At 36.1% G+C, this 67589-nt stretch overlaps 2 protein-coding genes across 2 annotated transcripts in view; both read left to right on the forward strand.

Moving 5' to 3' along the window:
• Positions 1–251, forward strand: part of LOC121421230 (interferon-induced very large GTPase 1-like) — a 7674-nt gene extending 7423 nt beyond the window's left edge. Inside the window, exon 1 of the mRNA XM_041615893.1 lies at positions 1–251. This exon is cut by the window's left edge and continues 7423 nt beyond it. Within this exon, the coding sequence (XP_041471827.1) occupies positions 1–251 (251 nt within the window).
• Positions 252–51449: 51198 nt separating this feature from the next.
• Positions 51450–60491, forward strand: LOC121421231 (interferon-induced very large GTPase 1-like). The gene is made up of 2 exons (XM_041615894.1): positions 51450–51747; positions 52795–60491. The coding sequence occupies exons 1-2, from the start codon at positions 51450–51452 to the stop codon at positions 60489–60491; spliced, it is 7995 nt and encodes a 2664-aa protein (XP_041471828.1).
• The last annotated feature ends 7098 nt before the right edge of the window (positions 60492–67589 follow it).

Below are 67589 nucleotides of genomic sequence, written 5' to 3' on the forward strand. Positions count from 1 at the left end.
CTGGAAAATGTTCAACTACTGGCGACGAATTTGTCTGGCATAACATTAAAGAATACAAAACTTACTTGCCCGATTGGGACATAGCTCCTAATACCACTAACGACGTATCCAAGTATTGGATGTGGTTTATGGTGACCTACCAACACCAACTAAAGGATAGGTATCACGCAAAATTACCTGACATACCAGAAGATTGGATGGCAATAACAAAGAAGGAGGCATTGACTGACCTGCGTAAAATCCACCATTAGGATTCATCGTGGTTCTTCTTTGAGCAAGTAGAATAAGGCGCATTCACTATTCTCGTACCAATTTCAAGAATGCTTCATAGTTTTGAGATTTAGCTCTATTGAAGGAGCTCTACAAGGTAATTTGATATTGAACAAGACAAGAGTGAGCCCTCAAAATTCGTAGGAGGATGGAAGTAAGAAATCGTAGCTTTCCGTAAAGCACGAAAAGAATCTGATTGACAATGATTTTATGCATTAGGAGAAGCAGTGTTCCCATTAGAATTATTTACAACACCGCATATTACATTCTTTCCAGATATGGGAATGATGGCCATTTTCTTGAAGATGACCGCCAGAGTAAACGATTCCAAATCGACACACATTTGCTATGTTTCATCAGTTATGTAAGTTTTCAATCGGGGGAACTGTTTAATCTCTTATAATCATAAGCCTTTGAAACCGGTGCAGTAATACTGTATTGCCTGTGCTGTAACTGAAATTATTGCTCGAGATGTCTAAGGAGCTACGAATTTTGCTAGTGCATATTGAACTTGCATTGTTTTCCCAAGCGTTCGAACAAATACCATGCCTGTCCGAAATATACCACTTAGATTAATTGTAATTGAATGGATTCTATCAAGATGCTTATGAAAAGCATCAGGAACTTATTTTCAGTAAAGTCATGTCAAGCCATCACGTCCAAAATGGGAAAATGAGAACAAGGAAGTCTGAAGTTAAACAAAACAAAAAAAACCAAGTGTACGAGAAAACACATCTGGTAAAGAGAAAGTGATATAGAAAATATAATGTTGTAATATAATAATATAGGTATCTTTACCAAGGGAAGCCACGTCAGTTCTGAAAACTGTTCTCCCAGCGGGCAGTGCTTTTATTATTACTCCCATTTTAGTGGGCTGCCTAGGCGCTCAAGCATTCGAGGAATTTATTCCTATTGGGTACCCTTTCACTTCACTTTGGTTGAGTGCAGCACAATGTGGATAAATTTCTTGCTGAAGGGAATGACGCCATGGCTGGGATATGAATGGTATGAATGAAATTGAAAATATGTGAGAAAAGTTATTTATATCACTGAATCATACTCTCGAGAAATTATTGTTATCGCTCACTCAGCATGTCACTAGGCAGGTCCCCAAAAAGTCTTCTTTCATCCAAGGGATGTTCATAACTAGAGACGTTTTTCATATTCAATAAGCTTAATGCGGACCAAAGAATGTAATGCAGGTGAAATTTTTTTATTGAAATATGCTGCAAAATTATATTTTTTCACCTGAGAAAAGTTATCATTTGTGCACTTTATGTTTGTTTGTGTCAAATGATTTTGAGATCATGATGAAGCTGGATGTTTATATGCTCAACAATGTATAGTTTTCAAAACAAAAAAAATGTTTAATCGGGTCAAAATTCCATTGAACGAGTACATTAAGCTGCTTGAATAAAAAGAAAACTGCACTCTGATTGGTAAAAGAGACCACACACTGGTAAATTCCAACGTCTTCAGCGTCTGGGTTCACAGCAAGGTCACACTTCCCATTTGGTAATCCCATTGAATTACCCGCAGTTGTTGTTTTAAAGCCTTATCCAGCCAATCAGAACACTAGATTACATGCTACTCTAAAATCTTTAGAAATCTCGTTTTGTACTTTGATGGAAAAAGTGTGATCTTGACCCGATTAAACGATGTTGCATATTACGAGTGACATTGTGAGAAAGTACATCAATTCAGCTTTGTGGTAATATAGACATCCGTGCGGCTCAAAATAAAAGTTTTGTCCAATTTGCAAAATAATACAGAGGAAGAAAATTCAGTTTTGGTGCACATTTCAGGCCTGAAATTCACTTATTTCTCAAAATATCTTATACTAAATAAATTATTGATATAAAAGAGTAACCCATATTTCACCTCATGGTACAATGATATTTAATTAGAGTTTAGGTTAAATAGGTAAATTGTTATAGAAAGAAAATCTCATGAATCACGAGATTTTGAAAGCAGGAGGATTCAACCATGAGATGATTTGGATGAGTCTGGCCAATTTGCTTATTAGCATAGGTTTATGACCATCGTCTGTGTTCGCAGAGCGGGGATGGCCTTACCCTTTCGAGAAAAACCGAGGGAGCTTTTCTCGAAAGGGTGGGTTGAGGGAGGGAAGTAAAAAAAAATGTATAAATTTAAACTCCATCACAATTTCTTGTTTAAATTTTGCCAGATAGCCCCTTGAAATTGTTTGGGCTCATTACACCACTGATATGTTTTATTACAATTCTTTGCACATGATAATTTATTCAGAATAGAATACGCTATTTCTCCTAATAATTTCAATCTTTTATATGGCTTTGTAGAATTTTCGGGGGTCTAAAATTACTTCATCAATACGTAACTTTACTTAAAATCACAAAAACCTGCAAAGGACAAAAAGAAGAGTAAAGACCTTTTAACCAAGTCTTACCATATCCCACCCTCTTGCTTGTAACAGGTCCCATCACATTAATCTGACTCTCACGAACACACTTCTGAGGTCCACATGATGAATATGCTACACAAAAATTACAATTCCTGTTCACTCAAGCATTAAATTTCAATTTAGTAAACCATGAAATTTGCCTTAGAAACCAAAACTTATCTTACCTATTTTTTGGCTTAACACATTTAGATTTGCAAGTTTCAAAGGACTAACCACTAAAAAAATGGAAGGCTAATTCCTGCCCAGCCTATCCGAGCTTGGTCTCACAGGAGGAGAGAAGGAGGGGGGTAGAGATTGAGGGAGGGGTTGTTAAATGTTCTGTTGACCTTTATCTTTAAAAAGTCCTTTCTTACCCCCTATTCTCCTGACATGAACACATTACTGAGATCCACATGATAAAGTCAAAATGCTTTAGTAAAAATCGCAATTCATGATCACTCATACATTAAATTTCAATTCAATAACGCATGAAATTCTCTAAAACAACAAACTGATCACAACTGATCATTAATTCTTCTCAAAACCCTCAACTTTGCAAGTACCAATAAAAAAATGAAAGAAATTGGAAGGCTAATTCCAGCCCAGCCTAATTTCCATACCCTTTGTTTCAGTGGGTAGTGCTCACTCAAGCATGAATAGCTTTCCGACTTTTTGGTGTCATTTGAAAGTTGATTTTATTGGCTTTCAATATATATATATATATATATATATATATATATATATATATATATATATATATATATATATATGTATATATACATATATATATATTTATATATATATGTGTGTGTTTTTCCCCCTAAAGTGATATATTCTTTTTATTTGGCAGCCATTTCCAAAGTGTATAGTTTTTGTGGACGCACTGTAGTAGTAGATAACGAAAACAATGATAATTTCAATAAAAATGATAACATATTCAGATGTTCAAAGTTTATTGTCATGCTCAAATAAAATAAATTACATTGGCATGAAAATCACATTCTGGCTGTTGGTATACAAAATGCAATGTATAACGTATGATCATGGACCTATAGTATAAATAGACAATTGAAAAAATCGATAATTATAATAGTAACAGCATAATGACTTTTAGTGTGAAACAAATCAAAGAAAGTTAATGAGCATATCAACAAATAAAAATTCTTATTCAACGGTCCCTGAAGATTAAAATATGTTATTACCCATCAAAAGTAGTATAATCTGAAGGGAATTACTGTTAATTCTGGTCAGTCAAAATTACATTTTTATTAACCTCCAATGACATGTACAAAGAGTGACATGTACAAGGAATATATCTTGCCCATCTTTCAATGGAGGCTGTTTTAAATGTAGGCCTAATTACCAGGGACATCAAATATTTGACTTTACTTTAAATCTCCTATTTAGATTTCCTTAATCTTCAATTTAAGCCCCATGACCAAGTAACAACTGGAGCATTACTCAGTTCTTCAATTTCATTTTTTCAGTATCTTCAATTTAATTTCTTCTGAAATATTGCACTTTATTTCATTTTTGAGAAGTATCATGCAAGACGTATCATATTGTTTAATAAGATGTTGTCACCTCCTTAATGTATGAATTTCTTTTATATAAGTTGTCATTAATGAAAAGAATTTAAGTTTACCAAAATGCCTACCATGTTAAGTGCTCAAAGAGATCGTATAATTCCGTCATATATATGTATTCCTTCAAAAAAGGGTACTATTACCTTCACATATATCCCACTGATTTGTATATAAATACCTTCACCCTTATTGTTTTTCTTGAAGAAAGAAGGTAATTTTACCTTCACATTATAGTGGTTACTTCAAAGATATTAGGTATTTTTTCCTTTACATATATTATATTGATTGCTTCCTTTTTTGTATAGAGCCATATAGTGCATCGAGTGATGAATTCATATTTCGTTTTAAAGATATTATTATTGTAAATATTTGCATTTATAAGATGTTATCGCAATTAAGTATATAGGTTACGAATGTAGTAAAGATGTGACATTTACATTTTTGTTCATGTACTCGCAATGCATTTAATGATATAATGATATAGTGCTGCACACAGGCCTACCATGCAAAGTGCGAAAAGCGGTCATGTATACCTCCACACGCACATTGTCTTCATTGTATAAGTAAATTCACTTATATTGGTTTCTTCAAAGATAAATGATATTATTTTATCCACATACATGTATATGATATTGGTTTCTTCATAAATTTGTTTTGTATAAAGATGCCATAGAGCATTGAGTGATAGATCATCGAAAAGTGTGTTTTAGATATACTTATTATCATTGTGAATACCTAAATTTATCAGGTGACAGGGCCTTTACATAATAGGTTGCGTATACAATGTAGTGAAGATGTAACATTTGCATATTTGGTTTCGTCTAATAATAATGATGTGGTTGCTAACATGTCTTATAAATCTCTACACACATTGTTTTCCATAAAGATGGAATGAACTTTTACATTCTCATTTATTGGTTACTTCAAACATATAAGGTGGAATTACCTATACATATATTGTAATGATTTCTTCCTAAATGTTTCTGATCAGAAATGCGTATTCGATGTACTTATTTGTTGTAAATACCTTCATGTATAAAATGTCACTGCATATAGGTTAGTTATAAGCATTAAAGATGTGACATTTACATATTTGGTTTTGTGTTATGATAATGATATAGGGTTACACGCATTTCAACCATGTTTAGTGATCATGTACATTTATAATGATATTGACTTGAAGTGGTTAAATTAGACTCACACATTTTTTTCTGAGATGCAATTCTCATGGATGGTTACACCCTCAAATGTATTGGATTACTCAACGATATAATGGCTATAAAATATGCTATTGCCTTCACATGTATTGGTTTCTTTGCAATGTCTACAATATGATTTTACATATATACTTTTTTGGGGGAAATTTAGTATTCATAAGGCGTTGTTATTATTTTCCATTGGTTTCTTATAAGATGCAGTGTGTATAAGATTCCATTATCAGTATCTTCATATATATTGGTTTTCTATCACTATATTGTCTACAACATGTTACTGTATTCATAATACATGGTTTATTTGTATTTTCTGTGGTGTTATGTCCAAAATTTATAAACAACTTCACATTTCTTATAATATGAAACATGCAGATGGATGTAATAGATGTTTGTCGATATTTCATTTACGTATATTAGTCTCTTCAAATATGCAATGCCTGTCATGTATTATTTCAGTTGTATATATTTACGATCCGCTACGATTCTTTACATATAAAAAGAAAATAGTTATTACCTCCACATAATTGTTTTTACAAACATGTAATGACTGTACGATTTTAGTGCATTCACATATGCCACTACTAGCTCCTTTACAGATGTTATGTTCATCAGATAAGTTTATCCTCACATACACATGCCTCTTCAAAGATACAGGGCGTTATTACTTCAAAATGATGAATTGATAGCTGCAGTGTACAGTATGTAGGATATTAATACTTTTACAATATAGTGGTTTCTCCAAAGATACAGTTGTCATTAAGATAGCATTACCTTCATATGCATGTTTACATATTTGTTTATGGAAAAAGGTGTATATTTGAGATGTAATTGCGTTCATAATTTGTTTTTAGAGGTATTGTCTATTCAGGTAGATATTATTTACATTTATGTGTTTACATAATCTATGTTGATTTCCAAGTCTGAGATGGTATTAACTTAATGAGCCTCGTATAACTAATGTATATAAGATGATTTCACTTTCCCATACCATGTATATATATTGGTTTCCTCAAGATGATGTGGTGTCTGTAACATGCTATTACCTTCACATGCAACGTTTTCTTGTAAGATATAGTTTCCATAAGATGGTATTGCCTTCACATAATTAGGTGATTTGTCGATCGACAGATCAACTATTAATTTCGTACGAATTTTCTTTTTTATTATTTTTTCCGCCCTTTTCTTCTTAGCGTAAAATCTCAAAATCTACATCTTCAATTTTCATCAAAATATCATGACTTATGGGGACATATCATGCCATGTGTATGAACAGGTTTAAGGTAAAAAAATCATCATGACGTCATCTAGACGAGATTTTGTAAAATCACATTATCAATCATATCTTCAATATCAATTATCAAAAATTAACAATATTTACATCACAGTAACTTCAGGTCAAGGGTCAATTGTCCATGTCATCAAAGGTCATGTAAAAGTCACGATGCGCGCGTACGCGCGCGTCAAAATTTTAAAATGCTCAAAATCACTTTTTAACCGAAGTAGAGTACGAATCAGGTCATTTTAAGCATTTCAAAAATTTGCGCGCGCACACGGTTACGTGCGCGTTCTCGCGCATAACGGCACACTATACAACGTAAGATTGCAACGTTTTTTTTATCAATGCACCGATAATAAAATTCTAAATAATTTTTATACCTTGATCAACCTTCTACGACAAGTAATAAAGGAATTAGCCTCCATCAAAGTACACAGCACGCGCGCACTAACCATAGACAATATATGTGCAAAAACATGCCTTTACAAAATTCAATATAGCTCTTTAGGAAGTCCGTTGACCCCCATTGTTTTTTCATATTCGAATCAGGCATGGATAGGAGATATGATTTCATGTCACATTTGACCCTAAATTTTATCATGACGTCATCAAAATGGCGTCGGAACTCAGAATTCCCATTTTGCTACTTATGACGTCATCATAATTATGCAAATTTGACTGTAGCTCCATAAATATTGGTCAATTTTTGCTCAGTTTTTTATATGTTGTAGCTGAGGACTTACTATATCTGATGAAATGGCTTTATTTACATTTTAAGGAACGAATTATCCCTAAAGATGTCAATTTAAAGGGTATGTCATTTTCGCTCATTTTGTGTGCAATCTCTAAGGGAAATGTTTTTCTCAAAACTGAATTCTACATTCCTCTATTTCGCGAGCAATATCTCCACTATTTCATGTCGGTTTTTTTTAGCTTTGAGTATGTTGTAACTGAGACTCGAAGCTATCGTAATGTGGTCTTCATTTTCCGATCAGATACCGGGATCATGCCCGTATTTCTCTTGCAAAATTGGATTTGAGATCCTCTTAATTTGCTTATGTGTAAAGACTATGGGAAACAGTGCAGCTCAATTGGTAAGGCATCAGCCTTGCGTCCTTAGGGTCCAGGGTTCGAAGCCAGGCCAGGGGTGAACATGATTTTTTTTCATTCTTTTCAACATTTCACAAATGGTCCTTTGTGACCATTACAATGCATATAAAATAAAACATTGGACAATAAAAGAGATTAAAATCCATTTTAATATAACATGTACATGTACAATATGTGTATGTCCTACACTTGTTCAAACAACCTTCTCATTTCCTTCTTTTTCAAGAGTATTCAACACATTCATTTCGTAAGAAAAATTCAGATTTCATCATGATGATCATTATTGATTTCAACTAACATGCTGATTGTCTTCGTGATCATGAAATCAGAGACAAATCACCTAATTTGTCCTCATGACGAATTAAAATTCTAGTTTCATATTGGTTTCCTATAAGTCAAATAATTTCATATTGGTTTCCTTTAAAATATCTGTAAGATGTCATTGCTTTCGTATGCATTGCTTTTCTATAAGAATTAGTGTTTATTAGATGGCATTTCCTTCCTATATATTATTTTCATCAGAGATGTTCTGTCTAATACCTTTGTATATTGGTGTTCTCTTAGAGAAATATTCGTTTCATGATAGAAGATGCGGTACGGAATTATGATAAGGTGCCTTACTAGGATTCAAATATGTTCTGCATAAATTATATATCAAGAAGAGCAGAAATGGCTCACATGCCCCTGTTGATTTGACTATCTGACGGGGGTCTCATTTGGTGGTCTTGAAACAAATAAGGCATCAATCGACCGAGGAGTGACTATTGGCCACTTTGAGTGTCTAACCAAAGATTCAAGACTTATATTTTAGATAGTTTATACAACTGGGTGCCGATTATTAAACTGCAATGGTCTTGAATGATATCGTCTAAATGATGACAATAATGTTTTTCATTATGCTCTCAGAGCGCGCTAAATTTATATATATATATATATATAAACAGATTATGTTTCACATGACACTATCTCAATCCTTTAAGCTGAGGTTTGCTGTCTCCTAATTTCTAATGATTTATTGTGTTTCTTCAATGTGAATTGTATTATTCTTAATGTGTTTGAATTGTGGATTACGTAATAAAGATAAGAATAAAAATTGATAAGATTCCCCTTTTACTTTTTTTTATTTTATTCAACTGCAAGAAAATAAATATTATTATACTGTTAACAAATATAAACACTTAAAAAGGCTTTTCTTTAACAGTTTAAAACTGTTTTCCAATTCTGTTTTTTTTTGCATGTAATACTTCATAATTAATGGTAACACTTTTCTACTTTTCTAAAAAAAAATGTGAACACTTAACCCTATCTACCCTCAACGAATCGCGCAATATTTTCGCGGCGCGAAATTTTTTGATCGCACCGCTCGCTGACATTTTACTTTTAAGTGTTGAGCAACTTTTGAGACCAATTTTTTGTCACCCGGGTACGTGGTTCAGAAATTACGCAACATTATGTAAGTGCATATCAGACCGAAAATTGCTCAAAAAACGTAATTTCGTGTACAAAGTCATTGCAAATTGTGTTTTCAACCAAAATTCATAAATGAATGATTATTTCTAATTTTACTGGTCTAAATTATTTATTTTATGCTTTTTATGATCACAGAAGAGTCCCCAACAAATTTCATTGAAAAAACAATGAAAAACAAAAAGTAAAAAACAGGGAAATACATAATAAATTGCAAAAAAACAATATAATACATAAGAAAATGTTTTGATATCGCAATTTTTTTCATGTACACTTGCTATACAAAATATTAGTACATTTGGAGCTTTAGTTAGGGAGTTAGAGGAAAAAGTCTGATTTCACATACAAATTACGCATAGATTAGCATAATCACTTAATAGCGACATTCCTATTTTTGGTCTTTAATTTGTGATGGAAAGAAATACATCATTCATTGGACGAGATGACTTTCCTTTTTGAGGGTGATAACCTTTTTCTGTGTGTGTGCTTGTCAAATTCATTTTGGTCGAAATGACCTGACAATTCGGGTGATTTTTTTTACTTCTTTGCTTGTCAAATTTTCCATGCCCTGGTCCCCCCCCCCCCACCTTTTGGGAGAAATTTTCGCCTTTGATGAAGTTTTATGAGGTTTTTAACTAAACTGGGACAATTAACATCTGTATAAAAACCATACGTTTTGATAGTGTTTATGATTTCTTTTCAAGCATGCCCAAGAATGAAAAGTCTTACGAAAGAGCGGTCACCAAAGTCAGATGTTGTTTGAAGGTTTGCATGGTGGCATGTACAATTGCTGATGTGGTTTACGGTACACCATGTGGAGTGTTATAGAAACAGTGGATAGACTCGACGTTACGGACAGGTTGACTGTCCGTCCGACTCCTGAAGACGGACAGTCAACCTGTCCGAAAAGCCGAGTCTCTCTACTACTTATCATCTCTACTCGCCGACTCAAGCCAGCATCTCCTCATCAGCTCTACTACTCAAGCTGTTCTCACTCAACATTGGTTTACAGTCCTTTTTCAGGACTATTTTCAAGAAAGAATACTCTACTCTCAAATCTCCACTTTCTCGCCTATCCAATTCTTCTCTTCGTCTATCCACTGTTTCTATAACACTCCACATGGTGTACCGTAAACCACATCAGCGATCACCAAAGTGTTTACATTTTTTCGGGGAATGCATTATTATTTTATTTAGTACATAAAATGGACAATTACATTTCTCTCTTGTACTGAAAAGCTCATCAATGAAAAGATATTTCTTACAATGTAGGTACAAGTATTGTGAAAGTTTGATTACACAGCAAGAAAAAGTGTTTTTTATAGAGGCATGCATAAATAAATATGCAGTTAAACGACTTGGATGATGATGATGATGATTATGATGATGGACTATGCATTGTGGCTGCGTTATTTAAAAAAAAAATGAAGAGAGGTACATTTTTGTTATGTTCACGAGGTAGGGTATCATGAAAATTTAGTCTCGCATAAGAATATTGCAATATGGGAGAATGAAAAAAAATATATATATATTATTGGCGTTGACCTAACCCCTTTTGCAACCAAACACTTCTGAAGAGCTCATTTGTCAAAGGGGTTTAGGTCCATTTTTCATATTTTTTTGTTTTCTCTCCCAAATCCTATATATTTTTAGTCGCTCTAATGATACCAAAGAAAATTTGAAATTCACATTTAAATGTGATTAAAGTGGCAAAGAAATATGTGGGGGTTTTTTTGAGAGAGAGATTGGATTCATTTCAGTTTGCTTGCAAAAGGGGTTAGGTCCACAATGATAATTTTGGATAAAAAAATATATAACAAAAACAGGTAGATTTTTTTTATACCCAATTTTATGTTTAGTGATTAATAGCAGGGCCCGCTGGGAGAACAGTTTTCGGAACTGAAGTGGCTACCCTAGGTAAATATATGACGCTATTATTATTATTATTATTATGTTCACATGATAGGGTAGTACATCATGACATTTTAGTGTTTCATAAGAATGTTGCAATAAGGAAGAATAAAAAACACGATTTTTCTCGGAATGTTCCAAAGTGGATATAACCCCTTTTGGCAACGAACTCTCCATATACTCGTATTTAATTAAAGAGGAAAACAATTCTAATGTGTTTACATGTGTAACAACGAAAACAGTTTCACAATAATAATCTTACACATTAAAACTCAGCCGTCAGTCGTATTGTGACGAAACAGGAGGAAATGGAGTATTATGAATATGATTTCGTATCATAAAGTATATATATATATACAAATATATGGGAAGATAACACCATCAACTCGCTCATTGCATACACCTGCAGTCATGCTTATTTTTTTTTTTACCGCACATGTTGAAATAGTACAAATATTTGAAATGCAATAAGTTTGTTCTTCCTTGTCCCGTTTTCTTAAGTCTTCAGTATTTTCTTTGACTGAATTTATTATATCTTGGACAATCAAAATTGTTTTCGATCTAGAATTCAACTTGAATCCACGTTCTTATCTTAAAGGTTTTGCTGTTTGGTGGTATATCTCATTCATCTGATCACACAATGGAACTAAAAGTTCACGATTTTATTATATTTTTCACAATCAAAAACGCATTATGTGTAGAAAATGTTTAGAACAGAGGCTACAAATGCTTTAACCATTCATTCTGTTTTATTGCATTCATTTGCAATTTTGTCAGGACTTGGCAAATTTGGATATTGATTTTTTTTTCTGTACAAAATTATTGCCTAGGGGATCGGCCATCATTTGCAAGTTCCATGGTGCCAGTGTATGCGAAGGTATGTCAGTATACATGCTCAGTCTATTGGAGGAAAGCTCGATGGACAAATCTGACTGACTGCAAGCACATACCATACTTGTTACAAAACCTGGATGAAAAAATGTATTGATGTGTAATAAAAAGATGTTCCTATCTTTGCGATTGTTGGACCATATCACATGGAATTTCATCCTGTTGCAGAAAATGAAATCCAGTTTACACATGTAAGATATACAAAATTTTATGTTTTAAATTCAATATTAAACCCACGTAAAGCGGCGCTATTGGATGTTTTTTTGAGGGCACGCTGTTTATCAGCATACTTCGTCGGGGTGGCAACAGTAAAAAAAAGTGTAGCCAACCTCAGGCATTCTGAGACTTATGTGCTAAACAATAGTTTCCAAAATTAATGGACACTTCGCATGGATGGTATCAGTATAAAAAAAGGAGCGGCCACATTTAAGCATTGAATGGTTAACATGGTAAAATAATATTTTACAAATTCAATGCATACTACGTGGGGGAGAATCGGTGTAAAAAAATGAGCAGCCACGGCAATCCAAAAAAGAATCATGTGGATGAAAGGGCGCGGAAGTCTCTTTTGGCTATAGACAGTTTTGGTGGTGTTTGGTATCTGATTTGATGCATAATATGATACGTGATGATTTAAAATTTATGCATATATTATAATAGGGAGCTACACTGTAATTTTGATTGGTTAAAGTCGTGTAAGTCAGACGCGTGGATTGATCGAGTTTATTTATCAACCTCTTCACTCACTACTCATCATTATCCACTACCCTGTGAGTGGAGAGGCAGCAAGATTATCTGACTGCTATTATATCAGCATGATTCTGATGAAGTTCATTCTTGTCGGCTCAAATTGGTAGCTGAATGATTGAAGAAGTGGAATGAAGATTCATTCACTAGAATATCAACTTTTACTTTGATGCTCGCAGGTAAGGATGTTTCTTATTGTTTTTATATTAGAAGAATAATTTTTAATTGAAATGATTAATTCGGAAGAGCGGCAAATGCGACATATGAAATGTGACCAAAGGATTATTTCTTATAAAAGAACCATTTATTTTCCGATTGTTTTGTTTTACATTGTTAGTAAATTGTTACAATAAGGAGGGTAATTTTGTTAAGAAAGCGGCCCTGCACCAAGTGCGTAACCCTGATTATGGTAGACATTGTGGGGGTTGTTACAACCGATAATGTCGCACCAACGCATAATGTCGCAATCTGCGACATTATGCCAAGAGTGTACGACGCATAATGTCGCAGTCAACGCATAATGTCGTAGTTTTTCTAACGCATAATGTCACATGTCGCAACGCATAATGTCGCAGCAAATCGTTAACGCATAATGTCACATGTCGCAACTCATAATGTCACATCGGTATTTTCTTCAGGACTTGAGCTACAGATAAGATATAAAACATGCTTTTACTTAGTATTTTGAGACACGAAAAAGAGAATGAAATTATTTTGAAATCAGGATTACTCTTTGTATGGATATTTGTCGCTTTATTGCCATTTCGTCTACTGCCTTTTCCCCACTATCGCATGGTCTGATATCATTTCGTCTACCATTAGTTAGTCAACTATCAACATAGTCCAGTAACCATTTCGTTTTATTACCATCTCGTCTAATAGCCAGTTGGTCTAATAGCCGTTGTGTTTATTATCATTTAGATTAATTGTATTTTTTCAGTTGGTCCAATATCCATTTTGTCCAATATCATTACGTCTGTTACCTTTTGGTCTAATGGCCAATTGGTCTAATAACCACTTGGTGTACTCTTAATTTCGTCCATGTTCCATTTGGTCTAACTTCAGTTGGTTCGCTATCACTTTGTCTAAACCCATTTCGGCTAACAATCATTTGGTATCGTTGCCATTGGTCCAATCACCATTAGGTCCTTTCACCGTTTTTAGGACAATGACCCCCCAGAAAATCACCTTCCGGACAACCACCTCTTAAAATTTAGCCTCCGAGGACAATTACCCCCCCGGACAATTACCCCCGGCAATCATCCCCTGGACAATTATTTCACAGACAATCACCCCCCCCCCCAGCAAATGCCCCGAGGACAATAATTCCCCAGACAGTTACCGCCAAACATTTACCCCCGGAAAATCCCCCCCCCCTTCTCTCTGGCATCGAATCAAGCGTGACCCCAGGGGGAAGGGGGCACTCGACCAAAAAAGTGGTAGGGGTGACAAAAAACGGGGTCCTTGGAACGGATCGCTAGCGTCCGGCGGCACGTCCGCCGGGTGCGCTCGCGCAGAGGTGATGGTCGGACAGCGCTCTGCGGCCGCATTTCACCAAAACTGCAGCTCATTGTAGCAGATCAATGTGACCGTAACGGCGTAACGAAAAATATGACAAGCTTTGGAGCGTATTTCTTTCTTCTTTTTTCTCGATAAGAAGAAAATGTTTTGCCTTGGAGCGGCTTTATTTGTTCTTTTTCTCAATAAGACAAAGATGCTATGCCTTGGAACGGAAATTTGAGTGTAAAAATAGGGATCCCCTCCGCTGCACATTATCATATACTGAGTGCCCTCCCCCCCCCCCCCGGGCGTGAACCATTATAATGGTCTGGGTCGGTGGCACAGGTTTTCAATATATTTTCTACTTTATCTTATGTTAATAACTTTCTCTCTTATATCGCTCTTTCTCCCTTTTTCTCTCTCCCTCTCTCTCGTTTTCTTCTTTTTCATTTTTTCTTCCTTTTCCGCCTTCTTTCTTTTTGTTTGGCAATGCCTTCTGCATCATGAAAAATGGGGGTGGGAGCTTGCGCTATATAGCTACGCATATGTACATCACTGAGAAAATGTGTAAACTGGCCAACATACTAAGTTTTCATAGAACAATTGAACATTCATGAAAAGACACGATTAGACATAATAATCACAAATGCCTAATTTCTCTGATTCCAACTGATCTGATTTTTTTTTATTCATTTGGGGTTTAATTTCAGGAAAAAAATCAGGAAAATAGATAAAACATTAAAAAGACACCTTCACAGGTAGAAATATTGAAAGTCGGTAACGAAAACCATCAACACTACTATTGACAAGAAGAACCTATAAACCTGTTATTTTAAAACAATTCATCTATCAAGTAGCTAAGAATTATGAAACAATTGGTGCACATTCCAGATTAAGATGTGGCTTTAGTTTTAATACAGTAAGCAAAAAAAAAAAATATGCAAAGATAATATACACAAGAACGCCTTGTAATTTTACTATTTAGGCCTGAACTCTGTGCACTCCCTTTGTCTAGGGGGTTATTGTCCCCGGGGCAGGGTAATTGTCCTGGGGGGGTAATTTTCCTAAGGGGTAATTGTCCGAGGGGAAATTGCCCTAGGGGGTAGTCGCGGGGGGGGGTAATTGTCCTTAGGGGGTAATCCTTCTCGGGGTAGTTTTACAGGGGGTAGTTGTCTGGGAGTAATTGTCCTCAGGGGGTAATTGTCCTCGGAGGGTAATTGTCTTCAGGGGGTAATTGTCCTCGGGTGGGTATTATTGTCAGGGATTAGTTGTCCGGAAGGGTGATGGTCCTTGGGGTAATTGTCCTAGAACCAATGATCGGACCTATTGGTGATTGGAACCGTGGCAACGATACCAAATGAGTATTAGCCAAAATGGATTTAGACAAAGTGATACCGAACCAACTGAAGTTAGACCAAATGGAACATGGACGAAAATGAGAGTACACAAAGTGGTTATTAGACCAATTGGCTATTAGACCAAAAGGTAATAGACGTAATGATATTGGACAAAATGGATATTGGACCAACTGAAAAAAAAATTAGACTAAATGATAATAAAACAAACGGCTATTAGACCAACTGGCTATTAGACGAGATGGTAATTAGACGAAATGGTTATTGGACTATGTTGATAGTTGACTAACTAATGGTAGACGAAATGATATCAGACTATGCGATAGTGGGGAAAAGGCAGTAGACGAAATGGCAATAAAGCGACAAATATCCATACAAAGAGTAATCCTGATTTCAAAATAATTTCATTCCCTTGTTCATGTCTCAAAAAATAAGTAAAAGCATGTTTTATATCTTATCTGTAGCTCAAGTCCTGAAGAAAATACCGCTGTGACATTATGCGTTGCGACATGTGACATTATGCGTTAACGATTTGCTGCGACATTATGCGTTGCGACATGTGACATTATGCGTTAGAAAAACTACGACATTATGCGTTGACTGCGACATTATGCGCCGGACGCTCTTGGCATAATGTCGCAGATTGCGACATTATGCGTTGCTGCGACATTATGCGTTGGTGCGACTTTATCGGTTGTAACAGGGGTCAGTGGCGACGAGCAAGCCTCATTGACAGCAGAAGCTTTAACAAGGGGGATCTCATGTCTTCTCACATCGCGTGATTATTCAAGATGTAAAAGGGCATCAATACATACGTTATACGTTGGGTTCAATTTTTATAAATTAACATTAAATGAAGTACTACTAATAAAGAGATTACCAATTTATTTCCAATGCAGGTAATTTCTTAGGGCTTTTTTTAAGCTTTGGCATTGAACATTCATGCCCTAGCCTTAAAAGTGCCTTGGTTTTGGCCTTGAGGATTTTGAGCCTTCAAATTTTAAGGCATTTTTAAGGCTTTTTCAAGGAATTTTCTATTTTGTACTTTCATTTGTTTTTTTTACAAGTAATTATAAATGTTTAGATTGTACTGTATATTTAAATACACTAATGGTCAATATTACCCGTCACCAGTAACAGTAGAAGCAGCAGTAGTAAGTGTAATATCAGTGCCATCAATTGTAATTAGTAAATCATCATTATCAACAATCATCATCACATAATTTTGGTAACAAAGAAAGCAGCAGTGATGAAAAAATAACAATATTTATTGGTAATGTGTTGTTATCAAGACTAATGATGATAATGACAATATTAATAATAATGATAATGACAGTAATGATGATTATGATCAAGATTATAGCGCTTTGATGACGGGAATAATTCTGACAGATGTGACTGCAATTTTGACAACAATTTTCATATTTCAAACATAGCTAACTCTAAAGAACGATTTATAACAAGGATGATTTTTCATTTCTTTGACCAACAAGAATGTTTTAAGTCTTAACGATAGTTTGAAAAGATTTTTTAAGCTTGAACACAGTCTTCAATTTTGTCATATCCAAATGGGTTATGTCAATGGGATGATAAGCCAAATTTTTGAGGGGCCAAGCATGGCTTATAGAAAAAAAATTGCCCCAAAAAAATTGAAAGCGTTTGAAGCGAGCGAACGAACACAATTTTTCACCCTCTTGCTATAAGAAAAGCTGTTTTTTAAAGGATTGTGTTTAAAAAATAATATAACATTTACTCTACTTTTTCCTTTTCTGTTTTGCCCTCTTCTAAGTTTATTCTTGGTGGTGGAACTTCTTCTCTCTCTCTCTCTCTCTTTTTTTTTTTTGGGGGGGGTTCTAATATATTTTCAAACAGACGAGAACGAGGAATGGGAAGAGAGAGAGGAGAAGGAGGAGAAACATATAAGGGCGTAAAAAAGACGGGGGTGGCCTGTTAGGCAGAACATACTGCAAAACTAGTTAATAATGATAGGCAGTACATCTTTTCTGAATTGCATACATTTTGTTTTGGTTCTGGTGTCTCAGATTGACAAAACAAAGGAAATAATGTTTACTTCTTTTTAATCATATATATCAACAGTATGGGGTGCGCCCTGTTTATTTTATATCCTTTTTAATATAACTTTATTTTGTTAGTATCCTTTATTGTGGTTTTTGAGGTAAAATAGGTGTAGAAGATGCAAAAAAAATGAGAATTCAAATCTAAACGTGGTTGTAAGCAGAAAAAACATGAAAACTAGCAACAGTCCTAAAAATGACTCATTTTCAGGTCAGCATTTGAACATTTCAGCTTCCGCTCTGTGCTCTCTTGCCTCCCCCCCCCAAAAAAAAAAATGCCTTTTTCAAATGAAATATGACCTTTTTTAAAAAAAAATACCTTCTTTAATAGTAAACATAATACATTTTGGGCAAAAAATCACAAATTCAAAATTAACCGTGCTCCATCAATTATTGTTTAGTTCTAACAGTACTAATCCTTTTCATGGTTACAAAAAATGTATTGAATGTTGTTTTCTGGTTGGAATGTCACAAATATTTGACTCCCTTTCTGCACTCGTATCAATTATTGTACTCATCCGGTTTATACAGAAAAGAAGTGCTTAGAATGCCCATTTTCATTATTGAATATCGCAATTTTTTTTAGATCGCGCTTTGCACTCGCATTATTTTTATTGATGAATTGTGTATCCTATTTAAAATGCAGTCAATAACTGTCTCTTTTTTTGCCAATTTCAGCTCGCGCTTTTCGCTCGCCTTATTTCTTGAGTTAGATACACATCTTTTTCATGATTACAAAACAGCTCAGAATATCTAATTTTCATGTCTTATTACACGATACAGTGTATGTCAAGAGGTTTGAGCTCGTGGTTCGTGCTGGTAAAATCACGCGACAGTGATTTCGTGATTTAACAGTGATTAGCCCCATAATTGACCCAAAATCGAGTTTTACAACTTCAGAATTTATTTTTTTCGAAGACCGCTTGCTCGCTACGCTTTCTCGCTGAGAAGTAAAAATCAAAATACTTATCTTATCAATTAGAAATCGCTTTAAAAAGGCTTTGCTCGACTTAATTTCTACAAAAGACACAACTACTTCACACAGTTGATAATCTCATTTTTAAATTACATCTGTTTCCACCAAAATGCCCATGTTGATGTATAAGTGCCTTTTCGACTTACCCCCCCCAAAAAAAAAAAAAAGATAAATAAAATTCTGCCGCCCCTGTCTCAGGGAGTAAATAAAAACATACTTTGAGAATGCCAGGATCAGACTGTGGTAATATAATTATTGCAATGTAAATCGCCTAGAAAAAAATATGTATTAAATGCAGAGAGGTTACTACATTATAATTTTAATATTAGCCCGTATTCTGAAGTCGGGTTTAATTAAAATTCAGGTTTAAAGTTGTTGTTTAAGCAATTAAAGCCAAAAGTATAAAAAAATGTATAAAGTTGTACGTATTTTATATTTAATGTGCTCTTTACTGATTCATCGACGGTGAAGACAATCATTTTTTTACACTTCTTAAACAATTATAAATGATTTGAGAGCCGAATGAGCTGAAGTATGATGTCTCTACTGTTAGTGATTATGTAACAATTGGCTGTCCATACTTCAACCACAACTTTAAACCTGAGTTTAAGTTTAACCTCAATACGGGCCTTGTGTCTAAATATATCATGAAATTATTTTTGTTTTAAATGTACTCAGTCAGCTCACATACATTTTTGCCATGTGTGATGTCTGCCGCCCAAGCATTGATAGCTCATTGTTCTGTATATCATAAGTTTGAAATGCCTTGGCCTTTGGTATTGAAGCCTTGGCCTTGGAGGTTTGAGCCTTGACTACAACACGGGAGACAATCATCCCCCTGGCCTGTCTTTCTTTGCTTTTGATTGTACAAATCATCTGTATAATGATCCATCAGCAAATAATACATAATAATGAGAATAATAATACCGATAACAATAACCTGAATTATCTATAAAAAAATAACCGCATAACACAAAATGATATTCACAAGAAACAACAAGTTTGCCTCTTCGAAAGGAAGAACTTCTTATATCACTCATTATCTCGTCCATATTAGTCCCATATTTCATCATTTTATTTCAAACTTACTAAGTTTCTCTTTTCCGCAATATTCCACCAACACTATACCAACACCATTCAAAAATATTTTTTTCAAAGAGATTTTCATTCACAAAGTGCAAATGAAAAAAAAATCAGGTGACATATTATTTAATCTGATAACTTTTCATTGATAAATAATAATGATGATGATTACAATAGTGATAATAACAATAGTACCGATAATAAAAACGTAGGCCCTATATCACTTTGACAATAACACATATATTCAAAAGACAAAAAAATGGCACTGCATGTACAAAATGAAAATAGGCCTACTTCGTATATTACTCCGATTATCTCACTCATGCTGGCCCCATATTTCTTTCTTTCTTTTTTATTCAAACTTACTAAGCCGTTGGTTCCTCAATACTCCACCAATACTATCTCAACACCTATCCAAAATATTTTGTTTACCAAGAGATATCCATTCATGCCCAATACGATATTCATATGGCATTTATCTAACAATCCCAAACCCATGATTACTTACAAAATATTAGGTCCAGATATTTGTTGCAATTTACGTATTAAATGATGTAAAAGAAGCTGCATCTCGTTTGTCCTTTAACACTACGTTATAGCGGTACCCTGTTGTATCAAGGTATTTGTAAGTCTGACCTGCCCCTTTGCTTCAAAGTAACACAAAAATTGCATTTTCTTTGAAACTTATGCTTGCGTATTTTCGTGGTTTTCATGCCATGTACCCTATTTCCCCTATTCGGTATTCAATCAAGCAGTTTCGTTGTGATAGCTGGCCCCTACATTCTATTTGACTGGAATACTGTATGTATGATATGTATGTCTATTAAACATTGTTAAAATAATTTGTATGTCACATTTGAATTTCGATTAATCATATTTTGTGCTTGTATCATTATTTTGGATCTGTATTTGCATTAATTGATTAACAAATGAAGTGAATTCTGATAGAAAGGAAAGGGAAAAAAGAAAGAAAGAAAAGAGAAACTACGGAAGACAAATTAGAAGTAGAAGTAGTAGTAGTAGTATAGTAGTATGAGTAGTAATAGTAGTAGTATTTTTTTTTTCGAAGATAAAAATGTCTTAATTTTTGCTCTCTCACAACTTTTTTTCTAATTTTGCCCAAAACACCATATCTAGCCCCCTCAAAATCTTTGGATCATTTCGCCTTTCATATGTTACTTTAAACTTCCATGCAAATTCTGATTTAGTCAGAATAGACTACGCCATTGTCCTTATAATTCCATTGTTTTATATGGCTTTGTGTATTTTTTGGGGGGGTCTAGAATTACTTCAGTAATGCAATTTTATTCAAAATCACAAGTGAATGCAAGCTATTTTATTTTTCTCCTAATCATCAGTGGCGTAATTAGCCCAAATTTTGGAGGGGTCATAAATGTCGCATCGGGCAAAATTTGATAAATAGTTTTGAGCGAGAAAGAAAAAAAATCAACATTTTCATTTTTGAAAAAAAAGTCAAATTTTGTATCAGATTTTGACATGAAAAATTTTCAGAAAAATACTATATTTCACCTTTGTCTCTTTTCCTTTCTTTTCTTTCTTTTTTATTCGTATTTCTTTTTTTTGTTTTTTGGGGGAGAAGCGCCCCAAACCTCCCTCCCGTCTGTGCACCTTTACCAAAAGTCTATTAATATTATATTGCTGTTATTATTTTGATGAATAATTTCAATAGAAATTACTGGTTTAGAAAACTATCAAACACAGCCTTTCGTAAAAAGCTCCCCCGGTTTTTCCGAAAAAGGTGTGTTTAGTTTACTCCCCTCCCTCAGCCCACCCTTTCGAGAAAAACACCCCCGGTTTTCTTCAAAGGGTGTTGCCATCCCCGCTCCGCAAACTCAGACGGTCGTAACAAGCCAAATTATACGGTGTGAACCAATGAGAAAGTTACATCTCGTCCTCGCAGTTAATTTCTATTGAGCGGGAATATGAAATATTTTATCTATTAAATAAACTAATAACCTATCGATATTCCCTAATTCATTTACTGCCACTTTTACCGCATGGGTTGTAATTCATTATTGTTGTTGTATTTAATATCACTTTTCAGAATTGGAGAAAGGATAACAGAAGGTCAGAACTGAAATGGTAACCATACTTTCGTTAGAGGTAGACCATTGAGAATATAAAGTAAGTTCAAACGTAAAACTAAATTTACCAGTGTTATGCTGTTCAAACAGGAATTTATTTACTCATGCCCTTGGGAAGGGGTGGCTTTCTGACAATACTGTTCATATTGTTGAATACAAAGTTTGCCAGCTTTGAATTTTGGTTTACCTGATGGTTAACACATGGGGATCGTTTCATCAACATTTTTGTCTGACAAGTTGACAGATCTGACATTTTTTCTTGATTCTGATTGGCTGAGAGGCACTGTTACTGTAGTAACTGTCGGATAAAATGGGACTTGTCGGATAAAACGTCTGACAAGTCCTTTCGTGAAACGCTCCTCAGAGCTTGTGAGCCAGTCTTTACAATAATGATGCTATTTCAGTAGAAAAGTACTGAGGCATATTAGAAGGAATGGTGACGCCAATGCCCTTAATGGTGAGGTTTAAAACTATTATGCTGCTTGTGGTATCTTGTACCAAATATTAATGGACCGAAAAGGATTTCTGCCTAATACTTGTCTTGAAATACGACTTATTAACTTTAAAAATACTACATGTTCCTCTCGTTTTGTTTTGATTGTATCTTCTCTTTCACTGATGATATTAAATAGTAATTTTGCTCTCTGTCTACCAAATCCAAGTATTGGTAAATTAGGTGCTTTGGCCCTCTCTGGAATGTGTTTAGTAGCCTGTCTTATTTTTTGATAACCTATCTGATTGCCCACTATTTTATAGAGATTGCTATCATTCCCAAATAATTTGTTTCATTGTAAAAATACAATTTACGGTGGGTAATTGATTAAGACAGTGAAGAGAGTTGGTTAGAGATCACTACCCTTCGATATTCCGCTAGTCGCTTTTATACATATTAAAGGGTAAATTTTGGTTACGAGGTCGAAAGAAGTTAGTCATGTGTGTGACTTCACATTGAAGCATGATTATGAAAGTTTAATTTTAATTAATTCTTGTGAAATTCACACGGAAAATAAACATTCAAAAATCATGATAAGTAGTTATAAATCTCAATTTTTTAGATTTATGACAAAATTAGAGTCAAGATGTGTCATAGTTTAGGTCACACAGGGACCAAGAATGGACTTGAAGATGTGTTCAAGTTATTGATAACTCTCTGGAAACGTTCCTATAAGTGCTGCTCAATCCCAAATTTAAGGGAAATATGTCATGAACGCATAACCATTATATTGGGCTCCCAAATCATTTGATACCATATTTATGTTATGTTGTCATCCTTGGATAATCAGTAGGTATTCTGTGTAGTGATGTAAATTTGACTTACGCCAAAATAAGGCATTTCTACAGTGAATGAATCCAGATTTAAAAAATCCTACAGTTAGTAAACATATATATTTACTGATCCATTTTCAATGAAATTAACTTTAAAATTGGTATTGAAATGTGTTTATTAAATAAATATAATGTAAATTACTGAAAAGGTGTTTGAAATGAATTTCGATGCAATTCTTGAATTATTATGACATTATTGGCATCTTGATTAAGTTATTGCAGTCACGTCTTAATTTGGGGCAAATCAGATTTACTTTACTGCAGATATGGTATAAAATTATGCTGGAGAATGTAATAATCGTTTTTAATAATAAGAGTTTTTCGTTAACCCTAATAGGACTAGGTGGTGATTCAGCCCCCCCCCCCCCAGACATTTTTTCGCGATAAAGTCACCGCGCAAAAATTCTGACTACGTCGCTGCCTGCCTTTACTTTCCAGTCTCTTCAAACTTTTGAGGCCAAAACTTCGACCCTCGGGTACGCGGTTCCGAAATCACCCAACATATTTTAAGCGCATGCAAACCCAGAATCGCTCAAAAACGTGAATTTGTTTACAAATGCAAGTAGTGTTTTGTTTTCATTAATATTTATTATTTTTCCTTTTGCTAATTAAAATCAATTAATTTCATCTTGTTTATGGTGCAAAAAAATGTGCCTGACAATTTACAAAAAGAAACCAATAGAAAAATCGAAAAACGAAGAAAGACGTAAGAAATTTAGAAAAAAGTTAAAGACAAAAGAATATAACTGTGATGATGATTTTTTTTCTAAATATATTTGATCAGATTTTTATAAAGACTCTGTATACCAAAAAATGGCATTGAATGGGCATTATTTAGTTAATGATGCAGACTTTTACTGTTACGCATAAACAAGCATAATAAATCAGCAATGATTTTTTTGCAAAATTTGATCTCAAAGTTTTGTAGATTCTGTCATGGGTAAGGCGCGTGCCTAATTTAATCGCAAATGTACCATCGACGGCCGAAATCATAGTCTTCTTAGACTTGGAAATAGTCCTGTTTACTTAAGGTTAAATTTGAGATTTGTAGACGATGATATGGGACTGCCAAAGGTCTTTAGAAAATATGTATACATGTATACAAGCAGTCTGCATGTTGTATTCAAGGTATTCGAACCACTGACCATATTTCACTGTAAATCTGAGAGCTAATAAGAAAGATGCTTACATCTTTGTGATTGTTAGACCATACCACGTAAAATTTAATCCACTTTTCGGAAATGAATTCTAATTTACGGTTGCAAAAACGTATACAATTTAATGTTATAACTTAGAAATTACATCCTATTAAAGTGCGAGTTGCATTTTTGTACGACACGCTGTATATCAACAAACATTTTTTGTCGTGGTGGCAACAGCACCTTTCATGTATCGAGCAACACAACACTTTCAAAGTTTAATGCACTCTTCGTGGGGTGGCATCCGTGAAAAGAGGGGAAAAAGGAGCTGCCACCTTTGAACATATTGAATTGTTGTTGTGCAAAGCAATAAAATAAAATCTTTACAAATGCGATGCATGCAAGAATCATAATACTAGTAATCGTAATGAGGGCGAAATGGCGCGAAAGTTGACTATCGATTTGATAAAGTGTTTATAATACAGGCGATGTTCTGATTTGATGCACAATTTAGATTAATTGATTTTGATAAAAAAAAATCTTACGGTCTCATGACTCTACAAATCGTTATTATCAATCTTCAAAAGCACAACAGGAATTTTATGCATTTTTTTATGATCAACCTGGAGGAGCGTTGTGGCCCAGTGGATTAGTCTCCGGACTTTGAAACAGAGGGTCGTGGGCTCAAATCCCAGCCATGGCGTAGTTTCCTTCAGCAAGAAATTTATCCACATTGTGCTGCACTCAACCCAGGTGAGGTAAATGGGTACCTGGCAGGAATTTATTCTTGAAATGCCAGCGCGCTGTAAAAGGCTGCGAGGCTAAAGCCAGGGTAATAATATTCAAGTCCTTTGGAAGCGCATAGAGACGTTATTTATAATGTGTTATGCGCTATACAAGAACTGTCTATTATTATTATTATTATTATTAACCTTCATAAGCACAAGCATTTTATGCAAATTTTTAATTAATAATCTTTGTGAGCAAAACTAGCATTTTATGCAATGATAGATGCAAAGATGGGAAGATCTTTCGATTAATAAAAGTCATGTTAGTCGGAGGCGTGTGAATAGGTTTAGTAATACACTTCTTCACCTACAAACATTCAAAACTTATAACCGATACCATGTGGCTGAAGAAGCAGCCAGATAATTAGTTGGTTTTGGAAATTAGGACAATGAAGGATTCACACGATTGAAGGAATAGTTGTTGTGAAACACACAAAAAAGCCATTTTTCAAGGTTTTTTTACAGTTTGTTTTTACGTTTTAAGAATGGCAGGGTGAAATTGTTTTTTAAAAAATGCACGCACACCAGGTGGGTTAGGAGAATCGTAGTTAGAATGGCAAGGAATTCGAACTACTGACCGTAATTACATTGTAAACTAGAGAGCTAATGTGAAAGATGCTTACATCTTTGTGATTGTGGGACCATATCACGTGAAATTTAATCTATTTTGATAAATGAATCCTAGTTTACGGATGCAAAAGGTGTACTATTTTAATGTTATAACTTAAACATTACACCCCTTTAAAGTGCGAGTTGTATTTTTGTGGGACACGCTGTATATCAACAAACATTTTTTTTTGTCGGGGTGGCAACAGTAGAACCGTTCAGCACATTTCATGTATTTTGAATGGTTGTCGAGCAACACAATATTTCAAAGTTTAATGCACTCTTCGTGGGGTGGCATCGGTAAAAAAGAAGGGAAAAGGGAGCTGCAACATTTAAGCATATACAAATGCAATACATGCACGACTCATAATACTAATAAGAATCTTAATCCTTCATAGAATCATGTGGAAGAAATGGCGGGAAAGTCGACAATCGATTTAATAAACTCTGCTTATAATACAGGCGATGTTCTGATTTGATGCACAATTTAGATTAATTGATTCTGATTGAAATCTTATCTACGAAGTTTTATTATCAACCTTCATAAGCACAACAAGGATTTTATGCAAATGATATGATGGGGAGACAGACGGTATTTTTCGATTGGTTAAAGCATGGACCTATTAGGTCCATGGTTAAATTCATGTAAGTCGGAGGCGTGGGGCTTATGTCGAAAGGGTGGGTGTTGTCGCGTTAGGGTGCGTCAACGCGAACGCGAAGATTCGTCCAAAGCCCCCCCCCCCCCGGTTCGGCCGAAAGGGTGCGTTGGGAGCGCCACGTCGCGTCGCGTTCACTGGAACGCGCCCTTTCGTCCAAAGCCCCCCCCCCCCCGGTTTGGACGAAAGGGTGTGTTTAATAATAATGAATAAATAAATACAAATATTTATAAGAAAGCTGAATATAAGGTATTTTGTCAAACATTGCCAATTTGCACGTAAAATAGTTTATTTTCAATCGCTTAAAGCATTGACAATTTGAGGAAAAGAAAGAAAAGTTCAACTAAGAATAGTAATGATAATAATAATAATAATGATAATGATAATAATAATGATAATAAAATCAGATACCCACCCTTGCAATAAGCCACTTGGCGCCATTTTTCACTCCAAATTCATTTCCATAAATTCACTCTTTGGGGTGAAAATTATTATTATTATCATTATTATAAGTATTATTTTTATTATACAAACAACACGCACATATTATTATTATTATTATCATTATTTTACACACAACACGCACACATACACAACAGATACATCTCACAAAATATACTGAGGCAGGGTCTCAAGTGTAAAATATAGTAAGGTAGGGTCTGAAGAGTTAAACTTTGTGAATGCTGACCCGATATCAATTATGGCCTTGCCCTTCCAGGACACATCTGCCGTAAGTTTTATAATTTGGGGGACACCAAATATCTCCAGGTATACGAATGTTTTCCTTTGTAATAAATACACACCTGCATAGTATAAAATTGAAGGTAAGTTACTTTTTTTTTATTTGAAAGAACCTTGAAATCAGTCATAATTTTACATGTATCAATATTACATCATAAAACCAGGGATATATTTCCACCGAAAAATCCTCATGCAGCATGCCGTCATCATGGTCATTGTTTTTTTTTTTACCTTAAAAAGAATGTTTGTGCCATATGATGATTTATGTTCCTATGCAAATTTCACATATCACTCGTCTTTTTTGTTTGTTCATCTTTCTTATAACTATTTGTATTTATTTATTCATTATTATTAAACACACCCTTTCGTCCAAACCGGGGGGGGGGCTTTGGACGAAAGGGCGAGTTCCAGTGAACGCAACGCGACGTGGCGCTCCCAACGCACCCTTTCGGCCAAACCGGGGGGGGGGGGGCTTTGGACGAATCTTCGCGTTCGCGTTGACGCACCCTAACGCGACAGCACCCACCCTTTCGAAATAAGCCGAGGCATGGGGAAATAATCGATTTCTTCACCCCAACTCATCATATAGCCGATACCCGGTGACTAAAGAAGCAGGCATATTATTATTTGGTTTGGAAATTAGGACAATCAATGATTCACCTGATTAAAGGAATAAAAGTAAGTTATTTTCCAACGGTTTCTTTTGCAATTTTGTACGTTTTGAGAACGACAGGTGAAATTATTTTGAAAATGCACCTGCATTAGGAGGGTTAGCAGAATTGTAGTAAGAATGGCAAGGCATTCGAACTACTGACCATATTTCATTGTAAACTAGAGAGGTAATATGAAAGATGCTCACTTCTTTGTAATTGTGGGACCATATCACGCGAAATTTAATCCAGTTTCGGTAAATTAATCCTAGTTTATGGATGCAAAAAGGTATACAATTTTAATATTATAACCTAAACATTACACCCAATTAAAGTGCGAGTTGTATTTTTGTAGGACACGCTGTATATCAACAAACATTTTTGTCGTGGTGGCAACAACACCTTTCATGTATTTTGAATGGTTGCCGAGCAACACAATAGTTTCAAAGTTTAATGCAATCTTCGTGGGGTGGCATCCGTGAAAAGAGGGGAAAAAGGAGCTGCCACCTTTAAACATATTGAATTGTTGTTGAGCAAAACAATAAAAAAATATTTACAAATGCAATACATGCAAGACTGATAATGCTAATAATCGTAATCCTAAATAAGATCATGAGGAAGAAATGGCGGGAAAGTCGACTATCGATTTGATAAATAGTTTATAATACAGGTGATGATCTGATTTGATGCCCAATTTAGATTTATTGATTCTGTTTGAAAATCTTATCTACGAAGTTTTATTATCAACCTTCATAAGCACAACAAGGATTAAATGCAAATGATATGATGGGAAGACAGACGGTATTTTTCGATTGGTTAAAATCATGTAAGTCGGAGGCGTGGGGAAATAATAAATTCTTCACCCCAACTTATCATATAACCGATACCTGGTGACTAAAGAAGCAGGCATATTATTATTTGGTTTGGAAATTAGGACAATCAATGATTCACATGAATAAAGGAATAAAAGCAAGTTATTTTCCAACGGTTTCTTTTGCAGTTTTGTACGTTTTGAGAATGGCAGGGTGAAATTATTTTGGAAATGCACCCGCATTAGGAGGGTTAACAGAATCGTAGTTATTCGAAGGCATTCGAACCACTGACCTTATTCCATTGTAAACTAGAGTGCCATTATGAAAGATGCTTATTTCTTTCTAATTGTTTGAAAATATCACGCGAAATTTAATCCAGTTTTGGGAAATGAATACTAGTTTACGGGTGCAAAAAAGGTATACAATTTAATGTTATAACTTAAACATTACACCCAATTAAAGTGCGAGTTGTATTTTTGTGGGACACGCTGTATATCAACAAACATTTTTTGTTGGGGTAGCAACAGTAAACACGTTCATAACATTTCATGTATTTGAATGGTTGTCGAGCAACACAATACTTTCAAAATTTATTAAATAACAAATTAATGCACCCTTCCTGTGGTGGTATCGGCATGATCGGTAATAAAAAGAAAGGGAAAAGGGAGCTGCAATATTTAATCATATTTGATTGTTAAAAACAATAAAAAAAATCTCTCACACATGCAATGCATGCAAGATTCGTAATACTGATAATCGTAATCCTAAATAGAATCATGAGGAAGAAATGGCGCGAAAGTCGACTGTCGATTTAATAAAAAGTTTATAATACAGACAACGTTCTTATTTTTTGCACAGTTTAGATGAATTGATTTTGATTGAAAATCGTACAGTTGCATGACTCTAGAAATTTGTGTATCAACTTTCGTAAGCATAACAAACATTTTATGCAAATCTTTATTATCAACCTTCATAAGCATAACAAGCATTTTATGCAAATTTTGTCTGTCTACATCATCATTCTTTTATCTTTATTCTTTTACATTCTAAGACCACCCCTGTTCCTCCTCCCCTTCTCTCCCCCTCTCTCTCTCTTTCTCTCTCTTGGCTTTGATTTGTTAAGTGTTGCGAGCACCATCTTGTCTGTCAATTTCTTGCGTGACCGTCATTCACCACCGTTGTTTCTGTTTCCACTGCATATTTCTCTCCTCTGTCGTCTTCACCGTCCACTCCTCCTCTATCAACGAGAGTACGAACAATGTCTCGTTTGATTTCAATACTGGCAATTATTCTTTTCTACAGGTTTTAATTCCTAGCACTCAATGGCCAGTGTGGATAACAATTTCCTTTTTAACTCTTTAACAGATGACGAACTATTTGAATTGTTTAGATCTCCTCCCACTAATGTAACCCCCACATTTTCTTCAGGTACATATGATAATTTCATTGCTGATGGCATTAGTTCATCGGCTAAAGAGCTGCAATTTGACTTTGATCACAATGACCCGGCACATACTTCCCTTTGTAAATGCGTAACCGTTTCCCAATTTAATGATATTGTTAAGAATTTTTATCCCAATACATGCTCCCTTCTTCATTTGAATATACGGAGCTTGAGCAAGCACTTCGATGACTTACAATTGATATTGAATAACCCATCACCACAACCTATGTCTATTATAGGTCTTACGGAGACGTGGCTATCCCAGGACACTAACCTCCCATTTTCTTTTAACAACTATAACTTCATTAACAAAAACAGACAGGGTAGGACAGGTGGAGGCGTTGCTCTGTACGTTCATCATAGTTTTCGCTATACTCTGTCCATGAAAATATTTCAATTTTCAATGACTTTATTGAATCTCTTTATATAGAAATTGAAATCACCGGCTCCAGAAATGTAATTGCAGGTGTCGTTTATCGACCTCCAAATCCTAATGCAAATGACTTTACCTCGTATTTATCTGACCTGTTAAATTGTTCCACTTTTACCAACAAGGATTGTTTTATTATGGGGGACTTCAATATAAATATACTGAAATTCACAAACAATAACATTGCACACGAGCTTGTTGAAACTTTCTTAGCGGCCTCTTTCCTACCACTTGTCTCTAAGCCAACTCGTGTCGCAAACTTATCTGCTACGCTAATTGACAACATCTTCTCTAATATTATACCTCATCCTGATTCATGCATGTTTGTCCGATATTACAGATCATTATCCAATTATGACTTCTTACAAATTAGCACAACCGTCCTTTCGACAAGGTGCTTGTTCCTCAAGACGTAGCGTCAATTTAAGCAATTTAAACAGATTAAGTACTAGTCTTGAAAATATGGATTGGTCTTGTATTTATGACATAGAAGAGGTTACGATAAATTTTGCGATTTGCTTTTAGGTCAGTTTGACATTCACCTTCCTAAACGGAGAAATAACAAGATGAATTTTAAAAAGTCCCCGAGACTATTTTGGATTTCCAAATCCATACTTCGCTCAATTAATCGAAAAAATAATCTTTATTATAAATATAAAGCAAAAGGAACGGAAAATACCAAATTGAAATACACATGTTATAAATACACTTTTACTAAAATCATTCGTATTGAAAAGAAAAGATACTTCGAAAATGAATTACAACTACATAAACATGATATGCGAAACACTTGGAAAATTCTCAAGAAAGCCATGAATGTCTCATAAAATATTTCAGAAGTTAAATCAAACAATGAGATTATTCAACAGCCTCTCAACATCGTTAATATATTTAATGACCATTTTTCATCGATCGGAAACAACCTTGCTATGGATATAGCGCCCTCATACAAACAATTTACCGAATTTCTTGGTACACCCAATTCAAATTCAATATTTTTGACCCCGTCATCCCCTTATGAAATTATGGATATTGTCTCTAATCTTGATAACAAAAGAAGCTCTGGTTATGATGATATCAATAACGTTATACTTAAAACTATAATTCCATATATTGTTGATCCTCTTGCTTACATTTTAATTTGTCTTTACTTCATGGACAAGTTCCTGACTCCATGAAAATTGCCAAAGTCTTTCCCATTTATAAGAAAGGAGATAGACTGAATATTAACAATTATCGACCTATCTCCCTACTACCATGTCTTTCTAAAATTCTGGAGAAACTCATATATACCCTAACGATTAAATTTTTGAATGATAATAACATTTTTTCAAATTTCCAGATAGGTTTTAGAGAAAAGCACAGTACAATTCACGCCTTATTCTCCTTTGTTGAAAAAGTTGCTCATGCTGTCGATAAATCTTCACACATGGTCGGTATTTTCCTGGACTTCTCAAACGCCTTCGACACTATTAATCATGACATCCTACTTCATAAATTATGGCATTATGGCATACGTGGGAAGGCCTTAGAGTGGTTCAGGAATTACCTCTCTAACAGAAAACAATTTGTTTTTCTTAATGACCATTCCTCCAATTTGTGTAATATTAATTGTGGTGTGCTACAAGGAAGTATTCTGGGACCCCTCTTGTTTATTTTATATATAAATGATTGTTGCAGAGCATCTGACATTTTATCTTTCATTATTTTTGCTGATGACACAAATCTATTCTTCTCTCACAATGATCCGCTTACACTTGTTAACATAATAAACTCTGAATTAACTAATATTTTGAATTGGATCAGAGCCAACAAATCATCAATTAACCTTCAAAAAACTAAATATATTTTATTCAGTAATACCATAGATTCCTTACCTTTTGACATTTTTATTGAAGATTTCCGATTGGAAAGTGTCACCTCAGTAAAATTTTTGGGAGTTCATGTAGATAACAAACTCTCCTGGAAATGCCATATTGATAATATTTGTAAAACAATATCCCGAAATATAGGCATCATAAATAGGTTGAAAACGTTTATTCCTGTTACTTCTCTACTTACACTATATTCATCTTTTATATTACCATATATCAACTATGGGACCCTTGTTTGGGGCAATACACATCTAACATGTCTAAGTTTACTTAACAAAATATTATTATTACAAAAAAAGCCCTTCGTATTATTTCATTCTCACACTGATCCGCTTTTCCTTGATTAAAAAATGTTAAAGGTTCAAGACTCATACCAATTTCAGTATGGGCAGTTTATGTTTATGTATAAAAACAGTATGGTTCCTTTTGCATTAATCATTTGTTTTCTCAAAATAACAATTTTCATAGGTATCCTACCAGACAAGCCGATAACCTTCATCTGCCTATCTTAAGAACTCGCTTTGCGCAAAATACTTTTATTTTCACCGCCCTCAAATTTTGGAATTCACTCCATAAAGATGTTCAACAGGCACCCTCTATCCACTCCTTTATTAAAAGAGAAAACTTAAGATAATTATTTTACTGTCTTACCAAAGTAATTAATTATTTTTATATTTTTAGTACTATCTAAGCACGCTATTAAGTCACACTCTCGTTGATCCACGTTTGCACTCTCGGTCTTGCCCCCCCCCCTTAACTGTCTCCTTTTCTGACCCTTTCTCTCCACATAATATGTGTCTGTCTGTATCTGTGTGTGTGTGTGTGCCTCCCTCTCTCTCCCCCTCCCTACCTATCTTTGCCCTCTCTCTCTCCCTCTCGCTCCCCTCTCAGTACTTTATTCCTTCTCTCTTCCCTCTATTCTTTACCATGTCTTTGTTTTCTTTTTAGTTTTTAGTATCGTCCCGTATCTCTGTCATCTTTTTATAATTTCTCGCTAGCACTCACCATCTTATCGTTATTTCCAATATTCTATTTTAATTATTGTATTTACACCTGCGAATGTGTCCCATTTCTCAAATGTTTAATATACTTTCTCAGGGGATCCACGCTCTACAAGCAATGCTTTTCAGTGGATCCCCTCATTTCCATATCAGATTCTGTTCAAACTATTTACAAATATTTTGTAACTTGTAATTGATTTCTAATCATTGTTATCACATTTCGTTTCATTTGTTTTAGTTTATATTTATAATGTATGTTTGATTTGTATTTGCTTGTAATGTTGATAATGGAAATGAAAAATAAAACTTGAACTTGAACTTTCATTATCAACCTTCATAAACACAACAAGCATTTTATGGAAATCTGTATTATCAACTTTCATAAGCACAACAGGCATTTTATGCAATTTTTTATTATCAATCTTTATTAGCATAACCCGCATTTTATGCAAATTTTTATTATCAACCTTCATTAACATAATACGCATTTTACGCAAATTTTTATTATCAACTTTCATAAGCGTAACAAGCATCTCATGTAAATTTTTATTATCAACTTTCATAAGCACAACAAGGATTTTATGCAAATTTTATTATCAATCTTCATTAGCATAACCCGCATTTTATGCAAATTTTTATTATCAACCTTTATAAGAATAACAAGCATTTTATGCAAAGATAGATGTAAAGATAGGAAGATAGAAGGTAGTTTTTGACTGATTAAAGTCATGTTAGTCGGAGGCGTGTCAATCGGTTCAATAATCCACTTCTTCACCTACAAACCATCAAAACTATAATCGATACCGTGTGACCGAAGAAGCAGCCAGATAATTAGTTGGTTTGGGAATTTAGGACATGATTAAGAAAAGATCTTATGAAAGACAAAACAGTATTTCCCAATGGTTTCTTTTACATTCTTTTACGTTTTGAGAATGACAGGGTGAAATTGTTTTGAAAATGCAACTGCACCAGGAGGGTAGCAGAATCGTAGTGAGAATGGCAAGGCATTCGAACCACTGACCGTAATCGCATTATAAATCAGTCAGACCGTAGGTCGCTATGCTAATGAGCAAAAAGGCCAGATTCATCGAAATCATCTCGTGGCTGAATCCTCCTCCTTGCAAAATCTCGTGTTTCGTGAGATTTTCGTTCTCTAAGAATTTACCTGTTTTAACCTCAAGTTAAATGAAATATTATTGCACCATCAGATAGAGTAAAAGTTACTCTTTCATATTGGTCATCTATTTTGTATACAATATTTAGTTAAATAAGTAAATTTCCGGCATGAAAATGTGCCTCAAAACTGAAATTGTTTCCTCTGTTTTCTTTTGCAAATTGTGCAAAACTTTTTTTTTGAGCCTCAATAATATCTATATCACCATAAAGCTGAACTTCTGAACTTTCTCACAATGCCACTCTTGATAAATGCGGCACCTTTTGGAAGGTGGGGAAGGGGGGGGGGGTCGGAAAGAGCGGCTGTCGGACAATACTACCCGTACTGTTGATACAAAGACTGCCAACTTTGTGTTTTGCGATTTTTTTTTATTCATTAATTGGCAACAGCGAATATGATTCTTGGTAATATAGGACAAAATGTTCAATATGTTCACTATCATTCTTGTGAACTAAATGTTCCTCCCATCTACATGTATTTCACGCATGCGCATATCGGTATGCTGGGGTATTATTTTCCATAGACAACAACTCCGAAATTCTGTTAGGTGTTTTTTTTCTTTTTTTTTGCTATTAAATTTTCCGTGGACGAAATTGACTTTCAAATATAATGATGATACAAATACTATACACAATTCAGTTAATCTACCTGCAGTCCCGAAAAGTCCGTAACCTTTGTGTTATCATGGACAAGCATCTGTCAATGGTAGATTACATGTGAGTGACGCGCACCTGTAAGGTTGCCCCTCCAAAGGGCTCTTATACACGACTAGTTTAATGATAGTTAAGTTCCATATTTCGATTTTTGTGTCAAAACATTTTGGAGGTTTTCAGGAAACCGCTGGATTGGTTTGTTCAGTTTTAATCTTAAGAATGACGACAATTTGAGTATTGATCTTTTGCTCCTGTCATAGGTAGAGTGTATGTTTCTTTCTCTCTTGCTCTCTTTCTTTATGCCATTCTTTCAACCCTTAGTCTGTGTCAGATCTTGGGACTGAAATTCCCAGTCTGGTAATAGATTTGGTTCTGCTTGAAACGAAAGTAGTTACCACTTGCAATAATCACACAATCATTCAATATCTATATGTAACATAAATTTAATTCAGAGCGACCAGCTCTATAAATGTACATATAGTTAAAGAAATTGAATAATCAGAATTAAATCATGAATCACATGCATATCAACATAACATCAAACTGTATTCAGCAGTTAACATCAGCATGAATTAACCTATACTGAATATGTTGCAATATGTATCTAATGAGAGTGATTTATTTATATTTAATCAAGGCCTAATAATTTGGCATCCAAACGTGACAATATTTTTGGTTATTAATTCCACCAATTAAGTTTCAACAAAAGAGGGTTTATACTTGGATGAATACCTACACTGGACCGTAGTATATCTAATCTGGTTATAATTTATATTGTTCAGAATAAGGACCCCTTCGACATCGTCAATGACTATCGTTGGTCTGATGAATATAGTCGTCTAAGAGCGAACTGCGGTGGCTTCGACGACGCGAAGTAAAGCGAGCGAACTCTCGACGAAAAGCCAGTCCAGATTCGCGGACGAAATGATGGGGGCTGAGAGCCACAAGATTGCTACGATGAATCACAAGTCACGAACTCTGAGTTCAAGGATGAAGTACGAGCCCAGCTCGTCCAGTTCTTTGGAACAGTCGTGCCTGGTGAGATGAGGGCAGATGTGGTGGCTTTACCTGGCCTGTGCTGCCTGGATCCAGCCTGCCAACGATGGGGATTAAGACTCCGCTGTGCCTGCACTACACAGCCTGCAACATACACCCAAAGTAATGGCCTACGAGAACCACACCCTCACACTCCGAGTTAAGACCAAATGTGGAAGGGTCTTCCTCTCCCGAGAATCAAACGATTTCTGATTTGCTTTTACTCAAACACCACTCCATCATGACTCTCACAAAGACAAAGTCATTAACATTCTCAATATTCCTCTGCTTTACTCTTCCACGCTGAACATATTCAATTAAAACTACTTAACTATCCAAGCTTTAATTTCACCTATTCAAAACTCCCATCTCAAACATTCAACAATCTTTTCCTCTCATACATAAAACAAACATCTATAGAATTTTAGAGACCGATTGAACTTAACAAAATATATCAAGTTAAATGACCCAATGCTCATGACCTAAGATTGTCAAGAAGTCAAAGTAAAATTCTAATCCTTACACCCCAGCGGGTTTGATCACTTACTTAAAGATACAGTTGATTGACTCTGGGGCTATGACAAGAGTCAACCACCCAAATTCCTTTTATTATATACAAGCTGAATGGTTACTAGGGGTTAACACTAAATAGACTTACAGTCGCATTGTGACATATCTCCCCTTCCTTCAAGAAATTTCTATAATTTTTGGAGTGAGTTTCTCCGAACCTGGAAGGAAAATCAAACAATTAATATATAAATACAAATATAAATGTATTTACAAGAAAACCAAAAACACTCATCCTGGTTTCTGCTTCATGTAGAATCATTATCCGGTATCCTACTTAGGTAGTCTGCACCGACGTTCTCTACACTTTTGATCGCTGTGATGGTGAACCGGAACGGCTGTAGTAGCAGAGCCCATCTCAGGATCCTTGCGTTTGCCACCTTCGACTTGGCAATACATTTCAGAGGTTGGTGATCCGTTTCTAGGTGGAAGTGCTTGCCATAGAGATACGGTTCAAACTTCAGAACTCCCCATACAACCGCTAAGCACTCACGTTCCATGACTGAGTAGCCTTGCTCTCTTGGAAGTAGCTTCTTGCTGGCATAGGCGATCGGAAACTTCTTACCTTCTGTTTCCTGAAGCAAGATTGCCCCGAGGCCATTATCTGAAGCATCGGTCCTCAAGATGAAAGGGTGATTTAGGTCTGGAAGATGGAGGATGGGTTCTCTAGCGAGCTTCGTCTTCAAGGTATTGAAGGCTGCCTCTTCTGCATCTCCCCATTTCACGAGAAGTGGTTCCCCCTTCTTCGTTCGATCAGTCAAGGGTACTGCTATGGCTGCAAAATTCGGAATGAATCGCCTGTAATAACCTACAAGACCTAGAAAGGATCGAAGTTGCTTTTTGGTCTTCGGTCTTTGAGCTTCTTGCACTGCTTCGACTTTGTCTTGCACTGGCCGAAGCTCTCCTTGACCTACTCGATGACCAAGAAATTCGATACTTACACATCCGATTGTACACTTCGTTGGTCTGGCCGTCAAGTTGGCCTTCTTCAGTCTCTCGAATACCTCCCGGAGGGTATCCAAATGTTCCTCAAAACTTACCGTGTGAATCAAAATATCATCAATGAAGTTGTCTACATACTTCAATCCACGGAGTAGATCTCTCATAATCCGACTAAAACTTGCTGGAGCGTTAACTAGCCCAAAAGGCATGCTTCGAAATTGGTACAAACCTTCTGGTGTCACAAATGCCGTCAACTCCTTGGCTTCTTCTGTTAGGGGCACCTGCCAATAACCTTTGGTTAAATCAATTTTAGTGAAATACTTGGCCCTAGACAATTTAGCAAATATTTCTTCCTGATCGGGAATTGGTTCTGCATCAGTTATGGTGACTTGGTTTAATTTGCGATAATCACAACAAAACCTAATAGACCCATCTTTCTTTTTTACCATAACAACAGGGGATGCGTAAGGGGAATTGGACGGTTCCACTATCCCTAAATCCATCATCTTCTGAACCTCTTCGTTCACCTTACCTCGCAGTGCATGTGGCAATGGATACGGCTTACTCTTAATGGGCTCCTTAGTGACAAGTTTAATGTCGTGCTTACCTAGGTTTGTCGATCCCGGCATATCTGTCAAGACTTCTTCATACTCATGTAAAAGAGAGTTGACTTTCTCTTGCTGGTCATCATCCAGTTGTGGACTGATTTGCACATCGTTGAGTGATTCTGTAGGGTTAAGATTAGGGAGATGAAGAATGTATTTTCTTACCGAAGGGTCCACATCTTCACTCTCTCCTTCACAATCCTGGGTTACGTCCTCGTCCACTACAGAGACACAAACAACATCAAACACTCCCGCACTTACTTCTTCTCTCCTGTAATATTTCTTCAGAAGGTTTGCGTGAAATGTCTTCGTCTTCCCGTCCAAATCGATTTTGTAGTCGAGAGGTCCTACCTTCTGCACCACCTTGAAAGGTCCTTTCCAGTGCATCAACAACTTGTTGCTGTCGCTTGGAAGTAGAAGAAGAACTTCGTCGTCGACTTCAAATTTTCGCTCCTTGGCTTTCTTGTTGTACTGTCTTCTGTATATCTCCGCTGATTTGCTGAGATTCTGCTGGGCAAGTTGACACGTCGACTCCAGCCTCTCCTTCAGATCCAGTACGTATTGGTAAGTAGTCTTGGTATCTGGGTCGTCAACCTCACCCGTCCAGAGCTCTTGAAGAATAGCAAGAGGGCCTCGAACTGCTCTCCCATACAGGAGTTCAAAGGGTGAGAAGCCTGTGCTCTCCTGCACTGAATCTCTGTAAGCAAACAAGAGGGGGTTAAGATACCTTTCCCAATCCTTGGGTCTTTCTTCACACATTTTGCGGAGCATGGACTTCAAGGTACCATTGAAGCGTTCAACTAGCCCATTGCAAGCAGGATGATAGGGTGTAGTAGTCATCTGCCGGATGGAGAGTAGACGACTCACTTCCTTCATCAGCTCTGATGTGAATTGGCTGCCACGGTCTGTCAACACCTCTCGTGGTATCCCTACCCTGGAGTAGATGTCCATCAGTGCTTCCGCAACCGTCTGTGCGTCAATACGGCGAAGTGCTACAGCTTCTGGGTAACGAGTAGCATAATCTACAACAGTTAGTATGAATCGGTTACCTTTACTACTAGCCGGCTCTATCGGTCCAACCAAGTCCATCGCCACACGTCTGAAAGGTTCATCGATGAGAGGGGTTGATCCCAGAGGTACCTTCGTGACCTTTCCCTTCGGCGAAGTACGTTGACATGGCCCACATGACCGACAATACCGGACTACATCTGCATGCATACCTGGCCAGAAGAAATGCATCAAGATCTTTTCACAGGTCTTCTTATTCCCTAGATGGCCACCTAGAATCGACTCATGAGCCAGTTTTAAGACTTGATTTCTGAACTTGGTGGGCACGACAACTTGTAACAGAACATCTGACCCTGGGGTTGCATCCATGTATTCCCTATAGAGTACATCCTTCTTAAAGAAAAAGCAAGATGAATTTCCACCCTTACTTATCTTCTTTTCTCCTTTCTCAGCGGCTTTCCTAGAGGCATCCAACGAGCTGTCTTCCTTCTGGGCCTGGATGAGATTATCCACTGACACAATGTCTTCTAGTGGCTTGGGTACAGGAAGAGGAGGCCTTGTCCGTCCCGCCTGCCGCTTCTGCCCTCTTGTCTCCACTGCACTGCCTTGATGATCTCCTGGCGTCCAGTCTCCGTCTGGATCAGCTGGTTGCCTCGCTCCAGGAATATTACCTAATACAAGATCATAAACAGGGGGTGGTACACATAGAGCTTCTACCTTACCCTTGAAGTATGGAGTATCTATGTCGATTTTGGCACGTCGGAAGTTTCTCAGCGTCCGGTCGACGAGCAAACACGTCAGCCTATCTCCAAAGAACTGCTCTTCACGCACCAACTCATATCGGACGATGACTGTTGTGCAACCACTGTCGCGAAGAACATTCACGGGCTTCCCATTCACCAATCCATCGACGACTGGCATCTCCACTTCTGATCCACTCGCCACTGCCGATAGTACCGGTAGAGTGTCACCAGATGCCAACTTCACTCCGCTTCCATCTTCTGTGAGATTCTCCTGCACGATTAGACTCAAACTCTTGTGGTTGAAGTGTCCGGCCATCTCTCTAGTGTCGGTAGGTCCTGCTGCAGCATCATCTCCAGCTGATGTGTCTTCTGCTGACCTGCCTGCGACAACACTGGCTCCCATCTCTCGACGACCTTTCTTGTTTGGACAATTAAAAGAGATATGTCCAAATTTATTACAATTGAAACACTTCTTGTCATCAAATTTGGACTTACCTGGTTTTTCAACCTTAGTGTGATTAATTGCATTGTTATTACTCTTATTCACATTAGGATTTCCATTTTTAGAACTGGACTGATGGGCTTTATTCATTCTCCTCATTCTCATATCTGCATGGGCTTCATTGAATTGATCAGCTAGGGAGGGGAGGGGCGGAATACTAGGCTTATGTGAATGCCCTGCACGTGAAACATTTTCTGTCCCATTATTTTTCCTTAACTCTTCAAGTTTAATCTGTTTATCTAATAACTCTGATTCTTTTTTCCTAGCTTCATCCTGTTGAGCTATTTTATAAGATTCTGCCTTCCTAGCTTCAATCTCTGCATTCCTAGCTTCAATCTCAGCATTCCTAGCTGCAACCTCAGCACTCCTTGCTGCTGCTCTTTCATCTCTAGCTTCTCGCACACATTCATCAACATATGCTCTCAATTCATCACCCTCTAAACCAAACTTCTCTCCTTGTGCAATGAACTTGTCTCTCTCCATACTGTAGGCCACTCCACAGGTTTAGTTACAAACTTACCATATGCAGACAGTTTACGCAGCGCAATGAAGTCTCGATGCACACAGCACTGGCACGTACAGGCGTACACGCAGTAAAGCCTCCTTGCCCTGACCTCCACATGCACCACTGTCTTCTACAACCTTGGACCTACAACAACTTTGTAAAAACAACCAGATGGAAAAGAGATCAAAATATCATTATCAGATCTACATACAAGTATAATTCCAATCAATGATAACAATCATTTCATTATTAACCTAACCTATCAAATGGACAAGAGAGTCCCTTCGTGGTCGCCAAAATGTCAGATCTTGGGACTGAAATTCCCAGTCTGGTAATAGATTTGGTTCTGCTTGAAACGAAAGTAGTTACCACTTGCAATAATCACACAATCATTCAATATCTATATGTAACATAAATTTAATTCAGAGCGACCAGCTCTATAAATGTACATATAGTTAAAGAAATTGAATAATCAGAATTAAATCATGAATCACATGCATATCAACATAACATCAAACTGTATTCAGCAGTTAACATCAGCATGAATTAACCTATACTGAATATGTTGCAATATGTATCTAATGAGAGTGATTTATTTATATTTAATCAAGGCCTAATAATTTGGCATCCAAACGTGACAATATTTTTGGTTATTAATTCCACCAATTAAGTTTCAACAAAAGAGGGTTTATACTTGGATGAATACCTACACTGGACCGTAGTATATCTAATCTGGTTATAATTTATATTGTTCAGAATAAGGACCCCTTCGACATCGTCAATGACTATCGTTGGTCTGATGAATATAGTCGTCTAAGAGCGAACTGCGGTGGCTTCGACGACGCGAAGTAAAGCGAGCGAACTCTCGACGAAAAGCCAGTCCAGATTCGCGGACGAAATGATGGGGGCTGAGAGCCACAAGATTGCTACGATGAATCACAAGTCACGAACTCTGAGTTCAAGGATGAAGTACGAGCCCAGCTCGTCCAGTTCTTTGGAACAGTCGTGCCTGGTGAGATGAGGGCAGATGTGGTGGCTTTACCTGGCCTGTGCTGCCTGGATCCAGCCTGCCAACGATGGGGATTAAGACTCCGCTGTGCCTGCACTACACAGCCTGCAACATACACCCAAAGTAATGGCCTACGAGAACCACACCCTCACACTCCGAGTTAAGACCAAATGTGGAAGGGTCTTCCTCTCCCGAGAATCAAACGATTTCTGATTTGCTTTTACTCAAACACCACTCCATCATGACTCTCACAAAGACAAAGTCATTAACATTCTCAATATTCCTCTGCTTTACTCTTCCACGCTGAACATATTCAATTAAAACTACTTAACTATCCAAGCTTTAATTTCACCTATTCAAAACTCCCATCTCAAACATTCAACAATCTTTTCCTCTCATACATAAAAACAAACATCTATAGAATTTTAGAGACCGATTGAACTTAACAAAATATATCAAGTTAAATGACCCAATGCTCATGACCTAAGATTGTCAAGAAGTCAAAGTAAAATTCTAATCCTTACACCCCAGCGGGTTTGATCACTTACTTAAAGATACAGTTGATTGACTCTGGGGCTATGACAAGAGTCAACCACCCAAATTCCTTTTATTATATACAAGCTGAATGGTTACTAGGGGTTAACACTAAATAGACTTACAGTCGCATTGTGACAGTCTGTTAAAACTTGTACTTAGTCTTGAGATGTAATTATTTCATATTATTATGTAATTTAATTTTGAAAATAATGTGTAATCAAATTTGTAGCATTACAATTGTAAACTTCATGTAATTCAGCCTTTTTGCTGCGATGTGTTGTTTTTGCCAATAAATACCATTTTACTACTAAATTACTACTACATCACCAAGACCTGTCAGTCGGCGATCATGGCTATTCTTACAATTGGTCAGAAATCAATTGCACTAATTGTTCATTCACTAATTATATCTCATGTTGATATTTTAATTATCTTTTATATGGGCTACCCCAAACCCAGTTTAACCGTCTTCAAAGAATACAGGGGTGGTATTCTGTAACTCTGTCATAACTTTTGTCATAAATTTTGTCATTTCTCTCCAAGATATGACACCGCTATGATTGTCACAAATCGGTATTCTGAACATTGTCTTTTCCCTGTCATATCTCTCAAAGTTCCCACCCATCTTTTCGGAAGCGAGCCAATCAAAATCATCGTTAGTTCCCAGTTGGAGCCCTTCTAGCCGATAAGAAAGCCCCGTGGCAGGTAGGGCGTATCCCCCAAACAGTTACTGGCATCGCGCTACTACGCGTATATTGATGCGCTTAGTTAAAAAAGAGAGACAGGGAGCTGTGAAGAATTTTAGAGGAGAAGTATAAAAGTAAGGATAACAGAGAAAAAAAGGAGGAATAAAAATGTAGGACCTAACTAATTGTAGCATGAAAAAATAATTTTGAAAATTGTCATGGAAGATGAAACTAATACCACAATCTAATCTAAATAATATAATTGTTTGCTTGACATTCAGTCGGCAGGGTATCGGGATATTTGGTACTAAAAGATATGACAAAATTTATGACTGCTACCCCCCTGTCATAACTTTTGTCATATCTTTTGCTTGTATAAAAGGATTACGCGCATTTAAAGCCGCGTATTTTTGCTGCGCGCTAAAGAGAAGAGACAAAATTTATGACAATTTTTGTGACAAAAGTTATGACATCCACCAGAATACCGATTTTGTCATATGTCTGAAATGTATGAGATAAGATAAAATATGGAGAAAAGACAATGTTCAGAATACCGCCCCAGAATACAGCCGCGGTAAGGCTCATAACAGGCGCTCGCACACGTGACTCAATTTATCCTGTTCTGGTAAAGCTCCATTTGTTGCTCATTGAAAAACTCATCCTCTGTTAAAAAGCCCAGAATTGCCTCTCCCCACAGTATATATCAGAACTCATAGAACCGTCTTACCCAAGACGTAACATCTTCTCACTGTTCCCTCCACAAGTACAAATACATATGGTCAAAGAGCTCTTTCTGCCCCTGAACTATGGACTTCTCTTTCATAAATAAAATAACTGCAACATCTTTCCCCATATTTAAATCAATGCTCAAAACTCACTTATTTTCAAAATAATGTTTATAATATTCAATATATTATGTTGTTAAAGGTCAAGTCCACCCCAGAAAAATACTGACTTGAATGAATAGAGTAAAATCAATCTAGCTTAGAGCTGAAAATTTCATCAAAATCGGATGTAAAATAAGAAAGTTGTGACATTTTAGAGTTTCGCTTATTTTTCACAAACCAGTGATATGCACAACTTGGTGACTCAGTTGATGATGCCCATTACTCACTATTTCTTTTTTTTTATTATTTGAATTATATAATATTTTATTTTCCCACAGAGGTGTAACGTTATAGATTTGACAATTAGGACCAACTTGACTGATCCATATAGTACAATTTGAACAATGCTAATTCCACATGTTCAGGGATGAAATATAATCATTGTATCACTTGACAATAAGGAGAAAATTAGAATATTTTATATACATGTAATAAAATGCAAAAGAAATGGTGAGTGGATGACGTCATAGTTTCCTCATTTGAATCCCAGCGAGGATGTGCATATAATTGTTTTGTGAAATTAAGCGAAACTTTAAAATGTCACTACTTTCTTATTTTGCATCCGATTTTAATGAAATTTTCAGTGAAATGCTTGTTGGATTTTTCTCTTTTTATTCAAATCAACTTTTTGTTGGGAAGGACTAGTCCTTGAAATATTGAAGTTTTAATATCTTTAGTGATGTAACTTTTATGTATTGATCTAATTTGTTATAATTTGTAGTAAATATTTAAGGATTAAGGCTAAGGCTTGATTATTATTATTATCATTATTATTATCATTATTATTATTATTATCATTATTATTTATTAAGTAGTTGGACATACAACAATGATATACAAAATTAACAATTTAGACACAAAGAGTCGATACACTGTAAACCAAAATGAAGTACTAATTTAGCACTTACAGTGCTTGTATAGTGACTGCACTTCGAGTGCAGATTTCCTAGTTTAAATTTAAACTAGAGTGCAGTCACTATACAAGCACTGGAAGTGCTAAATTTTTAGCACTTCATTTTTTACAGTGTATGCGAGTAGTTCAATCTATTATAAATAAATTAACTAAAATAATCCTTTGATTTGGAGTAATCTTCAGTATTCGTCAATTTCAAGTACTTCATACGTACATAATCTAGAAAATGTCATTAAAATTTTGATTGCATTTGTGAAAACACAGGTCAAATAACTATAGAGAATAGGAAAATGAATGTAGATAAATTTTATCTGAATTAGCAGGAATATGTTCAAAATCATAATAAAATACCAACCCTGCACAACATAGTATGCTATTATTACCCTTCTCCAATCTAAATGATAAGAACCTAGCAAGAAGGCGGAAGATCCCATGTGTATAAGTCGTTGCTATGACTTGGCCAAGGGTCTAAACCACAAACTCCCGTTCATGAGGCGAACGCTCTACCACTGGCCCAGCATGCACGGTTTACAACGGACCAAAAAATAAACAAAACAGTGGCAATGATCAATCGACCTCAAGTGCAGGCAAAGGAGTGGCCCGTTCACTTCCTCATCCTCATTTAGTTGGTTTTTGTTACAAAACTTTAAATATCCCCATGTTTATACTGTCGCGTTAACGTTTTTCGCACTATTAAAATATTCCTTTCTTATTTGTAATCTTTCGCATAAGAGTTTGTGGTTTACCCTTCCCTCTCCTTTGATAATTCAAATATTTGATTTGCGAAATGGTGTGATTAAGTAATTGCATGTTTTCTGTTGTTTCTTCGACACTCGAAATTTGTACAAGACCGTAAATTTTGGTGGATTTGCATTTTTCTTCTGCTCAGAGTGGTGTTAAGTATCTACTTTACACTTTTTTATTCTGTTGACATCATAAGCCAGTTATATAAATTGCTGTCATTGATGCTTGTTTTCTGTTTTACAGAATAAATCATGTTTAAAAGGGAATGATGTTTAAAATCTAGCATATAGCGTATTGTTAGTTTGCAGAAAATTGTGGCTGAGGGTGTATATCTTAAGAATCCGGCCGTTGCCACTTCGCCACTCTAAGGCAATCGTTTTGAGAAAAAAGTGAGCCAACTCATAAGGTTTTTTTGGCCGTCTTTGACACAGTTTTAATGAGGCTAGCTTGAAATGTATCTGCCAATTAATTATTCTTCCCCTTTTTACTATGCTGATGTAGTGTACGAGTAGCAAAAGATGTGTTACCAAATTTGTAAAAGTTGCAAAACATAAATGGAAGAATAGTAATTGGGATAAGTTCATTCAAACATAATTTTATCGTACTGTTTACCAAATAATAAACTGGAAATCTTTTAAATGCCGTCGGCGAAAACATATGAGCTACATGGTTTTAAAAATTGTTCATGATCTTATTGTCCCTTACCATGCTTACTTAAAATATTCTTTTGATACTATTTATCACAACTTTCCCTTACTTATCTTTACCTATGCCACATACTGAATCGTGTCGTCGAATGTTTTTATACCGTGGGGCCTAGCAATTCATTTGTTTATCTCCTTCTATAAAACCATCTTCTAATTATAATACATTCATTAGGACACTTAATTACCGAATCCTGAAAACTATTTCCCTTTAAACCGAAATTCACAAATATAATTTAGGATACTTAAAGGGTGGTGGTGGGTGGGGTTAAGTACTCGGTGTCTACTGTAGGGTTGGGTGCATGGGATTGCTGTTCTTTCTTCTGATGTTGCGTTTATGTTCTACAAATGTGTTAATGAATTTATCTTTGGAATATGAATTTCATGTTGTATATTTCGTATAGCTGGCCCCCTCGGCAGAAAAGTTGTGCTGTAATGGGTCAGCTGGGTAGGGCGATTCATCCAATGTTATTTTATCATGTTTATATTATGTTGTAATTTGATATGTATTGTGTTTACATTGATAAATAAAATCATATGAAATTATAAACATTATTCGCCACGCCCAATTTTTCATATTCCTTGAAATCATTTCTATTTTACAGAATAAGCATGAAAATTGATCTAAAATCGAGTTAATGAAATACCAAAATGTAAATATATGGATTGTGTAGCATTAAAGTCTCGTCTAATTTCGGTGAAGGTCATGTCAGATCATAAAAGGTTCAAATTGGTCGCACATGCAAGTTTTCAGATAATGAAGAACATCTCGGCTTTTAAATCCAAACAAGTCAACTATAGATATTTTTAATGGACTTTGTACGTTAGGGTATCAATATTGATAATAATAATAATAGTCAGTTCTTGTACAGCGCATTACACATTATGAATAACGTAAGAAAATAAAACCTTGACCGAATTTCATGTGTTCAAACAAACATTGTTTGTATCCCTGGAATCACTATGCAAAAGGATGATTCAGCGTATGTGCGATGCTAACGTATCAGCCTTCATTTCCAGCTTATTGCACATACCAAATATTTCATATTTAAAATGATAACAAAAACAATGAAATAGTGAATGAAATCATCGACTCTCTCATTAGCATATCACAGAGTTGTGCATATAAATGTTTTGTAAAAAATAAGCGAAACTTTAAGATGTTGCAACTTTCTTACGGTATGTGCTTTGCTTGCTGGCTTTTCTCTTTTTATTCAAATCGTTTGTTTGTTTGTTTTGGTGGACTTGACATTAAATGTAATGTAATTGTAGGAATCCGAACCAATATGTAGCAAATTCCCATCGTCACACATGATTAAAACTTAAAAAAAGTATGACTTAAAGCAACATGTGTCACAATCTAATTTGTTTCTTGAATTTGCCATTTGTTGCATTATAACTATTACTTCCAATACTTCTTTTCAATCTTAGTTTGATACCCATCCTCTTTTACTTTGCTCCTGTCTCCCTCTCTTCCTTTTCATTGCGTCTTTCTTTTCAACATTTTTTTTTACTTCTTTCTTCTTCCCGTGAGGCTTTCTTGTCATAAGCTCGATATTTCAATTAGTTTCATAAATGTATATTTTGTAGAACAATTTCATTTTTGTATTTGCCTATTGTATTTAAGTTGTACATGTATATACACCATTTGTAAACTGAATGAAATTCAGCCTTTTGACCGCTATTTCCATTGAGTATTTTAAGATAAAAAAAACACTTAATTTAATTCAGTTCAATTATCTCTAGGGGGGGGGGGGGTTAAGAGCTATCAGCGTAAACTCAAACAATTGCATAGGCAATCTTAATGATCCCATGAAATACAGCAAAAATGCTGATTTATTCGTTAGCTTAGTGGTTACTAATTACGATTCCATCAAAATTTTACCAGAAAAACATCCCACATCAGGTTCAAAGGCACTTTTTATTGAAAATTGTGCCGAATTTGCCCCGCCCATAGAAATTCAGCCCGATTCAGTGGCGGATCCAGAGGGGGGCGCCCCGGGCGCGCGCCCCCCCTATTTTCGCCGGATTTTTTTTTTTTTTTTTTTGATGGTTATATTTACTGGATTGGTACAATGTAGTCAATTTCAAGGGCTAGATCTAGTCAAAACTATATTTTAACTTACGCTCATGGCCTTTGTGTTCGCACAAATGCACCTCTGTCATACTGTATTGCAATATGTAAATTCCGGAATTCCAGGGCGCGCAAGTCGATTGGTTGGAAAGTTGCACCACTTGTAATCGGGAGTTGCAGTGCAGTGACCAGTGTGAAGATGTTGGATTGGATATCATTTTTTCCCGAAATTTTGTGTTTTTTGTAACATGCGTTTGTCCGTCTTTATGGCAAATACATGTAAATTGTAAGTAACAGATCGCGAGAGAAAGTGTCAACGATGCGAATGATAATGTGTATCCCGAGATTATTCTTCACTCAAAGATGAAGCCCTATATCGGGCGCCACGTGCGCAGCATTATCATTCTGCCTTGGTCATGTACGTTTTCACTAAAATGTATAGGTCAGACATATTTGTATTTAATGTAAACTAACTTTTACACTTTCTGGTAGATTCAGAGGCATATTATCCAGGGCGCCCCAACTAAGTTTCGCCGAAGCAATAATTCCAACGAATTATCAAGGAGCAAAATTGTATATTCTCAATCACCAGTCGACCCCACTCCGCGTTTGCTGTGTATAGGCAGCTATATGTCAGCGTAAAGAGCGAAGATTTTATGTGACGGGGGGGGGGGGTTGGGGGGAGAATAAAAATACTTTCGTGCTGGGGAAAAACGTCCCGTGGACACATTGTGTATTGTTAAAAAGTAGAAATTGTGACATTAACCCCCCCCCCCCCCTTGCCCCAATTTTTAATGTTTGATAATCTATAGGTTTGCTGATTACAAATAAGTGTGCATTTTTCTTCTAAAGGTGCTCTCAAAATACGACTTTTGGACATGATTTTTTGAAAAAGTCCTTGCCGTCGGAGGGGGGTATCCCCCCTCCCACACCCTCCCCCCGCTCAGTCGCTTCGCTCCCTCGCCGCTGGCGCCCCCCCCCCCTATTTCAAAATCCTGGATCCGCCCCTGCGATTTGGTTTCGTATATCAAGTGACGATTATGACGTCAGGGAAGGAAGCTGCTGAGCGTTGTTGACGTTTGGAGCGTGAAGTGACTATTGTGGTTGCACGTATGGATTCAAAGTAAATCAGTTGAATTGCTGGAATAATATTCAGAACCTGAATCTTCAGTCTGAAGAATCAGACGCAGCTGATGACCATATTGATCAAAACCTCATAAAAATCTAAATAAATCCGTTAAGGATGAGCTCGGTCGAAACAGCGACTACAGGAGGAACGTGTACAATAACTAGGGGTCCGGCTGCACAGCTGAGAAAAACCTTCCTTCGATGACGTCACAATGATTGACAGGTCGATCGGTCGACCTTTTCGAAAATTATAGTGGGCGTTCCCGTTGAAGTTCATTTCCATGGAATAACTCAACACCGGTTCGTCATACACAGGAACCGATGGCATACTCGTATTTTTCAAGTAAAACTACCTAATAATATGTATCTAGAATAAGGTGGAATTGGTGTCATAGGACCCTTAACCCTAAAAAGACTGGGGGCTGATTCAGCCCCCCCCCCCACGACATTTTTCGCGATAAATCCGCCGCGCGAAATTTTTTGACCGCGTCGCTGCTGACTTTTTACTTTCAAGTCTTGCACAACTTTTGAGACCAAAATTGTGACCCCCGGGTACGCGGTTCCAAAATTACGCAACATTTCGTAAGTGCATGCAGACCCAACATTACTCAAAAACGTGAATTTGTGTACAAATCCAATGCAAATAGTGTTCTTAGCCAATATTCACAAATGCATCATTATTTTTCCGTTTACTGCTTAAAAACAAGATTTTTTTCTTTTTTTATGGTCAAAATAAAGTCCCCGACAATTTCCATTGAAAAAACAATATAAAAGTCGAAAAACAATGAAATACATAAGAAATTCAGAAAACAATAGAATACATAAGAAAATAAATGTGCTTTTGAATTTTTTTAAATCAATTTGATCAGATGCCTATCTAGAGTATGTGAAACAAAAATTAGCATTTCAGGGGCATTAATTTATTAATTAGAGCAAACTTATGATTTTACGCATAAATTAGCATAATTAATGAGACATGAGATTTTTTGCAGAATTTGATGTTATAGTTTTGTAGACAATGCCATGGGTAACGCGTGTGCCAATTTTCGTCACGATCGCGCGATCGACGGCCGAGATCATAAGGGGAGCTGAATCAGCCCCCCCCCCCCCGTCTTCTTAGGCGTTGAAATAGCCCAGTCTATTTAGGGTTAAAGCAATGAAATTACCAGTTACTAAAAACAATCATGTAAACTTGTTTTTCAATCTCATACAAAATAACTAATTTCTTTCATGTCTCTCAAGTGAATATCATTACACATAGGCGATTTACCCAAAGAATGCACTAACACACACACACCATCCCAAAAGTGCCTACCCTTTACACACATACACTTACGAAAATAAAAATTACTGGAAAAAAAAAACAATAATTACGTTTATGCAATATAAAGACTGATGAGAATTCAATTCATGTACACAGTTATATATTACATCGGGATTTTGAAATTGTTCATTAAATTATGAACAGTTTGCGTAAAACTCCAACTTTAAATTACAGGTGGTCTGTTTTAGCGAAATAACTTTGAATATTTTGACTTAGAAAAGCATTTCTCTTTCCGATATCACACAACTCCAGGTATGGATCAATTAACTGATACAGACCTACGTGACGTCACACATAGAGCCAATCTCGACCACACTCAACTGAGACAGTTATTTACCAAACTTCATATCGAAGAAGCTCTTATTAAAGAAGAAGAAGAGAGAAAGGGTGACACGAGCGATCTTCAACTCCAGGCATTCAACATCCTGCGTTCCTGGCGGAAAACAAAAGGCCAAAACGCCACTGGAAGGACGGTTTGTGAAGCTCTTCAGAAGTGTGGATACAGCGAGGCACTAGAACTTTTGGTCAAAAAATGGGATCTGAATTTCCAAGGTAAGCCATGAGTGTGATTATGGACTGTTTAATTTTGTATATGAATTTACGGGCCGTCCTTACAAACTACCTCATCGTGAAATATTTACTTGGTTATTTATATTTTACATATTGTCATATATCCCATCATTCATACTCTATGCTGATGATAAAAATGTACTGTTCAATGATATAGATCTTTCTTGCAAGAACAAGTAAATGATGACCTCTCTAAGCTGCACATGTGGTTTAAGAAAAATTCATTATCTTCAGTGATCGTCATAAACAATATGACACTAATGGGTGTTGCAAGAAACTTGCGATCAATTGCAACTCTATTTTCGTTCCCAAAATCAAGCAATGCCGTGCAATTAATTGCAAATTTGCGATTGATTGCTAATCTGCTTTATAAAAAAGGAGCGTAATCTGACTGGCTAAAGTTAAAAATGATCAAGCAACTGTAAAATTGCAACAGAATATTTGTGATTTATTGCAAATATTTTCTTGCAACACCCCCTAAGAACTTTACATTAGAATTGAATAGTCTCTAGATTCCTACGGTTGAATAAATAAATATATATTTATATATATTTCTTGGTGTAAACATTGATGCAAAGTTAACTAAGAAATTTGACACAAAATATAAAGAGAAGAAATATAAGAGAACATTTGTAATTTATTTCCTGCAGATTAACTTACTTTTTATTACCTGATATAGGAAATTTTGTGTCATATCCACTTTTGCTGAAACTAATTCTGGGGGAGAGATATGTTATAGAACACAAAAACGTGTTCCGCTTTAATTCAATTTTTTTTTGACAAATCGAAAAACATAAATTATCTCGAACCTAAAAAGAACGGTAGCAGTCAAATTGATAAACTACTTTTTTAATTGACCACCCACGCGCATGCGTTTATGCATACGCCTTTCCTTCTTGGTATAAACTAGCTCTAAGTGCATTTAGTCAATAACTGGTCATTTTCTAAAAATAATGATAACATTTATAAAGCGCTTTATACGTTGATTTCTAAGCGCTTTCTAAGAATAAGCTTGGTTTCTTCTTTCAGAAAAGACACCAGACACAAGATCTGAGCTGAACGAGATGTTATTGCAAGCTGGTCTTGAGGTTGATTACTGGGTAGGTATCTTAAAGACCAAACTTGATATTTCCCTTCCACAGCAAATTCAGTACCTAGGTGAGACCGAGCTGAAAGTTCTGAATGATTCTGTTAGACAGGAGTGGGAGAAGAACGCTCTGGAAAGCTTCATCGGTATCAAAATTGAAGCAACGTCCAGTCAGGCAGAAAAAACAGCCAAACCAGATATTTTTGTCAGACTCGCTGAGGCAGGTTTAGATGCCGAATACTGGGCAGAAGTCTTGAAGAAAAAACTTGGAATAACCAAGATGAAGCAATCTGCAAATCTGAAAATAGACGACTTCAACAAGCTGAAGGCGGAAGTCAGGCATGATGGGGAAGAAAGTACACTCAGACATCTGTTTTGTATCCATAACAAAGATAGCGAAGTTTTCATGGGCGAGCGTCAAAAACAATACAAGGAAAAACTAGAACAAACCAAAATTCTCCTACAAGATCTTGTCAAACTCAGGAAGATATACCGTACACAGGAAGATATACATCACACTGATGATACAATGAACCAATTACTGGATCAGTTAAGAGAACTAATGTCAGTTACTAAAGAAGAATGGCTAGAAAAGTATGATAGCAAAGGTCTTGATTGTATAATCAGCGAGATAAGCTCTGACCTTGAGAAAATTGGCAAGTTAAATGAAGGTAGACCAAAGAATAGCGCAGCAGAAATTCTAGAAAATGCTTCAGCAGGGTTAGCCTTGAAGGGTATTCTGGTGGGTGAAGCCTTCCGTGGAGATTTAGTTAAACGGACTGTGCTGAGCACGCCTTCTAATGTGTCATTGAAGAGTCCTTTGATGATAGAAGTCGAGGACGTTGCTACCTTCTCCACCAAAGCACAATCTGATCATTTTCACTGTTCCCTTGATAATATGGGGTACAGCGCTGCAGCTACTATGAAAGGCAGTGGTTGGGGGTTCAAAGCTGAGCCCAAGTTTTCCGAAAAATATGAAAAGGGAGATAAACAAGAATTGGAATCTCACAAACAGTCCCATTTTGAATCAAGGGTAATATACTCTGTTGTTCCCACAGCAGCGTGTCAGCTAAATCTATATAGCTTGAAACTCTCTCAACGTGCTCTGCAAGAACTCAAGGCCATTGATAGGCTTTTGGTAGGAACTGAAAACGTAGAATTAGTGAACAAAAAATGTGAGGACTTCCTTACGGCATATGGGTCACATATCAACGCAGGGGTTCTTCATTTTGGTGGGCTGAACAAATTTGTAGCAACATACACAAGCGAGACCGAAGCCAACAGGGCTAAAACTAAGTGCATGGTTAGAGATGCACTTAGTTCCTACGTTTCAGGCAGCTTTTCCAGCTTCACTGTTGGTGACTTAGTTTTTGCCAATCAAATGAAAACACATGACAGCTTCAAAGATGATTATGAGAAATCAGAGCTTGCAAAAACCACTTTACAATCTTGCAGGAAAGGGGGGCCTGGAGGTGTCAGCGCACTAGCACTTTGGAAGATTGGTCTTGGAACATGCACTAGTTCCTGGGCACTAATAGATAGAGGAATGTCTTTATTTACTGACTTTGTTGGAATCTGGCAGCTTATTCCCAACCACCAGGGTGATTTCCAGGAACCCCTTGAACTTGAATCGTGTTTAAGGGCTGTCTGGGAAAGGATGAGTGGTTACCCTGTATCTAATGACCAAGAACGTTCTTTTATGAAAGGACTTGAAGAAATGGACCTATTAATAGAAAAAATTGCCAAGTGGAATTCTTCTCCAATACTACCAGAAAAATGTATTGAATATCTTCAAGAGATGCTGAAAAAGGTCGATCTGGTGCGGGTAAAGACAGGCACAAACAAATACTGGGAGCACAAGTTATGCACTGAAACAAACATAATCCACTTTCTTGGAAATGTCGTGGAACTGAAAGATATGTTTGCTCCATCGGATGTGACACTGATACGGGTTTTTATGAAGAAGTTGATGAATACTGGTAAATTCGGAGAATTCCCCGGCCAAAAAAAAATCATGGAATGGGCTGAGGCGATAACTGTGGATGTTCCCACTATACTGGCAGAAGTCAATGTCAAGAGCATTCCTGACCTGTTGAAGATTCTGAAGGAAAGATTCATTCCAGTACTGGAAATTGAACACCTAAATAATGCAAAGAAAAACGTCCAGGTAACAGATGATATCAATGCAGGAGCAACAGTTGATTTAGCACTTTGTATTGATCAGCTTCAAAAGAACTTATCGTCATCTGGGGAAGAACATGGAATGTTCTTTCTAAAAGTTGCCCTGTTGACTATTCATTACCATTGGCCTACGAAGAAGTTTGAAATGCTTCTTACAGTGGAGATGCTACATGATTTTGTCAAGTTCATTGAAGTGTCTTGGGAGCAGTTTCTTGTCTACAAAGAGAAAGGAATAGTTCAGCTTGAGGCATTTCTTATCCATACCTTACTGTCTTCTGGTAGTTTTGACGAAAGGGTTGAATCATTAGAAGATAAATTCTCTGAGGCAATTAAAGAATTTAGGCAAGTATTATCAGCCAAATTGAATATGGTCTTGAACAGGTATACCACCCGTTCACCCTTTAATTGGATTGACTTGACCAATATCACCCGTGAACTAGCAAACGGGACCATGTCTGCTTCTAAAGAAAAAGAAGTGACTATCATTGATCTACAAATCATGGCTAACTCTAAAGACAGAGAAACCGTAGTAGATGAAAGATCAGTAGTGAGAACCAGTCCTGGGGTCGAATTACAAAGTGATTTTTCGGGTATCCTAAATATCCTAGGATTGAATGAATACTATCCATCTAAGATATCCCTTTTGGACGCCATTACCATTAGAAGGGTCACTGAGCGAATCAATCTGGTTGATATTCCCTGGATGATTATGCGCAAACTCCTTATGATTGATTTTCATGCAAGAGATCTTGTTTCGTCAGAGGTAAACAAACCATCCAGAGAAGAGATGATTGATGACGAAGGTGACTGTGACTTGGAAGCTCTTGTGAAAATGCAAAGCACTATTTGTGGTGAAAATAAGCCAACGCAGCTAAGCACGTTGGATGTGATTGTGGCAACATTTATATGTTGCGATAACTGTCTAAAGCAAACACTTGCTCAGAAGCTGTTTATCTGCAAACTTGCTATTCCCTTCTTCTACCATATGGGATCAGAAGACAACATTGGAATGTCACTATGGGCACTTAGAACTATAAATGTTCAGTGGCACGACACGGAAAATGGATCTTTGGAGACACCAGTGACTGAAAAACCTTTCCCTGTGGTGTCATTTGTAAGATTAGACAGACCAACACTGTCTAAGTCCAAACTGATTAACGACATTCTTAGGGATGACAGTCATGATACGTTCTTTCATCATGATTGTAGCAATGGTAATGCTGACAGAATGATTTCTGATGGTCTCGTGGAATGTTCCTGGTTCGTAACAACGGGCAAAGAGAAAGAACACCTCCCAGGCACAACAATGCTCCTAAATTTGAGAGGTGATGCCTCATTAATGAAGAAACAGTTGAAGATTCTTCAGGAAATATCATCTGTGTTGTTTGTTATAGCTAATGCTCAAGACCTGACAAAACCCTCAAACGTTGAGACATGCCAACAGATTTTGCTGAATGGTGGAAAAGTCATCCTCCTTTTGATGATGCATAAAGATAACAAACAGTTCCTCCAAGAAATACGAGCATGTCATGAGGCAGTTGGGAGGGATATTCTGAAAGGGGTCCCTATTATTTCATCCAACACCCTGAAAGGAGCCCAGAAAAATGCAAGTGAGCTTAAGAGCGAAGCTAGAGGAAAGCTGACAGTGGCTCTTGCTGGGTCTCCTGGTATATTGATGGAAGAATGTGCTAAACGCGCATCAAAAATTGGGATCATCATAGATGAGTATGATGATCAAGCCTGCACCAAAGGTAAGGATCTTGCAAAAGAGGTTGCAAGTCATATGAAAGGTAACGACATTGATAAATATAAAGGCCTCTTACTTCCGTTGCAAGGTACGGAATGGGTTGATTACTGTAGGCTGCTAAAAAGGCAGCACAGATCAAGTGGGAAGGGGTCGCAGTCATATCAACAGGATATGGACCGTCTTCGTAAAAAACAAGTGCAAATATGCAACGAACTTACTCCTTTCATCAAAGAATTTATGTCAAATCTCCAAAAGCAGGAAAATGTGGTTATGTATTTCCTTAAGTGGATGAACCTCTTCTTAGATGAAAAATCGAGAGGCAACCTGCCAGGTCTTCGCAAGCAGTACCACATGGTATGGACAGAGTATCAGAAGTGCAAGAAGGAAGAAGACGATGGAAAATTGAGAAGCTTGAAATCCCAAATGGACGAGCAAGAAAACCGACTTTCCAGTGCATCGCTTGGACTAGAAAATCTTTTCAGAGAACTCGGGCAGATTTACGAAGCGGTGACGGCGAGTGGAAAGGTAAACCATGACACTAAAACAGCTGTCGAGTATCTACCTGTAAGAGCTGCTGAACTGCTGTTAAAAGGAATCCCCTTAGAGTTGGTGGATGGAGACGCGTCAAGCGTCCCTATTGTATGGGTACGCGCAGTACTAAGTAAGCTTGGAGATATTCTTGGCGAAAAAAGGCTCTTTGTTCTCTCTGTCTTGGGTATCCAGAGCTCAGGGAAATCTACACTTCTCAACACTATGTTTGGGTTGCAGTTTGCTGTCAGTGCAGGTAGATGCACCAGGGGAGCATACATGCAACTCATCCCAGTCGATGGAGCCGCTAATCTGCCTTTTGATTACGTGGCCGTTGTAGATACGGAGGGACTTCGGGCACCAGAGCTAGGACAGCTTAAGTACGAGCATGATAATGAACTTGCTACCCTCGTAATTGGTATGGGAGACGTAACCATGATTAACGTCAAAGGAGAAAACACAGCCGAAATAAAAGATATTCTTCAGATTGCAGTGCATGCATTTCTCAGGATGAATCTTGTCAGGAAAAACATTCGAGACAACCGAACCTGCATCTTTGTTCATCAGAATGTCCCGGCAGCTAATGCAGAAGATATGATGATGCACGGATGCCAAAAACTACAGGAAAACTTGGATGAGATGGCAAAAGAAGCCGCCTTAAGTGAGAACATTGCAGACATTAAGAGTTTCTCCCAGATTATCAACTTTGATGTCCAAAAACACGTCTGGTATTTTTCTGATCTGTGGCATGGTAATCCACCCATGGCTCCTTCAAATCCTGGCTACAGTGAAAAGGTAGATTTAGTCCGAGTTAATCTTTTGGGAGAGATTGCAAATGGACAGACATTTCTGACTGCTCCGGAACTCTCAATTCGCATCGCTGATCTATGGAACGGGGTTCTTGCTGATGACTTTGTATTTAGCTTCCGCAACAGCCTTGAAGTGAAAGCCTACAACAGCTTGCAGTCCCAATACTACACTTTAGAATGGGAGTTAGAAAACGAATTGAAATCTTGGTCACACGCTGCAGAAATCACACTGAGGAGATGTGAAACTATTGAAAGCCTAGAGGAATCTTACCGATCCCTCAATTTCGAAATCTTGAAAGTTCTGACTGAAAAGGCTGAGGAACTAAAAAAACGTCTTAATGATTACTTTGAGAACGGTGACTTGCAGGATATAATTGTCCAGTGGCGAGAGTCTAAGCTGAATCAAATGAACTTTGCGGTTGACCAGCATCTAAGTGAGGGTAAGGCAGATCTACTTTCAGTCAAAGAGGCACGCCGAGTAGAAATCTTGCAAGATAAAAAGTGGTCAGAGCATGAATCATATATCATGAGCAAAGCAGTTGACCTTGCAGACAAACTGAAAGGAAAACAAGTAACTGATACTGAACTGCAAAAACAGTTTGATTCCATGTGGGCGTCAATAGTGCACGAGCTTGCCACAAAGACAGCTGACAAGGAACTGAGAATGGATCATGTGATGAAGGAAATTCTTCATAAGAGATTCAATACCCATGAATGTCTTCTTAACTCGGAGCTGCAGCGTCACCCTCTGGATATTCCATTTGAGCATACATCGTTGGAAAAGAGTGTGACAATAGATTTTGTGGGCACAAAACACATTAGTTTGGAAATAAGCTACGTTAAGAAGTACTTCACTGGTGCCAGTGGCCCAGAGGGGGATGCAAGAAATAAGACATTGGCACAGACAAGCCGCATCCTAACAATGATAAGCACATATGTAAAAGGCCTTCCGAAACACGACGTAAAATTCCAAAAATACTATGCGACGGATGTCATACAAAAGATAGTGGAGGGAATCGATATTCACGATCAGAAAGCACAGGCGTGTACAGGCGGCAAGTTCAAGATTCGTCCTGAATATATTGTTAAACTTGCAGTTCATGTGAGCCGTTACTGTGTCCAGGTGTTCAACTCGATGCAATCAGAGTATAACAAAAGACATGGTGTGAAGGCAAAGCTACAAAACTACAGGAACACCGCCTGGAGTCTTTTCAAGAATAAGGTAAAACAGAGCACTGAAGAAGTCATGGCAGGTGACCTACTATGCACACAGCTGAAGGGAATTGTTAATGATGCTGTAAAGAAGGCTGTTCCACGAAAATGCACGGATGAAGTTCTCAGGGACTTTCAGATGACAAAGTACTACCTAATGATAAAAATAATGGACGACCTGGCTGAGAAAGGAAACTTCCAGAACTACAAATCGTACATCCGCAATGCCAAAGACTTTGCTTTAAAATGGATCACCCATTACACAAATGAGAAGATGTTTTCGAAACAAAGTGCAAATGGAATGTCCAGATATGAAGAAATAACAAAGATCCATATTATCAAAATCATGGAATGTATCATCAATAGTGTTCATCATGCAACAGATGAGGTCAGGGGAAAGAGTGGTGTAAGGATGATCCATTGGATCAGAACATTCTGTCAAAGGGTCTCTGATGAAATAGCAGTACCTTACAGGACTCTGACTTTAGTGAGAGGTCGATCAGTGGCGGATTTCAACAATCTTGAAAGGATACTTTTAAAACAGCTGGGTATTATAAAGGCTGATCTGGAGGGGGAATTTTCCCTACAAACAGCAGACTCTGTTGAATGGGATGAGGCATCTCCACCACAGCAAATTCTAGACAAGTTATGGGGCTGTCCTGAACAGTGTCCGTTCTGTAAAGAGCCATGTGCAGATACTACACCTGACCATTATGAAAGGAATGAGCGAAGTCACATGTGTGTACAGCACAGACCACAGGGAATTGGAGGATTGCGATGGGAAAGGGACGGTAAAATCGATGGGGTGAGTTATAAAGAGGGGCAGCTGGTGCATGAAACATGCAACTATGACGTACAACGGAATACCGTAGCATTTAAATGCTCTGTTGGTAACTACAAATGTAGGAAATCTGGAAAATGTTCAACAACTGGCGACGAATCCGTGGGTCACAATTTTAAAGAATACAAGACTTACATACCCGACTGGGACATAGCTCCTAAACCCACCAACGATGTGTCCAAATACTGGGCGTGGTTTATGGCAAAATACCAGCACCAACTAAAGGATATGCATAGCGCAGAATTACCTGATATACCGGAAGGTTGGACGAAAATAACAAAGGCGGAGGCCTTGGCTGACCTGCGCGAAGTCCACCATTAGGAATTAATCGTGGTTCTTTCAGCTCTTCTCGTACAGGTTTCAAGAATAGTTTAAATTTTTGAGATTTAGTTTTATTGAAGGGGCTCTTCAAGTTGATTTTAAATTGAGCAAGACACGAGCGAGCCCTCAAAATTCGAGGGAGGATGAGACTAAGAAATCCTAGCTTTCTGTTATGCATGAAAAGTTCTCAGTTATAGCGATTCGATGCAGAAAAAGAACCAGTGTTAACTTCTAAACAGAGTTCAGTACTCACATGACCCTTAATGGCAGCCCTTCAAAGAGTGGAAATGACGGCATTTCCGTTGAAGATGAGGCTCCCAAGTACAAATCGAGAAATATTGCCTCGTGACAGCAGCTATGGAATTTCTCCAACGGGAGTTTCTATTCAGTCCCTGAATCATAAACTGGACAACCGGTGCAGGAATGCCATTTTACCAATGCTGTGACTGTAGTGCTTGCCCGAGATGGCTAAAGGAGCTACAAATTTCGCTAGAGGATGTTGTACTTACAATGCTTTCCCAAACGTACTAACAGATACCATGCATGCCGCAAATATACCACTTAAATTACTTGAATTGAATGTATTATATAAAAAAGCGAAATCCAGGAAAGGAAAAGAATCAGGAAATTACTTTCATTCAAGTCATATGAAACATTGACGTCCACTTTACAATAAAATGTAATTATTAAAAAAAAATGAATTCGAATAGACCGAGGAATTAAGGGCCTTTGCAGCACAGAAACTACCAAGTTATAAAGAGTGTAGTTTATATAAGCTGCAAAGTGAAATACATGTTGACGAGAAAATATATCTTCCAAACATAAATGCGTAATTATATGAATGAATGTAATTTTACATGTTAGAGACATGTTGTGTTGTATCACCCTGCATCTTACTCTCGTGAAATTACTGTTACAGAGGCTTTTTATGTTTTTAAAGAGTCGGGATCTTTATCTTTCCCTCTTTTTTTGAAAAAAAAAAGTTATAAAAGAATTAATTACCAATTCCAATGCATTTCAGGAGTTTCTATCATCGTAACTGATCCAATTTATGAGTACAGAGAATGCACTCTGTATCAGATCGCCTGAAGATGCCAGCGAGTGGTGTGCTGATTATTTCGGGTAACATACTGCATATTGTATTATTTCTCAGGCTTAGTATCAAGTATCAATGGCATAACACAGGTGAATAATTCCTGATTTTCACACATTTTATGAACTGCAGAACAGATCCCCCAATGGACCTATCCACTTGGCAATGAGTTGGTTACCTCAAAATGTATTAATGATTGTACAAATTTAAGGCAGGTATACGCAGTCAAGGAACTTGGGCTTCTTGAATCATGATGACTGCCATCATTCAGTTAGCATTAGAATAATTATTAAAAATAGTATAAATTTAGTGTCTTTAAGTGGCAAACAAGTCCAGGAAAATCGATGAAAGTATCATTAGACAGAGATATTTACTCAACACTCCCTGAACATGCTAAAGATTTTGAACTGTTTTTTTTCCCCCACCAATAAATAATATACTCTGAGATTTTGTCGTAATTATCAAAGGTTGGAATTCCAATCCATTGTATTTTTCACTTCACCTTAAATCCCCAATTTACAATCGCTTTATCTTCACTGAAAGTTCCATGATCAGGGGGTGTTATACAAAGATTTAAGTATGACTTAAGTCATGATCTGACCAACGTCGTTATGTCTTCTATACCGTACGTGACTGGGAATTTAAGTGCGACTCTAAGTTATACTTCAATTTCTGTGAAACAGCCCCAGGTCTAAATATTTGAGTATCAATAAACTTAATAAGTTTCGTCACTGATATTGTCATTAGCTCTAAATTGATTTCTTCCTAGATGCTGTGTTTATATTTATTCAAATATCATGCAAGACGTATCATCAAGTGGCTTTCATATATTATTACTGTTTTAATAAGATGTTATATTTATAATTGTAAACATGATGTATGTATTTCATTAATGTAAAATGTCATTAATTAAAATTGCATAGGGATCCACACATGCCTACATGTACCTTGTTAGGTGCTGGAAGTGAGCTTATATTACCTTCACATTTTTATCCCTTGCAGATGTAAATTACTCCTACCTTTATTGACTTCTTTAAAGATTTAAGGTATTATTGCCGTATATATCAGGTTTTTTATGATTTTAGGTATTTCTACCTTCACATAATTTTTCATGTTGATTTCTTCGTGTACATAGAGCCCAATGTATAGCATTGAGTGATAAATAAATAGGGAATGTATATCATATAACGCATTAGTATTGTAAATACCTACAAGCCTAAGATATTATTGTATATATATATATATATATATATATATATATATATCAACATATGTAACCAATAAAGATGAATTTAAGATGTGAAAATTACATATTTGGTTCCTGCAATGATAATGGTATGCACTCATGCCTACCATTTAAAGTGCTTAATTATATATTATATACATTCACACACATTGTCTGCCTTGTATAGGGTAATTATACCTTCACATTTAATTGATATCTTCAAACATATAGAAGGTAATTACTTATAAGTTACATTTACATAAAGTGGTTTCTTAAAAGACATTATTTCATACACATACCTACAATATTGAGTGCTTCATAAATGTTTCTCGTCTATAATCGCATAGAGCATTGAGTGGTAATCATGAGAAAGTGTGCATTAGATATACTTTATATTGTAAATACCTACATAATTGTATATGCATATGTATGTTGCGTATACAATGTTTATGTAATTTGGTTTCGTTTAAAAATAATGGTTGCACACATGCCTACCATATAAATTGCTGAAAGCGATCTTATAATCCTTCACGTGCATTGTTTTGCTTAAAGATACAATGTCAAGGTAACTTTACCTACACATATACATGTATTGGTTTCTTCATAGATAAAAGCTTTTATAATTATCACATGCATGTATATTTCTTCATAGATGGTTCCTCTCTACAGAGCCACAAAAAGCATAAGGTGGTGATTCATCAGATAGTGCGTATTTGAGATATGTATAATTCTTAAATACCTGCATGCATAAGATGTTATTGCATTTATAGGTTACTTATTAGATACATTAAAAAAGCGGCATTTACGTAATTGGTTTGTGTAATGATAATGATATAAATGATAATGGGTTGCACATATGTCGACCATGTTAATTGCTCTACACACATTTTCACACGTTGTTTTCCTTGAAGATATAAGGTTACTTTGCATTCAGGTATATTAGTTTCTTCAAAGATATAAGATATCGTTATATTCATATTAAGTATGTATTATTTCCTTCACATACTCTGATTTTTTTGTTTTAATTATTACATTATACATTATGTTCATTTCTTCAAATATATATAAGATATTTTTGCATTGCATATATATTGATTTCATCAATGACTAATGCATTATCGTTCCATTTAATGATTTTTTTAATAAACTTGATCGTCAAGATCTTTACAGATATAATGTGTTAACACCTGTACAAACATAACTATCTTCAGAGATGTGATGATATAAACATGTATTATATGATACATTCACAATATTAGTTTCCTCAAAAACAAAATAACTATGAAATGTCATTTATACTTCACATGATATGTTTGAAAAATGAGATCTTGAATCTCCGAAGCTTTTTAATGAAATATATAAGGTGTTATTACCTATATTGAGTTCTCCAAAGATGACAAGTTTATACATGTATAAGAAGTAATTGCATGCATATATATAGTTGACTTCTTTTAAGTCGAATTGACAAGACAATGGCATTTCCTTTTCAAATGTCGATTTGATCTAAGATTGTTTTTCAGAGATATAAATTGTTATCATCTTCAGATATCTATTGATTTTTTTATGTTTGTAACTTTTTTGAAATTGCATTGCAACCATATGTTTCCTTTTCTTCTCGACTGTAATGTATACAAGATGGTATTACAATCGTATTTATTGGTTTCTTAAAAACTGTAATGCCCATAAATGTATATATAAAATTATATTGACTTGTTTTGGAAAACTCACATAATTTCCTCTGAGATTTGATGCTCAATGGATGGTATCACTTTCATGTGTATTGGACTATTCAACGATCTAGCGCCGATAGAATATGTTATTGCCTCTACATGTTATGTTTTTTGTATTGTCTACAATATGCTACAACTGTTTATCGGGCATTTGGTATTCATAAGGCGTTATTATTAATATCTGCATGTGCATTTGCTTCGTATATGATGTGTTATCATCAGTATCTTCAAAGTGTTGGTTTCCTATAGAATGTATTGTCTATAACATGTTATTGTATTCGCAAAGCATGGGGTTTTTTAACACGGTCGTCTGAAAGATAATAATTCTACTCACATCGGTGTTTACGTGGTGTTATACCCATAATATATATGTATCTTCATATTTTTTTCTGAGATACAACACGCAGATAGATATAATGTCTATATTTTGATATTTCATTCATTCCGAGATTTGTTTTCTTCATATGTTCAATGCCTGTTATATTTTGTTCATATTCATTGTATGTATAAAAAATTATTGGATATGACTGAAAAGGTTTGCTTTACCTAAATAATCTCAATAAGATATGAATTCACATACAATGGTTTCTTTTGAGATGTAGTTTATATAATATGTTATTAACTTCTAATAGTTTCGATAGTTCTGAGACGTTTCAAGTATTTACTCTACATAATTGCATTTTTATTGAAGATGTAATGTTTCAAGAAGTTATTTCATTTACATTGATTTCTTGAAAGGTGTAAAGTCCGAAAGATGTTGTTTTCTTCTAAGATATAATATCAATAAAATGATATTGCATTATATCATTTCCTTTTCATATGTGCTGTAGCTACAAAGATGTGATGGTAACAAGGTTTTCTATCATTTACACGTGTTGGTTTATTTACATACAAGATGTGCTATTATCTAAAAATATGTCGATTTCTTAAAATATAATGACTATACGATTTTAGTACATAATTTCCACAAAATGATATTACCATCACAAAATTCATATGTTTATATGTGTGAAGTTTATTGCCTTCACATATTAACTTCATATGTAATATGTAAATAGGATGTACAATGAAATGATTTCGCCAAAGATACAGTGACCATTAAGATTGCATTACCGTCGCATGTTGGGTTCCTTTGAAAAGGCAGTGTATATGACATGTAGTTTTCTTGAAGGACTTAATGTCTGTAGATATTATAACGTCTATGTTTACATAATAATTATTTCTAATGAGATGTAGTGACAATTTTGTTTTATTTGGTCTGGTAAAACTACCGCGAATAAGTTATAACCTTACCATATATTGTTGTGGGGTTTTTTTTAGAAGATGTTATGCCTAAAGCATGATATTGCTTTCACATAGTACCGGTTTATATAAGATATAGTGCCTACATGATGTTACTACGTGTTTATATATATTGTTTCAGATATAGTGTCTATACCTTCCCTATGTGGGTTTGATATAGGGTTTCATAAAGGATGTTGTGTCTTTTTCCCCCAAAATGTACATATACGACATAATTACCTTTGTGTCTTCTTACTAATGTTTTGTTTCATTACGCTTTTTATTGGGTATGCCAGAATATTGGCACTCTTGAGTAACGATTTGATACAGATTCTTGGGAAACTATATTACTAAGAAATGTACTCCATAATACCCGTAATATCCTTAGAAAACAAAAAGAAGTCTTACCTCGTTTCGCAAGGGGTTACGTAGCTCCTTTTAACTAACTAATTGGTCATTTGACAGTAACTCATGGAGCTTGATAGATATGGGAATCATTTGGCTATTCAGAGATAAGCGACCACTGGACATTGGAAAACTGCAAAGAAAATTGACTAAAAATTGCGTTCCAACCCTAAACGAAGATTATATATTATGATAATCGTCATTTAAAGACTGCAATATGAATGAATGGTTGATGACACTGCAATGATTTACACGATGTCATATAAGTTGTGATAATAATTATAAGTATATATACCATATTTTCTGAGGGCTTTATATTAATAAATCAATTAGTTTCCTCTACACTAAAGTTTTTACGTTTTTGAACCTTTTGCTTTAATAAGTTCCATTGATTTTGTTTGACTTGTTCCTTAAAAACAAATTGTAGTATTTTGGATCTGATCTGATCAAAAAAGAAATTAAAAGAAAAAAAAACAATATATAGTGTCCATTTACTTTTCTTGTTTACTGATCTAAGTTATTATTATTGTTGTTATTATCATACTGAAAAATGAAACTCTGAACACTTTAGAAGCTTTTTTTCTGTATCAATTTCTAAACTGTTCAAGGCTTTTTTTTTACTCTTCAAAGATACTTTACAATTCATAGACAATTAATGTCTGCAAGCTAGACACTGATTTAGAATCACTAACACCTAATTAACACTTTCATGTTGGCATGATAGGGGATCACAAATGGCCGCCTTATTTTGATTTTTAAATGGTCAGCCCACCACACTTTCGGCTCATCCCCCCCCCCCCTCCCCCGCCTCTTCAAATCATTTCTGTGGCCTCTGATACACGTGTCTTCACTAAACATGCAAACTGTATATGGGATGTACTATGACTAATTACAAACGTGCAAAGTATATAAACTCTTACAGAGAAATGATCATGAAAATGTTTATAGGGTTTTTTTTCGCGGGGGGGGTCTCTCACGCGGTAAACTTATTCAGTTCATGAAAGGGGCAATCGTTTTCGTGTTTAAAGGACAAGTCCACCCCAACAAAAAAGGTTATTTGTTAAAAAGAGAAAAATCTAACAAACATAACACTGAAAATTTCATCAAAATCGGATGCAAATTAAGAAAGTTATGACATTTTAAATTTTTGCTTAATTTCACAAAACAGTTAAATGCACATCCTGGTCGGTAGGCAAATCATTTGTAGCAAATGAGGAGACTGATGTCATCATCCACTCACTAATTCTTTTGTATTTTATTATATAAAATGTGAAATATTTTAGTTTTCCCTTCATTGTCAAGTGAAACAATTATTCCCCTGATTCAAACAATTAAAATAAAAGAAATAGTGAGTGACATCATCG

The sequence above is a fragment of the Lytechinus variegatus genome, chromosome 9 (assembly GCF_018143015.1).
Source record: "Lytechinus variegatus isolate NC3 chromosome 9, Lvar_3.0, whole genome shotgun sequence".
Taxonomy (NCBI): Eukaryota; Metazoa; Echinodermata; class Echinoidea; order Temnopleuroida; family Toxopneustidae; genus Lytechinus; species Lytechinus variegatus.

Excerpts from the sequence above, each read along its gene's own strand:
- LOC121421231 (XM_041615894.1), top strand. The coding sequence starts at position 51,450 with ATGGATCAATTAACTGATACAGACCTACGTGACGTCACACATAGAGCC. Across the intron at positions 51,748-52,794 it reads ATGGGATCTGAATTTCCAAG|AAAAGACACCAGACACAAGA; the intron begins GTAAGCCATGAG and ends TTCTTCTTTCAG.